Genomic DNA, 72,089 nt, shown 5'->3' on the forward strand with positions numbered 1-72,089 from the left:
CCGTAAGGCTGAACCACGTAACCCTTGTGTTCTCAGTGTTCCTCCTCTATGCTTCCTCTTCCGCATCCACTCTAGCATACACAACATGGTATAACACATCGCGTTGCTAATATTAATATTTAACAAGAAGTAAAAGCACGAAATGGAAGGCTTACTCTAATAATCAAACGATTGCAAAGAAGCAGAGAGGATGTTGATTTACCCATTTCACAATGACGACAGTCTCAGCTACCAGCTCGGGTCAGGTTCGGTTTCGGCTTAGCTTCGGAACTTCAAAAATCGAAAGGAGAAATCGTGGTGGTGGAGTGGCAGATAGGAGGGCGAAGCAGTGAGTAGGACTGGATGAGAATGATTTGTATTTCTGAGATAATTGGAAACTCGTTCAAACCCATTTTGACCTAAAAAAGACAATAAAAAATTGTAAGGTTAGACACATATATATATATATATATATATAGTATTTTTTTTATTAAATACTTTTCAAAAAACACACCCCTCAATTTTTTATTATAATCAAATTAAAAAGAAAAGTTTCTAAACACACCAATAGCATAGGTGGGAAGCTCGTTCAGACCCTTTTTGACCTAAAAATACAATAAAAAATTATAAGGTTAGACACATTTTGTTTTACTGCACGTGTCCTATCTAAATTTTATTGAAATTTTTGTTCATGTTGTGCAAAAAATAAAGAGTATAATATAAAATAAAAAGAACCGTCAAAAATGCAATAAAGAAAAAAAAAAGAGTAAAGCTATGTGTTTATTAGAAAAAAAACTAAAATTAAAAATTAGAAAAGAGAGAGTAAAACTCATCTATAACTTGAAAAATGTTTAACTCTTATACTAGGTATAATTTGAACTTATATAATCTAAATATATAACTAAAGTTAAAACTGAGAGCAAATGTAAAAGTAAATATTTTTTAATTATCAAATGAGGTAGGCTAGTCTTAGCAACTAGAAGTCTCATTTAGGCTCATGTAAGGTATATATATTGCCCTACTTTATTATTATAAAAAAGATGAATATTTTATAATTAATTTATTTGGTGTGTTTACTATCACGTTCACTGACCTCTTTATCCAGAACCTATAATAGTAAGATAAGTTGAAACTTGAAACTTGTGAATTGGTATATGCTTTAAGTACTAAGTTGTGAAAGATGTGGGGTTCAAGTGATAAGTTTAATTGTAATGATATCTTTTGTGATATTTTATGTTTGTGGCTTAAACCACATTTTCTCCTATCCACTATTTACCAATAAATTTTTTATCTCGAAAAGAGACTGCAAATAATTTGTACTTATGTAAAATTATAATTTTGTGCATCAGTTTATTCTTTTATGGCCAGTGTTTTTACCGACTTTAATTGAAACCTTTCACCTAGAATGGCTGCATACAGTTTGAGGAAAAATATGTGTTAGGTTCTAAAAGTTTAGAATAATTGGCAAACCGTGAACACAAACTTGTCTAGATATAAATCCTAGAGTCTATAGGTATTATTAGACAATGCTCAAGGTGATACAAGTTAAGATTCAAGATTATACAAGTTGTAAAAAGAAGAGTTCAGAAACTGTCTGGTTCAACCGATCGAAAGACAAGCTTGACCAATCGAAACATGTATCTACAGAATTTTAAGTTCGGTCCAACAACAATTCAAGTCTATTAAGGATTAGGGTTTCAGATCTACTTTTTCTAGTATATAAAAGAAACCTTAAGCACGTTTCAAGTTGGATGGATTCATACATGTCACCAATTTAAAGTGGTTTGAAGAATTTTATTCCAAATTAATTTGGAGATAATCTTTGTTTGGAGGGGAAGTGAAGTTTTAATTAAGGCAATAGCACATTCAATTATCAATCCCAACTTTTACAATGAAATTGCTTCAGGCTTTCAGATTCAATGCATGATAAATTGCAAGCATTGATGAGAGATTTTGGTGGGGCCAAAAGGATAACGAGCATAAGATTTGTGTCGGTTGGTTGGCTGGCTTGGGGAGAAAAACGTGTATATCAAAGGTATTTTTTCATGAAAAAGAGTTGGAAAAAACAATGAATGAAACTTGAAAATGAGCTCTCGCTCCAAGCCCTGTGGACTATCTAGGGAAGAGGAAGAAGAACTTGCCAAAAGCAAGAAAAAGGTTAAGGACGTTCATCATGCTAGTTTTAATGATGGATCCAATGAAAATGAGCTCTCTTAGAACCAACAGAACGCTTGGTTTTCACCCAAAGACTCCTTCAAAGACAATTTGGTAGGAGTTATTCCAGGTGCTTATGCCAAAGCTTTCGACTTCACAGACTATATGGAAGCAGAGGACGGAGCGAAATCAGATGAAGAGGTGGAGGACCTCCGTGAGGGACTTGCTGTCGTGGAGCTAACTAGGGACACCAAACTCTGTATTAGGAGTCCTTGGTTAAGAGCACTGATTATAAAGCTATATGGGAAAACCATGGGCCTTAACTTCCTTCAAACCAAGCTTAACTTTCTATGGAAGCCAGTTGGGAGATTAGACTGTGTGGATTTGGGGAACGAGTTCTACTTAGTCCATTTTTCATTGAAAGAAGACATGGATGCAATCCTGGAAAAAAGGGCCGTGGTTCATCGGTGGGCATTATCTGTCCATTCGGCCATGGGAGCCTTTCTTCAAACCGTCCACAGCGAGCGTTTCATTGATAGCGGTATGGGTTAAGCTCCATGAGTTACCTATGGAGCTGTATGAAGTTGAGGTCTTGAAGTAGATTGGTGCATCCATAGGCAAGGTTCTCCGGATAGACACTTACACTACCATGGAAGCCAGAGGGAGATATGCTAGGTTGTGCATTCAAGTGGATACTAATAAGCCATTTATCAACACCGTTCTCATCGGAAAATTCGAGTAGTCCGTTAGCTATGAAGGAATACACGAGCTGTGTTTTTCCTGTGGTAGGGTAGGCCACAAAGGGGACTCATGCTCGTACACTATCAAAAACCCAAAACCGCCGGTGGCAGAAATTCCGTCAAAAGGAGGAGGAGGTCGGACTTAAAGCCCACACAGGTTGCATGATGCATACAGTACCATGCCAGGTAGTGGCACGACAAAGGAGCAGATACGGAGGAGGACAAGTATGGGCCTTGGTTGCTTGTGACACGTAGAAGGATAGGACAAAGAAGGAGCAGAAATTCCATTAGACCAGAGGTCCCCACAAGACCCGTGTCGAGCTTAGAGACTAAAGAAAGCCAACACGAAATTACCAATAATTCTACTAAAATGGGCCGGCATGTGGAGTTGGGCGTTGAAACAAAAGATAAATTCTTATATAGTGGGCTAGCGAAGTTGGGCCTCGTGCTCAAGGAGTTCAATATTGAAGGGAAAGCCCAAGTGGAGCCCCACATTCGGTCCAGCCCATCAGTCAAGGGTAAAAATGAATTAGCTAGAAGCAGGGTAGCCAAGAGCTCCATTAGGTCAGCCGAAGGAAAAAGTGAAAAGCAAAATCTAAGTTCATCATCTTCCTGGTCCTTACTCAACAACAAAGGCACCAAAGGCTTTAATGGCCCTTTCCAATTCACTGCTTCATCCAGCATTGGTTTGGGTCATCAAGTCCAAGATTCTCCTCCTTGTACCCCAAAAGGAGATGAAGAGCAGGAGGGGTTACTTCGTCAAGGCACGAATGGGTTTGTTGCTAAACGAGAAATGGGTCCCTCAAAGAACTCTCCCTCATTCCTTAATGATTATGAAGAGGTGCGAGATCAGCCCCATGAGGAGGGAACCAAACTTGTTAGGAATGGAGCATCTTCTAACCTTGTGCTTAGAGAAAGGGTAGATAAAGGAGAGACTTGTGATGAACAGATGGAAGTGGAGGAAGGAGGCGGACTTGCAAATTCCACATTATGAGTTTTCTATGGATTTTTGTTTTTCATGAATATTATAGTTTGGAATAGTAGGGGTGTTCTAAAGCCCAAATTTCAGTCTCATGTCAAGGAGCTAACCTAAAACCACAATCCTGCTATTTTGGTGGTTACAGAAACTCGGCTAAGGGGTGATAGAGCTATGGAGATAATAGACCGTCTTCCTTTTGAGGGTGCCATTTATACCGAGAAGATTGGTTTGGTTGGAGGAATCTAGTTGCTTTGGAATTCAAATATGGTAGAGGTGGTGCAACTTGCTAACACAAAGCAAGAGATTCATGTGGAAGTGAAGGTACACTCCTCTAACCAATCTTGGATATTCTCTGCTATATATGCTAGTCCTAAGAGTGCAGAAAGATGTATTCTCTGGGAAAATCTAGCTAAGGTTTTTGAGTTACATAATAAGCCTTGGGTGATAGCTGGAGATTTCAATGAATCGCTTGCAGAAGAGGATAAATTTGGGGGTAGGCCAGTGAGCATATCTAGATCTCTCCTCTTTAAAGAATGCATGGATAAGTGAAATATGGTGGACATGAGATTTACCTGGTCTAACAAAAGGGATGTTAATAACCTGATTCAGGAAAGAATTGATAGGTTCTTTATGAACTCTAGCTGGTGTTTGCTCTACCCAGATGCCATAGCAACTCATCTAACAAGATGTCATTCACCCTATACTTATGGAAACCAATCCTAGAAGACCCACTCAACTGAGTAGACCCTTCAGATTTCAGAGTTTTTGGCTCTTTGACCCCTCCTTTCCAAACGTGGTTAACTAGGCTTGGAGACAGCCAAGGAAGCTTTCAGAAGCTATGGAAGCTTTCTCCAAAGAAGCTACAGTATGGAACAAAAACCACTTCAGAAATATCTTTGGCAAAAAGAGAAGAATTATGGCTCGGTTAAGGGGTATTCAAATGGCTATGGCCTCCAATCCCTCCTCCTCCCTAATCATTCTTGAGAATTAACTTTTGAGAGAGTTGGATGTTGTTCTTGATCAGGAAGCGGAATTATGGGCTCTCAAATCTAGAATTAACTGGATGGTGCTGGGTGATAGAAACACTTCCTTTTATCATGTGTCTGCGCTTGCCAGAAGAAAGAGAAACCTCATTACATCAGTCAAGAATGAGGTTGGAGAGTGGCTGTTTGAGGAAAGAGAGGTCATGAATCATTTCAGGGAAGGGTTCATTAGTCTTTACTCCACATCTCAAGAGTCAGCTACCTGGGGACTTGATTATCATTCTAAGTGGCAATCCAAGCTGTCAGATGAAGAGAAGAACAATATTAGCCTTATGGTGACAGATGAAGAAATCTCTACAGCCCTCTGGTCCATGAAGGCTTTCAAGGCCCTAGGACCAAACGGGTTCCATGCAAGCTTTTTTCAAAGGTTTTGGCTCATCATGGGCAACTCGGTTAAAGAAGAGATAAAGCAAATCTTTGGGACCAAGAAAATTCCAGACTACCTAAACAGAACTAGCATCGTTCTTATCCCGAAAGTGCAAGGGCCAGAGTCTATCAATAACTATCACCCCATAAGCCTTTGCAACACAGTTTATAAGATTATAACTAAAGTCATAGTTAATAGGCTTAGGCCTTATCTGGATTAGCTTATCTCTCCCTGCCAAACTGCTTTCATCCCCGGTAGAAAAGGAGTGGATAATGCGATTATTGTTTAAGAGATCATTCACACAATGGGCAAAACGAAAGGGAGAGTGGGGTATATGGCCGTAAAGATTGACCTAGAGATGGCCTACGACAAACTTGAATGGAGCTTCATAAGGGAAATTTTGAGAAGATACAACCTGCCAGATAATCTTATTGAGCTTATTATGAGCTGTATTTCAACAATCTCGACATCTCTTCTTTTTAATGGGGGAAGCTTAGATTCATTTAAGGGTCATAAAATAGGCCACGACCCACAGCTCAACCCAGAAACCCGGCAGCCCACTGGGCTAATGGGCAGCCTGGCCCGTTGTTATTGAGACACATGGGTAGCCCACTAGCCCAGTGGGTCTGGCCGTGGTCTAGTTTTTATGCCCATGGGTACCCTGTGGGTTAGTCCAGTTGCCCAACCCGTTGCCCAGCCCGTTGGCCTAACCCAATAACTCATAATTCATAATAGAAATATATAGGAAGTGCATGAAGGATTGATCTTGAGATATTATAGAGAAATTTCTTAAGAGAACTCCCTCAACCACTAAGATACTCAAAGTAATTGTGCTAAACTTAGTTTACTAAATATATATTTTTCTAGTAGTCTAGCAAATTTGAATTAACCATTTGACATTTTTATTTTATTTTATTAAAGATAAAAATAAAAAACTATTTAAAACCTTAATAAAAAAAACTTAAATAGGTTTCCATCAACAAAACAAAAAATTAAATAGATTTGACTGTAAAAAAATTTGTAATTAAGTATTAAATTCTTTAATTCTTTCCTTTAAAAAAATAGATTGATTATTCCCTTATAAAAAATTGATTCTTTCCTTATAAAAATAATAAAATAACATGCTAACACAAGCCCATGAATAACCTATTAGGCCCAACCCAATAGCCCAGCTTGCTAGAGACAAACTAGGCATTGCCCATGGGCAGGGTCATGGGCTGAGGTTTTCTCTTTCGGCCCACTCTGACCCGGCTCGTTAACTAGTTAATAGCCCATTATGCCCAACGTATTGTGCCCATGGGCCAAGTAAAAATGGGTCAGACCGGCCCGACTCGGCCTATTAACAACCCTTAGATTCATTTCACTCTACTAGAGGGATAAGACAAGGTGATCCTATTTCCCCTTACATTTTTATCCTTTGCATGGATTTTCTAGGCCAATTGATCCAAGAGAAACGTGAGGTTAAAAAGTGGTGCCTAGTGAAAGCTTCAAGAAGTGGCATAAAAAGTTGAAGTATTTTCCAAATTCTTAGTTCATGTGAAACCAAACGCATCTTATGCTTGGAGAGTATATTAGGGGTTGTTTGGTAAGAGTATTTAAATATAATTTTTTGTTTTGCAATCTATAAAATGGTGGGTCTCACACTTGAATTTATTGTTTGTCTAATATTTTCTAAATACAGTTTTCAAAAAACTGTATCCTATTTTCCTTATTTAAAACATGATTTTAAAAACGGCTTAAAGGGTGTTTTCAGGATATAAAAAATATTTTTAATGACATAGTTGTATATCTATTGAAAACAATGAACCCCACATATTTGTCTAAACTCTTTTATCTCTTAAATTTAGGAGTTTATCTTTATCACAAAAAGAATTCTCACACTTCAAATTTGAAACTTATTATTAAAAATAAAATAAAAAAACATGATGAGCTATATTCCTTTATCATTATCCACAAAAAAAAGAGAGAGTAATATATAGATTCTACACGTTACTTTTTATAAATATATATTTTTTTTTTAAATTTCAAAAATATAAATGGTCTCCCAAACAATTATTTTTGTTTTTAGTATTTTGAAAATTGTTCTTAAAAGTGTGAACCAAACACGTAAAATATAAAAATTATTATTTGAAAACTAGTTTCAAGTTCAATTTTTTGAAACTTGTTTTTATATTGTTTTGAAAACAAAAACAAAAACAAAAATTCTCCTACCAATCAGGCCCTTACAATTCCAATATGTGACTTTTTAAATCATTTTGTAACTTGATTGCAACTTTTCAAGTTTTGAGAACTAGATTGAAACTTTTATATTTTCTAGATATCAAATAATTTTTTTTTTCCCCAGATTAGTCGTTTCATCATTACTAGTTGTTAAAAAAAAAAAAAAACATATTCCATACGTGAATAATGTCAATTTTACAAATACCAATGGATGAAATGACTAACTCGTCGGAAAAGTTAAAAGTTCAAGGATTAAAATGACAAAAATTAAAATTTTTAACGATGAAAATGACAATTCACACAAGTATGTGCATCTTCACTTTTTATTTATTTTTTATTTTTTATTTATTTAAGATTCACTAAATTCCCTTTGAGAATATCAATTCTACAATGAGCTATAAAAGATCATGGTCTACAGTAAATCTATCTTAGGAGCACCCCTAAAACTTGAGAAGAAAGATGTTAAAAACCCTGGGCTAAGAAGGCTATCTCTCAAAAGCCTAAACAAAAGAAGCAGCATCTCTGTCATCATTGTGGAGCTGCCAGTCATACTCAACCAAATTGCTACAAGTAGCTTGCCACTCAACGGAGCAATGACATGATAGCATCTGGGAACCAGAATCAGCTTCAATCCTCTCTTGCTCCCCTTGGTGATCTTTTCAAAACCCTCATGTTCTTTTCGAACTTGAACGGTTATAATTCTTCCCCTTCACTACCGGTTCAAGGGTTTGCTAGACGGAAAGGTTCTTCCAAGGTGTGGAAGGAAAAGGGCTCCAAGTGATTCTATCACTTTTCTCTCTCTCTTCTTGTTTTTATGTGTGCATTACTTATGTGTTTTGCTTTCATGTTTTGAGTCAGTCTAGTTTTTATACTTTGTTTGTTTAACATGTTTTTGTTTGGTTATTTTTCAGTTTTTGTTTGTTTTGTTTTTCTTTTTAAAAATAAAAAATAAAAAAAATTGAAAAATCAGAAAAATACAAAAACAGTGTGTGTTTTGTGTACTTTGGTACTTGTGTACCTTGGATGGCCATTAAAACAAAGTCTTCTAAACTTTGTATCATTTGTAGCTTAGATGAGCATCTCTATGCACAACTAAGCAAGTGAGTTTTGTGGCTCGTGTTTGTGATGAGTATGATTAAGTTGTCTCTTAAACTTAACACGCATATCACTCTTTTTGACTGGAAGGACTAAAAAATCTGAGAGAAAGGCATAAATAACCATCTCACCACTGTTGCCTGCCAATCATAATTTGACACCTGTATGCTTCGGCATAGCAAAAGTGCAGTGTCAATGACATTTGTGTGCTTAGGCATAGCAAAATTAAAATGTCAAATATCATTGGGTATTTCTTTTCTTTCTCTAATATGCCCATGCATGATATGCTTAAAAGAAAAAATATGCAAAGAATCAAAAGCAAAAAGATCAAAAATGCTTTAAACATGATTGCAAGCGTGTATTCTAGGAGATGTGGGAGTTATAGGATGTACTTCAAAGGTGATAGTCCCCATCAAGCAATCATGATTGTGTGTGAGTTAAAATGATTTTCTCATATCTCAAATTGTCATAACATGCATATATTTATGCAATCTTGCGATATTTTTCACACACAACACGCAATATTATTTGCTATTCTTGATACACGTGCAGGTACAATGTGATTTGGCCATCACTAGGTTTTACATGTGTTGATGTATGCTCACTAAACTGTCTGGACTTGTTTTTGATATAAAATTGGTTAGATGTGTTTAGTGCGTATGTGTGTTTTTGAAGATCCATGTGCTTAATTTTTCATTTAAGAGATGTTTTTAAGAGCTTAATATGTTGATTGGATCATTGGTTGAGTTGCATGTTAGATTGCATTCATGTCTGTGTTTTTCACATCTCAAAAAACTATTTTTAAAAGCTGGCTCAACACCTCCTCAATACCTTCTCAATAGTTGGCTATCTGTCGAGCTTCCTTAAGCTTTTTCTTATCGCAATCTCGCCTGCACCTCGATACCTGGTGGATCTATCGAGATTGGGTCTATATGCTCAATAGCTTCTCGATACCTGGTGGATCGATCAAGCTTCTGTTCTTAATTTTGGTGTGTTGATCCTCAATACCTCCTTGACACCTTAGCTGTCAACGAGTATTTCCTCGACACCTCCTCGATAGATCGCTCGATACTTGTCGATACCTGCATCTGTCGAGATTTACTGGCTTTCCTATATAAAGCCTCTACGCGATCCGGATCTCATTTCCATCGATCTTTCTCTCGATACTTCTCTGTTTCTCTCCCAAAAACACTCCAATCTCACTCCTATCTTGGTTCTCAAGGATTTTACAAGGTTTTTCAAGTTTTTTCTTCACTTGGTAAGCTTCTAATCCTTTCTCATTCATGCATTTCATGTTTTGAAACCTAGGATTTGGGGTTTTTGGAAATTTTTAGGGTTTTTCAAAATTGATGAGATTTCATTGAAATTTTGGGTTGGGTTTTCACTTAAATGTGTTTAAAACTTCATACATTGCATCACATTAGCATTATAATGGTATTGCCATGCATTTAGATGTGTGCTATATGTTTGTGTGTTGATAGGTTTGGATTGGGCTGAGCCCATGATGCAATTTCCTTTGCATGTCACATGTTCATGCATTTCTCATGCATACGTACTTTTTTTCAATATATTTGATATATTTGAAAATGTTTGGGACTTTTCTGATTGTCATTCTTTCTCTCCCCCTCTGTTAGTTTACGTTAGCCGTGTCTATGACACCTAAACATAAATCCACTTCAACCCGGAACCCTCTTCATTCCAGTGCTTCTTTTTCGTCTGATCCTACCCTATCTCATATCCGGTTCCGTGATGATGATGCCTTTAAGGCATTTTCGGAGAACTTTTCTAGACGAGGCATTCATTCGGAACGCCAAGTCATCTTGACGGATTTTGCAGACACCGACCTTCCCTCTGTCATTCACAGTAGGGGATGGGAGTTACTGTGTGACGTCCCAGTCACCTGTCTTCTCGTACTTATCCAGGAGTTGTACTCCAACATGCACAGGATTGATCGGTCTGTACCTCTTTTCTTCACACGCGTTTGGGGTACGTGCATTCCTATCACACCGTAGTTGGTTGCGGATGTGCTTCGGGTCCTTAGGATAGAGTTTCCTGACTATCTTGGTTGTGAGCGTCTGAGGACTGCGTCCAGGGATGAGCTCATGTTTGCTTTCTGTGAGCACCCTACTACTTGGGGTGAGCGTCTTTTTACACCATGTCGACCTTTTGCTAAAGGTCCTAGATTCATGAACATGGTGATGACTTTTGTTTTGCATCCCCTCTTTCACTATAACTCCATCAAAGAGCCTCGTGCTCGATTTTTGTTGTCTTTTCTTGAGCATCTTACCATAGACTTCCCTTCTCATTTCATTCTGTCTATTATAGATGTTCATCTAGATTCGACGTCCCATGATAAGCTCATCTTTCCTTCCGCTATCACGAGGATTTTACGCCATTTTTCCGTTCCATTTCCCTCTTTCGACCACTTTACCGTCATGTGTGCCATAGATTACGCTAACGTTAAACGTAGCGAGGCCCAGCTTTGGTCGCGATAGTCGGATTCAGCAGCTCCTTCCTCCCGTTTTGCTCCATCCCGTTCGGCTCCATCCACATCGGCTCCTCCTTCTTCTTCGGGCGATGTGTCTCTAGGAGATATCATGGTGCAGCTGCAGCGTATGGATGCTCGCCTCGATACACTCTCTACGGAGTTGTATTAGGTGAACGTTCGTGTCGGTTGCATTGCACGACGACAGACGTCTATGGGTGGCTCTGCTCCTGAGGCTACTCCTTCACCACCTTCTCCCGTGGCTTCTGCTTTTGAGGATGAGGATGATGATGATGGTGATGACGATGATGCTTCAAATGATGATGATGGAGATGCTAACTCTGCCGATGAGATGTCTACTTGACACTCTTACCCTTTGTCATTCGTGACAAAAAGGGGGAGTAGTTTTGGTATGAGAGTAGTCCATCTTAGGGGGAAAGTTAGTATAGGATCATTTTGTTAGGGGGAGTGTTGATACATTCTGAGGGATGTAGTGAGGATAGTATGTATCTTTTATTTTCTTTCTCTTTTGATACAATACTCTTGTACATGAGGTTTTGTGACCATTTATATACATTGTACTTATCTCTTTATTTGTATTGATATATGTTTTTCTTTCACCTACCCTTTCATGTGTTGTTTCTTTTCTCTCTTTATATACATGTTTCTTACTTGTATGCAATCTATTATTTTTGTTTCACACAAAGATGCCTTGATGAGTTTTGTTTAAAGTGTTTCAGAAATACAGGTTGTCAAAGTCTACTTGCCATAAACTCTCTTCTTGCAAAGTTTTTCAAGAGTTTGTGTTAGGATAGATTTTATTGTATTCAACAAGTGAATATGAGTTGAGTGATTTATGACTTCTCTCATATGTTCATTTGTTTGTTGTGATTTTGTCACGGATTGCCAAAGGGGGAGATTATTAGGACATATGTATTTCACTTGTTAAGAACATATGTCATGATTTTATGTAATTGGCTTATCCTTTGACAAAATGCACTTTATTTGTATTTGGGTAGATTTAGGATGTTTTAAATACTTCAAGAAACCTTGTTTCAAGATCAAGTATTGAAACTTTCAAGTCTGTTCAAGAAAACAAGTTCAGAGTGCAAAATCATTAAAGCTCGACAGCTGGCTCGACAGTTGCATGTATCGAGCTTAAGGAAGCTGTTCTACATTCGGTGTGCTCGACACCTTATCGACAACTGCTCGACACCTGCTATCTGTCGAGATTTAAGATTTTCAGAATTCCAATCTGATTTTCTTGGGATCCGTGAATGTGTCTTTGGGCTTTCTTTTCTCCTAAACCTAGACATATAAAAGGATCAGTTTAAAGGCCGTCATAGTGTTCACAAGTTGCACAAACTTTGAGCGAACTCTGTTCAAGCAAGTTGTGACCGGAGGCGAAGTTCTTGCCCTAGTTCATCTCTCTCTCTTGAAGAAGTTGTTGTGTATGTGCACCGTAGGGTTTTATGACCAAGCATCTTCTTGATCTTCATCGTTTGGATGAACTGAAGAACTTTGCAACCAACAACCTTCTTAGTTGGTGATTGAAGTCGCGTACTGGGATCCACGCAATTGGTTAGTCACGTACTGGGAGTTGTGCATCTGAAAGGGGAACTGTCACTACAGAACAAGTCTAATTGGGTATTGAGGTAAGGGTTCAACTGTAGGTTGGTAAGGTATTGGGATTCCTTTACTTGTAACCACTTGTTGTGATAATAGTGGAGTTTCGGGAGTGGTGGTGACCTGAAAATCACCCGGTGGGGTTTTTGCCGTTAGGTTTTCCCCATTCGTAAACAAATCACCGTGTTATTTATTTTCCACTGTGTATTTAGTTTATTGATGATTTGTTTGTGTTACCATGCGTTTGCATGATAAATTGATTAATTAATAACTTGGCTAATTAATTAATTAATTTCTATCACAAGGGATCATTCAGTTTGTGGCCTATCAGTATTAGGCATCCAACCTACCTAATAAAACCAGTCTTCTAGACTTTGGTGGCCAATGTTCACATCACATCATTCAAGTAGTTTATATCATCCAAAACATGTGATTGCACAATTAAAACATCCAAGAACATGATGAAACCTTATTCATAGGCACGCATATTGGACATTGAAAGAGATGATAAATATGTGTGCTATGTGTGACAAAACCTAATCTAAAAGCATGATTTAAATTGAAAACCCTAATCATGCAAACATGTGAATTGAATTGAAACCCTAATCATGTGAACATGTTAATTGAATTGAAAACCCTAATCATGAAAAGACTTAAGAACATCCTAGATTTAACATGCTAACAAACAAGAACATGTGAACAACCTAGAAACTAAACATGCTTTAATCTAAAAACTAAAAGAAAAGAAGGTTTAGAAACCTTACTTGTATGGACAACACTCTAAAGCCTCACAAACTAGGTAGCACATCAAGAAGGAGAGAATAATTTTGAACCTCCAAAGCTTTCAAATTGTTTTTTCCAATCTTTCTTAGTGTTTTGAATTGGAGGGAAAGAGAGGTATTTATATTAGGAGTAAGGGAGCTAGGGTTAGGTCTCTAGGCAATGTGGGATTTTAGAAATTTAGATTTTTTGAAAGGAAAACGTTGGTTGCAATGTCAAATTAAGTGGGGAGCAAGCTGAAGCAGAAAAAGGAAGAAAGTTTGGAGAGTGTTGATCGGCACTTGGTTCCTGATCTCCATGATCTTTTTTCTTTTTTCTTTTTTTTTGTTTCGTTTGTTTCCATTTTCAATTTAAATCTGATTTCCTTCGAATTTTGACTTCCTTTTACGATTTTCTTGGTTTTCAAGTCTAGAAAATTAATTCAAAATATAATTAATTAATTAATTATGTAATTAATCAATATTTACTTATTTTGTAAGTAATGATGGAATGCTTTGACCTAGATTAAATCAGGTGTATGCAATCTTACCATAAACCTTACTTCTAGCCAGTAGGATCACAACACATCACCTAATTTAAATTGGTCTAAAAACAAGCTAATCAAAATTAAGAAATAATACTCATCTATGTTCAAAGTTTGATTTATGTAAGTGCACATTACCGCTAAAACTTGTTTCTCGAATATCTTTTAATTCGGTGGTCTGATTGATGCTCATGAACTATTGTTTTGATTGTTATGATCTCAAAATTTGTTATATGAAGATTATACATAGATCACATGGCCAAGACCACAGTCTTGCCTTGGAGACATGATATGATGATGTTATGCAATACAATATGAGTTAGGTCAAATGGGAGGCACAAAATAGGATGCCTACAATTTTATGAACTTAGAACTAAATATAATATTACATCATTTAAAATTAATTATCATTTTTCATTAAGTGGAGTGAGATTTTAAATGACACTTTAAAATAGTATTTAATTGAATATAATATTACATCATTTAAAATAGGATTTAAAATCAATTATAATTCTTTATTTAACGAAATAAAATTTTAAATAACATAATATCACTAGTTCGGTTTTAAATTATATAAAAAATATATAATAAAGTATACTATTAGCCCTTAAAGTTTTAGGCTGTTTTCATTTTCATATTAGTCTTGGCTTCTATTTCCGTTAGTAAGAGCTGAATTATGTGTAATTGCAAGACAAAAAAATTTCTATTTGAAATGTACTTTCTGTAACGAAATTGCAATATATTTTGGTAATTCTAGCAAAGAATGGTCATAAAACACTTTGAATGTGGAGATTGCATCAAGAGTAGGTTAATTTAAGTTGAAGATATGACCAAAAGAATCCATTAATGAAATGATAGAATAATGGAAAATGTTGAATATTAGCTCTATACCATGTTAAGTATACTAAAATAGTTGGGAAAGAGGAAGCATAAAATATTGTAACACAAAAATGCAAGAGAAATACAAGGTTTAGCTTGACAGCCTACGTCTAAGGAGAAAACTCTTAAGAGTTACATGTTTAATGTAAGAGAGTGTAGTATAAATTTTGTGTTGCAACAACATGGGTATATATGGTAAGTTACACCATAAACTAACTATTTATTAACTATATATAGTTAATAAACTTCTAGTACAAGTAGGAAACTTAACTTACATACAAAGTAATTAAGATTAGATTTGGGCCTATACTATGGGGCTAACATATCTCTAACAGAAAATAATATATGTGATCAAGCATGATTAACCTATAATCAATCTCAAAATTTTGAGATTAAAATCTTGGTCATGGCTGATGCTATTGTTGTTAATGTCGATACAGTATAAACGCGATTGTAGGAGCTAGGAGGCATTACAACATGTATTTAGCAGTCCATTGTAAAGACAAAGTACAATTTTAAAAAGTCTAAATAGTAATTTCATAACCACATTAGAGAGTTACTTCTCTTTACAGGCTCCTTAACATAATTTTGTGAAGAACAAAACAAACCAACAGAATCAAAACAATAATAATTTTTGAAAAAAAATAAAAAACATTATGCCAAAACAGACATTCACTTCAGTATCTGTAAAAATAGTCAATGGTTAACACTTGGGAAAATCTGATGGTGGAGGGGGTAGCTTCTGATTGGGCAGCTTCCCATCAAGGACAATCCATGCCATCTTCAACCCCCAGCTCAAATGGACCTCAAAGTGACAGTGCATAAACCAAACACCTATTTCACACACCCTCATCATCATATGCTCAATATATGGTTTACAGAATATGTATGATAAGAAAATGAAACAGAATTGCATGGAGGTGAATATCATACGTGTGTAATACAATATAATAAAAGTTGGGTTTTACGTATCGTATTTGTTTCACGTCATTTATGGTAAGCATTAAATATCTTTTGCCATGTGGAGCATTCAATTTATAAGATAATTTGTTTAGGTTAAATGACTTTAGTCTAAGATCAATGTGGTACCTTAACTATTAATTGTGTCAATTTAAACCATTAATTTTTAAAATCAAGTTAAAGTTATACTTGGTTTTAAATAAATTTGATTTTGAAATTTTTACACTTTCTATAATAACCTTTTAATGTGTGTTCCATTTGCCACATAAATTAATTTCATTAAAATTTTAACAAAGAGCCACATAAAAGAATTTCATTAAAATTTTAACAAAGAGAAGATTTAATGATTAAATTGACAAAATTTTGAAAAGTAAGACTAAATTGATACAATTAATAGTCAAATGATCAAATTAAACTTTTACTCAACAGTTTGAGGACCAAATTAATAATTTAACATTTTTTCTAAAAACTATATTACCAATGTTGTAAGAAGTTTGAAATATTCTTTTGATTAAAACTCTAATATTAAGAGTTTCATGAAAATAAAATAAATTTCATTATTTGTAGTGTAATTTTGATAAAAACTTGACCTTACACGGATGAGTTTCTACCACATGACTTTAGGTAATATTTTTGGATTTATTTTTACTATTTATTTTATTGCTTAATTTTGATTATGTTAATGAGAGATTTTCTTTAATTGACATATAAGTTTTAATTAAAATTCATTCATCGCATGGACATAATGAAAGTTATTTATATAGGGTGAATCTCCGATCTAGAGCTCCAATGCATTCAACAGACATAGACACAGAATCAACACACAACCATTTTTGGACATGTGTCATGTCTGTTTTGTGTCCTTTACACTGGAACACTAGATGCCAGCCAGATCCATATATGTATTTACTGTCCTTACCAGGGTTATCTGCATGGAAACGAATTGCCACCCAACCGCCTGATGGCACACCAATAGTGTTCCTTTCAACTGGATCAACAAGATTAAAGTTGGCAGGGTCCTTGTTAGGATCAAAGTTACCAAAACCTTGTCCTACAACAAAGAAGTTATATCCATGAAGATGGAGAGGGTGACTCTCAGCACCAAGAATGCTGGTGTCTTGCAACACTACTTCCACACTTGTGTTGAATGGTAGGACTATTAGTTTAGTACCATTGCTGACCATGGTGTTGTTTAGTGGATTATTGCTTGTGTAATTGAATGGGAACAAAGGTGAGCTTGGAAAATCAGTGGTGTAAACCCCATTTGATTTCCCAAAGAAATAGGCTTGGAGGAGTGCAGTTGTAGGGAGTGTAAAGGAGATATTGTTTATGGTAGCTGCAAATTTTGTGCCATTAGGCCCTTGGCAGGTGTGGTTCTTGGGGCATGGGCTGCTTCCAAGGCCTACTGTAAAGAAGAAGTGCTTTTGGACAGTTTGAGGGACTCTAGCAGGGAATTCAGCATTGGCCAAACTGTGGAATTTGTTACTAAAATTTGCGGCAAATGTAGTGTCATTAATGGCAGGCAAGGTTGGTTTTGATAGTGGGAGGCTTTTTGATTTTGTAGAAGAAGAATTTGATGGCCGTTCATACTCCAGAATACCAGCAGTTGTGGAATTATCAAAAGCGCCGCGGCCAGTGAAATAAGGCCTGGCTGCCATTAAAAAAGTCACATTAGGGCGGTGGTGTTTGGTTTTCAGGAGAACATTGGTAGTTTGTCCTGGTGCAATTAGAAGTATATTGGTTTTGAAAGGCTTAACATAAACTGCATCAGCTTCAACAATGGTGAGAGTGTGATTTGCTATACTGAAAAAGAGATCATCATTCATGTCAGCGTTGATCAATCGGAGGAGATATGTTTTCCCTGGCTTCACCTTCAGCTTGAATGTATCTGTAGAGCATTAGAAAAAGAGCAAGTTTTTTAGTGACTATGCTAGTATTTGTAGAGAATTGTGATCATTTTGATTAATACCTTTAGCAGAACAATTGTACAATGGCCCTGGAAGTCCATTAATGGTGAATGCATCAGAGACATTTGGGCCAGCTCCAGTCTGTAGAGCCTGGGTAATAACTGCCTCTGTATCAGTATTCCACCACTCACCTGTAGTTGGCCATATTTGTTATGTTTTAATAAATTCAATTAGTGTATGTGACACAAAAATTTTCACAGACTATTGACGTGGCCTGTTGTGATTGGTTTATAATAAAAGTGGTATTAGTAGTAAGCCTAATTGAAAATGATGTTGCTCCAATCTCAACTAGCCACATTAACAAGTTGTGAATTTAGGTAGAATTTAGCATGGATGTAAAAATTCTAGATTTAGTTGGTACCAAACAACATGGGGATTTCCCTAAAAGGTTTGGGAAATGGGTAGGACACATTGTGCTTGGGGAGGATGATAATGGGTCCATAGAGAGTAGCTCTTAGCCAAGAGATGTGAGCATGCCAGAAGAGAGTCCCTCTTTGGCCAACTATAGTGAAGTTGTAAACATAAGTCTGGCCAGTTTGAATGGGACATTGTGTTATATATGCTGGTCCATCTGCCCATCCACTCTGAATTTGTCGGACTCCATGCCTGTGATCATCATCCAAAATTCACCAAATTTTTCATTAGTAAAATGTCACAATTAATCTAGTTTCTAGGCATTAAATGTATAAAAAAGTTAGTAACTTCATGTTGCTATCCCTATCAGCCAGTAAAACTAATTTTTAACACTAGTAGGTATTTTCTTTTAAGTGTGACAGAAAATGATATTATGGAAACTGATTTTCACATACCAATGGATGCTGACATTGTTCTTAACATGATTGACCACTTCAACCACAACTCTGTCACCCTCTCTAGCAATGATAGCAGGCCCTGGAAACTTCCCATTAACTGTCACTATGCTCTTTGTGTGGCACAATCGCGTGACATTTTGCAACCTTATCTGCAACGAAAAAATGGAAGTAGAAAATAAAATTTGTTAGAATAAGTGTAATTTTAAGTATGTTACTATATCAGCTTAGTAATTGAGGGCACAACACATACATCGAACTTGTAGTGCCTTGTAATGGGCTCTTGCTTGGCAATGGCAAGCTCAGGAATGATGCAAAGGAAGTTTATAGCAAAAAGAAAAACTCCTACAATTGCTGCTGATGGAAAAAGAGAAGCACCCATGTTTTTGTGTTTACTTTTACAATACTTGTTGAGAGATGGGAAGAGGAAATGCGAGCATAAACTTTATGCTTCTAGTGAAGCTTGTTTCATAAAACAGTGAGCGTTGCTTTTATAGACATGACACACCGTTTGGTTGATTAGGTAGCTATATGTTTCAAATAAGCAGCTCTTGGGCCAGCTTAAGCTTTGGAGTGTTTTCAAAGTCAATTTAATTTGTTTTTCCTACTATTCTATTCTATTCTTGTTGAACATTGTTCAAGGCCGGCTCAATCTTTTGTCAGCATAGTCAATGGACTAAAGGCTCCAAATGGAAGAAGACCCTTTATTACCAATAGTATATCATATATGCTTGTTTTATAGTGTAACAAAAACAATAAATCAAGCCGCCCCGAAGTTAGGGACATAATTTTTCACAACTAGTGAAGTAGCAAGTTATGATTGGAGCAAAATCACTTTTGCAAGGGCCTACCACTTACGCCACTTTTATTAAAACCGATCACACTATGCCACCCCAAAATTTGTTCAAAAATTATGACTCGACTTATTAGTTTGGAAACCAATCGTGTTTAGTTATGGTCAACCAACATGATGTAACCATTAAGGGGGATATCTGATTGTTATCACCTTCCCATAACTAAGAGCCAATTGATCTTTAGTTGATGTTAATCACTATGATGGACAGACAAAGATTTGTATGTTGGTTGGTGATACTGTGTATGAGAGTTTCACCTTTCAAGACCACACAGAAGAGGACATTTGAGCAACCTTTCCTTCAAGCAAGAAAAAGAATGACAGTGACTAGTTTGATTCGTTATTTCTTATCTTTAATGAACTAAACTACTCCTTAAGCTTTACCATAAAGCTGAAGTAACATACTGGAAGTTGTAAAACTCCCTCAATGGAAGAGTATAAGATAAAAATGGGTGTTTATTATAATATTTAAAGCATATGCATCATGTGGTGAGACAGATGACACATATGCTGGATTTATAAGATCATTATTGCATTATCAAACACAACAATTATTTCTTCATGGGCACAGCTTTGATTGTTAAAATGTTTCTCTTATTGCTATTGTTTGCCATTATTTTTTGATCATCTTGGTGTAGCTTAATATCTATCAAGAAAGTTTGGACAGCCCAGTTGGTACAGTATATAAAAATTGAATGGATTTCACCAAATTGGAGTATTGGACACCATTCATATCCAAAACCTAATGCCATATTGGGCTTTATTTGAAGTCCATGAATCATCATCTTTGACTGAGGATAGTGTGAGAGAAAAGCCCATTTAGGCCTGTTACTTGAGCTTAATGACAAAATTTACTCCAAGATCAACTGCTTCAAGTACAGGCTCAGAAAGTGGACCTTAAATTTATGACCACAAAAAAGAGTAATACAAAAGAAAAAAAGGGTATATTTTGAGTTAATAGTGTGTACAAGGCAACCAATGAAAACAAAGAACACCGACGCCGACATTAAAAAGCAACTTATTTATTAATCCAAAATTGGCTTTTGTCTTTTTTTAATCATTCACTTGAATCACCAATTAAGCCAAAGATCTTTCTCAAAAAATAAAAATAAAGCCAAAGTGTGAGGACAATTTTTGCTTCAAAGACCTAGGACTAGACCATGTGGGAACCTTAGGGAATTTTTGTTAGAGTATCACTAGTTTGGTTCTACATTGGAAAGAAAGCCTCCCTCTTAGCCTTTGAACCAAACTAGTGGTACTCTATCACCATTGGTTCATGCCTTTTAAGGTGCAAAGAGGGAGACTTTCTTTCCAATGTGGGACAACAAAAATTGCCCAAGGTTCCAATGAAAGTGTTATAATGATTATCATCATGAAAGTGTTATAATATAAAATTCAACATAATTTGTTAAAATGAGAAGTTATAATTAAAATAATACTACTTTTACGTGAATATACAATTTACCACACATAAAGAAAAAAGAATCACGATTTTATCATGATTGTAGCTAGCAAAAATTATTCTTATTAAATTCTTTTTCACATGTGAAAAGTAAAATCTAATATGCCCAACCTGCATCAAATCCCAACTAGATAGAATAGTAAAAAGGGAACCCAAATCGTGCAAAATGTGAATCCCATGAAAAGAAAAAGGATTAATAAAGAGTGACAATTTGACAAGATCAAATATATTATCACCAACAAAATAAAAAAGTTCCAAAAGAAAAGTAAACCACTTTAGTAAAAGACTAATCTGACACGTGGACATGTGTCACACGTTTATTTCATAGGACCCACAATTAAGGATGAAAAAAATAATAAAAAAAATGAAGAAAAAATAGAAAGGGAAATGCTAAGGTCATACACTTTTGTGACAATTTAGGGTTTGTTTGGTATGAATGTGGATTATAATATGAATAGTAATCTTTATTACCAGGAATAAAATATGTTGTAATGGAATAACTAAACCTATTCATTAGTTTGGTTGTAAGTTGTAACATTAGAATAAAACTTATGATCTATTTTAGGAAATATCTCATTCATACAATTATATTTCCTAGAAAATAATATATTTTAAATTTTAGAGAGATGAGTTATTTTTTAATGATTTTTTATTTCCATAATTGTTAGGTGGATATGGAAAGTATATTTATTTGGAAATATATTAGTGTTGGAAATTATTATATCTATTAAGAAATAGCTATTACAACATTTTTAGAGAGGAATAGTTATTCTTCAAAACGAAGAATAATTATTCATAAGGAATAACTATTCCTTGTAATAAAAACATAACCAAACTATTGAATAGCTAAATCATAGAAATAACTATTACATTACAATCTACCAAACGTACGTGATAAGTTATGAATGGCAAGGTAAAATTAGTGAGTTCATATGGATCTATAACTTCATCACCCACAACTCTGCCGCGTGAACAAATTGTAATAAAATTGTAAAAAAAAAAATGTGGTCTTCGCATTACTGTAGAAAATAGTTTAGAAGTGAAGATAGAATACAGGGAATCTAGTGAGAAAGTGGGGGGGGGGGGGGGGGGGTGGTGGTTGAGAGACAGGTCAGAGAGCGCGATACGTGGATGACGCAATCAACGTCAGGAGAGGGGTCTTGTCAATTTGTCACCTATTGATAGTGTGACAAGACTCGTGACGTTAGAAAGACCCTTCTGAGTTAACAATCAATCCTCCCTTCTCTTTCGCATTACTTTTTTTTTTTAATTTAAAATTTTATAATAAATTAGGATATTTAATTTTTTTTTTAAATACTGAAATATATATATATATATATATATGAATGCAAAAAAAAAAAAAATATATATATATATATATTTAATAAGTGTTACACCCTACTCACATGTGATGATGAACCTTACAAATGTGGGAAGTATACATGATTGAAATATTACATATTACTATTACAACTAATACTTGATCAAAGTATAGGTTTTTAAAAGTGATTTTTTTTTTTCCTTTTTCAATTTCAATAATCTAAAAACATAAGTCAAATACTTCTTCTCTTTGGGTCTATTTATTTTAACTAAAAATTTCTAATTATTTTCATTTGGCTCATTTTTCTTAATAAATACTACTATATTTTTGCATAGTTTAGTTTATAACAAAAAATCAAAAATAAATAAATAAAGAACTCGTCCACATGGAGCAATATATTTAAAATAAAATAAAAATGATTTTTTTTTTTTAATAATTTATGTGAATACTGAACTTATATTAAACTTCAAACCAAAAGAGATACATCATGGATTAAAGTTTGCTCAAGAAAGCAAGAACTATCTTCCATCCAAATTTCAAAATCAACAATGGCTAAAGCATGTTTGGTTAATAAATGGGCTGGTCTATTACCTTGTCTCTTAATTTACACATGTATTGCTATCCATAGTTTGAAAGAGGAAAAAAAAAAAAAAAACTGATTATAACTCCAATCAAATTTAATATACTTAATAAAAAAATTTATAATACAATGCATAAACATTTTTTTACTTGAATAATAAGTTCACTAACACATACAAATAAAGCAACATTGTAAGTTCCAATTAATTCAACTAATAAAGTATCTTGCGTTTGAATAAAAGATTTGAACTTCAAACCTTGCTTATTCCATAAAAGTTAAAACCAATTAATATCTTAACTTTTTTTAAAAAGAAGATCAACATATATTTATTCAATCGGCTATATTAATATCTTAACTTAGAAATAAAGATTAATATATATTTAGATATGAGCAAAAATTAGACATTTAATTTAGAATATATATATAGATTCTAAATTAAATGTCTAATTTTTTTTCTATATGTCCTATCTAAATATATATTAATTTTTGTGCTAAGTGAGTTATTTAGAGTAAGATGAGAGGTTGACTTTTTTTGAAATTTCACTAAAGGAATTTACTTCACGTTGAAAACTAAGGGGTCCAATATAATTGCCATTATCATGCTGCCCAAAAGCCGAGGATGAATTAGAAGAAAAAAATGCATCATTTTTATGGACCGAATCCTTTACTTTTGTTTGGTGAGTCTAAGACTCTTAGTAACATATTAGAATTCAAATTTAATCAAAATTAGTTTCTAATTGAATTATAATTTTTTGTCATGTGTTTAAATAATTAAAAAACTAAAAAAAACAATTTTGGTGCCAAATGACCCCATTTGTAATGCTCAGAGTAAAAACTGAGAGGCCACCTTATTACCACCACTAATAAATATTTTCATATTGTGCAAAAACACAAACATGAATTACAAACTAATTATCTTTATATATTAAGAAGATTCAAAAAGTTAGTTATTCTTTAATAAAATGTCAAAAATACCCCTAAGTTAATTAGATAATCCCTTATTCTTAAAAAAATTAAAAAAATAGGGCTAAAATTGTAATTAAAAAAAATTAAAAAAAAAAACTACCAGATAAATTTTTTTCCTAAAAATTAATACACTCTCTATTTAAATAGATTTCACATTAAATTTTAATTTCTTAAAAATCTCTTCCTATATAACCTTACTAATATAGTAGTAGATAAATTTAAATTGAAAAATTATATTAAACTCAAAAAAAAAAAAAAAACCTCATCGTACGTGTGTGTGTGTGTGAGAGACGAGACTAGTTATAATGTAAAACATTTGGGGATATTGGGCTTTTGCCCGTATTTTACAAAAATAACAGCAATATGTCTATGTTTTGAAACTATTTATGTCTGTGTCTCTGTTTTGAAACTCGATTTTAACAAAATTGAGTTACAAGTAGAACTCAACATTAGCAATGTCGAATTTTATGCATATTTTGCCACTTAATTTTTTTTTTTTTTTAAATTAGGTGAGACTTGATTTTAGCAAAATTGAGTTTCAATTAAAAATTTACATATAACTTGATTTTGAAAATATCGAGTTTTATACCAAACTCGATTTTGTTAAAATCGAGTTTCATAAATAAGAACACGAATTTAAATAGTTTCAAAATAGAAATATATTACTATTATTTACTTATTTTTGCAAAATAAAGACAAAAGTCCAATGTCCCCTAAAACAATCTACATAAGTTAAAAATATATTTTATCTATAAATAAAGGCAACACCCGAATTAAAATATATTTTATATTTGTTAATTTGATGGGTTGGAGCCGACGTGAGTGGGGGGATGATGACGTAGGGGACAGATCAGACGGGGGGTGAAAGGGACTTGTTTGGCTTTACTTGGGTCCTGTGGGCTGAGCTGGGCCTTTTTAGACACATCGACAGCATCGCGCGCGATGCGCGGGAGCTTATTTCTGTAATATAAAAAGCCCCCACTCGACTCGAACTCAACTCCCACATATGACATTGATGATGATGTTCATGATGATGATGCATTGATGATAAAATTGAATTCATGAAAATGATACATATGTCCCCCAAAATCTTCGTACTTTTATGGGCCCCACTTTTGCTGCAGGGAATCAAACTCCTTCCTACGCATGTTTTTGATTGATTTCCTTATACCTACACTATAGTGACTTTGATATTATGCCCCTTTTCACTTTTTTTTTTTTTTGGGTATATTTATTTCATTCTTTAAAGTAATTTTGAGTGAATATTTTACTATTTACATAATAATTAAATCACTTGAACTTCATAAAAGGGAAATATTTACATTCAATTTGGAGGAAAATTCATCCAACTCATTAGGGGTGTGTGTCGGTATGTACAATTGGTTTCGAGAAGAGTTTTAAGGCTATGTTACAAGGGTCAATTTATATAAGGTCGAATCATCGTCGTACTGCTTATCATTAATATGGTGATTGTGATTTGCGATTTGGTAGTCAGTTTTTGATACGAAATATCCCAAGCATCAAGATCTTATCCAAGATAGATGTACCACATGCAGTGGCCCATGACAATCAAAGAGAGATGGTACAAATTCCTCAACAAAAAAAAAAGAAAAAAGAAAAAAGAAAAAAGAAGGAGATGGTACAAGCATGTTTTTTTGTGTGGATTAATTCTACACCTCCAAATTCAAACATATATGTTTCAATATAAAATGTGAGGAGTGGGTAAGTTTTCAATATTAGAAAAATAAGTAAAGTCTAGATTAATTCTAGAACCTCCAGAGAACTTGATATTACATAAAAATATTAATAGTATATAAGTATTAAAATAAATATTAAAATTTTATGTAATTGTATGATACCTTACTTGTATCGGTCTAATAAAATTACATATGGTGGTAATTTTGTTACATTCAGGGGTAACAAATGTCATAAATAACCTTCTCCCCTCTCCTCGTGTTTGTGTGTGTTAAAAATACTTAGTATTTAAAAAAAATGTCATAAATAAGATAATGTCTACATGAAAGCTAATGGTAAGTTTCATTATGTGACAATTCATATGAGCATCCACATATATTTAATTGTATGATTCATCAAATAGGTTATTTGATTATAATAATTGTGCATGATCCTTTAATTGTCTCATATTGGGATGAAGGAAAGCACTATTTATAATGCATGAATAACTCCTTTTAATGCATTAATTTTAATTCATGATGATCAAGGTTCATTTTTTCTCTTTTAAATTATTCTTTTCAAGTTTCTATCATCTAATTCATGGAATTAATTAAAATACAATTTAATTATTTGAGTTTTATTTATGAAACTTGGCTAATTTTTGAAAGAGTGTGAATTGATTGAGTTCAAATTAGGTTTTTATATATTACATGAAAAATTATCTTTATATCTTAAAGGGCAACATTTAATCCAAATATGTTATAATACAATCATAATAACTAGTGTGTAATCTCGTGCATATGCACGGCTACAATTAAAATCATCACAATTACATGATTCAAATTATACTTTGTATTAACTTACACATTTTTTAAAACATACATTTTTAAAATACGTTATGGTTTCTTACATATATATATATATATATATATAATTTAGAATTTAATTGGATTTAGTCTCTTCGGTTTTTGTACCCAATAATTTACCTATCACAAAAATTAAAAAAATTAGATAGACATGTGGCACGAAATTGAACTTCAATTGAAATTCAATTTAGAATTTAATTGGATTTGGACTCTTCGATTTTTACATTCAATAATTCACTTTGTACCAAAAAAAAAAAATTAGATGGGACTTGTGGTGCAAAATTGAGAATCCAATTAAAATCTAACTTGATTTTCTTTGAGTTTTGGCTATATATATAGAGAGAGAGAGAGAGAGAGAGAGAGAGAGAGAAAGGTAAACCCTTATTTCTTTTTTTAAAAATGTCTTAAAACCCTTGTTAAGAGGGTGAAATTTTGAGAAGTCTTCCAATTTCCTGCTTTAGAAAAACTTCTTTATGCAAAGTATCACTAAACGAAATTCAGCTGTTGAAATTTCTTGGCATTTTGAGTAAAGATAAAGTGGTAGAATTGATTCTTATCCACTTAAATAGAGTTCACCTACAATGGAAAATACATACATCATTGCAAGTAATTGCCAAATTGATTTTGTATGTAGATCAATGGAGGCACTTTCCTCAAAAGATACAATCAGTAAGACATTGACATGATGTGTCTGTTTGAAAATTTAAGGTAATAAGTTATACCAACCAGAGACTTGAGACTAAAGCCAACTTAATTGAAAAGGTACACTAGCCGTCCAGATGCTAGCTAGTAATTGCGAAATTGTTATGAATGAAAGTCTAAGAAAAATTGTTGTTTTTTCCACTCTTAAACGTAGAAGTGGAGCCTACAATTTATTTTCCATTTCTCACGTGGATTCCAAAGAAACATATGCACATGGGTAACAAACATGATGAAACGTCTAAACCTAAGCTATGAACAACCTTCATATGCTATATATAGATTACTGCAGAGTGTAGTAGGACCAAAATTATGGGAAAATAACAAATCCCATATTTTCCTATGCCACACAAATCTTTGTTGGAAAATCCCTGTCTGAAAATGATAAAACTTTAGTACAATTTCTTGAGTGCATTGACTAATGAATTACAGAGTTAAATTTAGTTTTTCTTGCGGGAATATAACCATCTTTAGTATTTAAATTGATCAATACAAACACACGGTTTAATATAATTAAGAAACCTAATATACAACATCTAAAGAATTGTAGCTAAATTTTACTTGTTTGGAAAAATCAGTGTCAAAACCTAAATGTGAAGTTCAACTTTAAGGATAATCTTTAGATTTCATTAATTGAAAAAGAAGGTAATAAAATTAGATTAAACTTACCTCGAGAAAGGAAGTCTTTAACTGTTAATATTACATTTATCAACCAAACATCTAGGCTGATGGTTGACATAAGGCACCAACTAACTTACCTAACTATGAAAGCTTGAAACTGAAACCATTAATAGATTTAGAAAAGAACAATTCTATATAGAATTTACAAAATTTTATTATAATATAAGGACCAAGTGGTCCATCCTGCTATGGAATTCTGTTGTGTTTATGATCTGCCATGACCACTTCCAGGTCCACCAAGTGTTAGAACTACACCTTGGAGATCACTTCTGAGCTTTGGCTCTTTGGCTGAAGATGGGGCAGTTCTAATGACTGGAAATGGTCGAGTCACTTGAGCTTGCCGGAAGCTCTGACTGGACTCTGGCATGGTATTGTACTTGATTGGCTGTGGGGAAGGCCTGAAGGTTTCCACATGAGTTGAGTTTGGGAATGGTTGGCCAACTGCTATCTGGCTAGCCAGAGGTGAAGTATTTTGTGCAAGAATTGGCCCTCTTGAAACAACTCCTGGCGCCTGGTTAATTAGTCAAGTTGCATAAAGAATTTTGGTAAATTGCACAAATGAAAGTTTGGTACTTTAATAAGTTAAGCTGCATAAAGAACTCGGGTACTTGGCACAAATTAAAGTTTGGTACAAAGAATCGAAGTTTTTGACACTTACCGGGGCAAACAAGACCCCTCTAAAAACTTTTCCATTAACAGTAGCAGTCATCAGCAGTCCTGAATCAAAGGCTCCATCAACTTTACCTCGGACCTCAGCACCAATCTAAGGAGTGAAAAGAAAGAGTCAATGGCATGAACTAATGGGAATGGTTTACATAAACCAAGGCAGTGCATATTCAGAATGTGCAAGTTTATACACTTACAAGGTTTTGAATAGGTCCTCCCTCCAATGATTTCTGTTCCACTGCTGAGTATTGAGCTCCTTGTCTACCTGTATGAACGACATGAAGAAACTGCTCCGATTTTGGCTGGTTTTGATGTTCTCTTAGAAATTGAATATCCAATGGAGATCTTTGGGCAATGTTTCTGAGCTCTTTCTGCTTACTTGCAAGGCTGTTGTTAGATTGGCAATTGCTTGGAATTTTCTTAAACAAATGAAATCCTTGAGAGCCTGAGATGGAATCAGCAGATTTCTTAAGTGGGGTCTGTTCTTGATCAGATTGTGAGGGAGATGAATGCTGGGAAAGTGAAAGAGAATGTTCTTCTTGTTCTGATTCAACCTCCCACGCCTTTGAACTCGCAGTTCTTCTTCTCTTTGGATGCAATGTATCTACAAGATAATTAACAAAATTTGTCATTTTAAAAATCTCCATGCCTAGTCAAGGCAGACACATTGTTTTTCAAAACCAACCTGAACTGAACCGCAAAGATTGCTTTGTTTCTGATTCTGGTTCATAAGTGCCCTTTCTTACTACTTCAACATTATTCCCCATGAGCACAGTTTTCTGCTCCAAAGCATATTGATAAGCTTCTCTGTTTTTATTAAAAGTATAATGAGCAAGAGAGTAAATTTATTCAAATCCATAATAAATTTTGTACCAAGTTATTTTCGTCTTCTCTTGGGAACCGTCTCTTTTCTTGATTCCAATGGTTTCCAAACATTTTGCACATGGAAATATTGTATCGGCCATTGGGGTGTTCTGCACCAAGCTGCAAGACCAACAATTCATTGAGAGGACGCTCATCCTCCCCACACCTGCAAATTGAATACTGAGTTTTCAGGACATTATGCATAAACATTAAGCTAAAACACTGATGTGGGAACTTACCCTCCATAAATGGCAACGTCCGAGTCTGTGACAACAGCTGTATGAGAAAAGCGCCCTTGTGGTTGATGGCCACATATATCAAGCTGAGTCCATGAACATGTGCTCACATCTAGGATCCAAACATCATTGTAATAATGTTTGTCACCAACCCCTCCAATGACATAGATCTGCAAGTCATTAAGAACTCAGTGACTTGATATTTTTTTCAGAAACTATGTGGAAAGTGAGATTTTGAATAATGTTAATGAAGTCACTCTATGTAATACTATTCTTACCATTCCACAACACGAGGTGGAGTGGTCACCAAAAATGAATGAAAATTTTGGACTAAAATTAACTAGAGAAGAGTTGAGTCTCATTTCCTTAACTATGTAAAACTAAATGGAATGAATTCAATTCTATGCAGTGTCTGCATGCTCCATATTAGTAATATAACTTGCCTTTGTCCCAATATTTACAGCAGCATGCCCTGCTCTAACGCCTGGCGAAGATCCTTGAACAGCCAACTGATGAGAAAAATGAATCAATTGTGAGATTAATTCCATTTTTCACAACCTATATATTCAAAACTTACAGGAATTTAAAGCATTTTCTCAATCAGATTAATACTGAAAATATGTAATAAGGATAAGGGGAAGCTCATACCTTTGACCAAGTCAGTGTGTCCATATCAAGCATATCAACATCGCCATGATATCGATCACCACGGTCCCCACCATAAACGAAAAGCTTGTTACCAATTGCAAGAGCACTGTGACTGTCTCTAGGGACGGGTACATCACCCTTCACCTCAGGAGAAGTCCATCTCATATTCTTAAGGTCCAGAACATGTAAATCATTCAAGTAATTTGCTTCACCTTCACCACTACCTCCAAAGATAACCATCTTATCATCCCCGACAAGTGTGGCTGTGTGACTTTCACGCGGGGATGGTGGCGTCCCTTTACATTCAGGCCGTATCCACTCTTTTGTCCCAAGATCCAATACATGAAGATCATTTACCTTCTTAGAACCATTTGTACCACCAAACACTATCATCCTGTGCCCCACAAGAACAGCACTGTGGCTATCTCTTGGGCCAGGCCCTTGACTAGTGGTTACAAAAGTGTTCCAAACCATTGTATCCAGATTTAACACAAGAACATCACTAAAATGCAAACCCCCACAACATCCCTGAAATGGTTAAGTCAGAGTACATCAAAATCTTGATAAGAGGATCCAACTCTAGAAGGTGTCAACTTGACCAGATAACATCAATTTTGGTAAAATAAATCTTGCAGACAGAGATGTGTGTTCAGTAAAAGCCAAGCTAGGCATAGTTTTCATACTTTGCAAATGATCCCAAAGAGAATAGCTAAATGTTGAGGGCATCTACAACAACAACAGCTATCAAGCCTTAGTCCCAAAATTTTGGGGGTTGGCTCTGGATCCTCAATAGACTAATCAAGGTTGGCTACATGTATTCTTAAAGGATTAAAAAAAAAAATCAGAAAAAAAAAAAAAAACTAACACAGTAGTATCCTTCAAACAAAGATCTGAAGGAAGAAAGCTGAAGTGCTTTGCCCAGGTTTTTTTTTTCTTTGAATAAGACAAATTATTGTAACCTTTAAGTTATTGTGGTCATTGTTGGCTAGTACTAACACAAACCACCAGAGGAAATATTTATCATTTCCGAAAAGAAATTGTAGTAGTGTATGAAGGAAATAATTTAATCAAACTAGTAAAACCTCTCTTGTCACCTTATTATCTTCTTAAAATCTGTCCCTCTCGAGTAAATTTGAAAGGGGAAATCAAAAGAGTATTAGCAGGAAAAGTTTAATATAGGTACTCTCCCTTGAACAAATTGTTCAGAATGAGATATCAAACTTTTAATATGCACTAATTATGATCTCAAAAATCAGGAAAATTGTTAAAATACATAATTAATCTCATGTGCAAATATTACAAGATTTGCAGGAAAATATGCAGAAGGAAAAATGAAAAAGAAAAAGTAAAAAGATAGAGAAAAATTAAAAAATAAATAGAAAATGAAATGCATATCTATATCAAGAAAGCAGGAAGATAATTGTCATCCTACAACATAACTATCCTACTAATTAGAGAAACTAAAAACCACTTCAGAAAACATTCTCCAACAAGAAACAAAAGAAGATAAATTTAGGAATGAAAAGAATCCGGGATAGAAAGTGTATGTCTAATTAGCCCAAGTTAGCTATGTTGCCAAATACAAGATAAAAGAGAGTAGAAGTATTAAACCAAAAATATAATTAAATAACCGCAAAACATGGAAAAAGAAAAGAAAAGAAAAAAATTACTACTACTGCTGATAGCAGAACAACTATTCAAAGAAAACCATTTCTGCATTTTCCATAGAAGTAAAATTAGTAGAGGCAACCCAAAAACCATAATTAAAGAATACAAATTCACAAACTACTTCATGGAACACACAGATATTAGGTTAAATTGAAGGAAGAGTTTTTAGTTTTCACTTGTACAAGAAAAGTATACAACTATACATACCCCAAAAACATAAACAACTCCATGAGAACAGCAAGCTGAGTGCCCCCATCTCTCAGAAGGATTGAATCCCAAGACCTTTGGATAGAGCCACATTGCCTTCTTCTTTGCAACTTCACCTCCAAGAGACCCCATTATCATACACACAGTCAGTCAGACACACACTTTCTCTCTCTCTTTCTCTCTTTCTTTCTGAGCTCAACTTTAAAGTATTACTTCAAAACAGTGCTTGACAAAGATGAAGAAACAGGTGAGAGGAGCAATAAAGGGTCAAAAGAGGACATGAACAAGCCAAGTGATATATCAACTATCAGTGTCAATGGACATGAAAAGATGGGCGCTTTCAAGTCCAAATCACTGTGGCAACCAACAACAACAGAAGGTTGTGGTGAAAAGAACATTTCTCTCCATATTTAATTCTTCTTATAATACTCATTAAAGGAAAATAAATAAATAAATAAAAAGTACTTCTTGGATATTAAAGCTTAAACATAGTACTTAGAAAGTAGAAACACGGACACTTCATGGCTGGATAAGTTTGAACAATGGCTTCGAAGAATGGACAAAATTGAAAGTGATCTGTTTTGTTTTTTATTTAATTTTTTACCACAAGTGGGGAGGAGGCTTAAAGTTTAAACCCAAATAAGTCTAGCATAATTTTTTTTTTTTTCACTATTTATTAAAGTAATATATATTTTGATAAGTATTAAAGTAATATATTGTGAGTAATAAAAAAAAAAAGTAATGTCAATGATAAATATGTGTAAAAGTATATGTTTAACTTATTATATCAACAATTTGTGAATAAAGTTGTGTGCAAAGTAAAGTTCAAGCTCTAAGAGAGGCCATATGATGCTAATGAGTTATAAAGCTCTTTTACCATTAGGTACAACAATTAGTTTTTTAATTAAATTCAAATATATAATTTTTTATTAAAAAAATAAACATGGTTAATATTTTCAAAGAAAAGTTTCTTGGGTTTGTTTCTGACAAGTAAAATTTATAAATAATCGATTCTAACCATCAGAATCAATAATTGTGAAATTTAAGGGTATTCACTCTTAATAGGGTAAAAAATTTAAACGCATGACTACATTGATCAATACAATATAAAATAATACTTTTTTTTTTTCAAAAACAAATAGACTAGAAAACCTAACACATACTTAAGTTTTGTACCTATAAAAATATTTATTATTGATGTTAAAATAAGGGCATGTAGTGGTGTGTATATGAGAGAGAGGGAGAGAGTTTTTTAAGGTTTATTGTTTATTAATAGTTTCTTTACTTTTCACATTTGTCTAACTGAAAATGATGGAGTGTGGGGGCATTGGGTTGTGGGAAATGATGAAGAAGGTGTTTTGGGGTTATGATAAGAGATTTTTTGACAGCATAGTTTAGAGGGTGAGGGGTGCTATCCTTTCTCGTTTTTAAAACTCACACATGGTTTTCCTTTCTTTGTTAATATGATATTGGGATTGATGGAAGGGTAGAGAGAGAGAGTTTCTCTCTTCCTCTCTCTCTCTCTCTCTCTCTCTTCTTTCTTTTTCTCACCCAATTTTCAAGGTAGGTTATTGATGTGGATCTAGAAATGTCTCTTCTCAAGGGTCCTTAGGGAAGTGTGGGGCTTTGTGTTGTGGAAATTCTTTTTAGTTTTGGGAAATGGGATGGTGTTGTTTACCTCAAAAGGTTGGGTGTTTTCTTGAAAGGTAATCTCACTCACAGCTTCTCTCCTCATGAGAAATTGATAATCTGAGATTATAGAATGAGATTTGCTCTAAACTTTTCCAATGTTATCTGTGGGACTGTAGACTCTGCACTAGGCTTGAATTAGATATAAATAAAGGTAAGAACACGAGCCAAGTCTAGAATTGGTACGTATATGTGAGATTTCATTTTAAGAACATTATTTACAAGTACAACCATGACATTGAAGAGCTTTAATAATAGCTAGCTTGAGTATCCATTTCATTTCTTCGATCAAAAGGCTGCATTATTAAACACCAATCCATTTCAATTGAGTAAAATAAAGCTTTATTTAGCCAAATATGTAGCATCCTTCTGCCAACAATATGATATATGGGTACCCTCCAAATTCTAGCTACAAGTCTTGGTACTTGGTTCATGTCCAATGTGGTTCACTACAACCTCAAAATATCAGTTAAAAAAAAAGACTATAGTCTCAAATCTTTTTGGATTGATTTTTTAAAATGAATTTATTCAGACGTATCTATTTTTCCATTTTATTTTCACTTACTTATTTCAATATTTTTATTTAAACTATAACTATTTTCATATTATTATTAATTATAGAAAAAATTGAATGAATAATATTTGATAGTTTTGGATTCCAAACCTATCGTAAAAGAAGTATTAATTCTAACACTAGGAATTATATGATCACTTTTTTCCCCCCCAAAAAAAAGGATCATTTGATACTACCCTACTTGAGGGTAACCATTATAGTTATCTATTTGAAATTCTTATACCTAATGAGTAATGAGTCTGTAAGAAAATAAAATATCATAGACATTTCCTCATATGGGTTGAATCATAACCTAAATTTAACCCAAACAGACAAACCACCAATATCCTATAAACACAAGAGTAATGTTAAAGCACAATTTTTTTTTTTTTTTTCATAATGATATATTGTGTTTTAAATAGCATCACTTCATATATATAGAGCCATACGATTTTATTAGTATCATTCTATTCCACTTAATAATTATAAAAAAATGATCATTTTTATTTCTAAATCTTGTTATTAACTTATTGGAAGAAGATAGCTAAAAATAACATTAATAGAATTAACAAAAAATGACATGTCAAATAAGAAATTGAAAATAAATATAACTTCGAGATAGAATATAATTAGAAAAATAAAAACCTAGCTACCTTAATTGCTCTATTGAGTATTTATAATTAACTTCAAAACCACTTGCAAAGGGGCTCTAATAGTTCGAAGCCCTCCAACTTTTCACCTTGGGAGTTCAAGCTTTAGCGTTTTCCATTAATTACACAAATTTTAATAGGATTCAAATGGGTAGGAACCATGAGTCCAAATTTGTGAGATTGATACTTAGTATTGTTGTGTATTTCTTTTTTTTTTTTTTTTTTTTGAAATAAATAGCAAATCTTTGGTGTGAATTTATCGAGCACACGCCATGAGAGGGTTATGATAAAATTATCGTTATAGATACAAGTATTACTACTCGATCCGCTCAATTACATGGCTTGGCGTATGAAAACAAAGAAAACTTGAACACTTGTATCTGCAAAGCTGAGTCCATCATTATGGTACCTAGTACCTAGTAACGTATGTGGTTAATATAAATATCACGAGAAATTGAATGTATGGGAATATACACATGCAGAAAGGCAAAGGCAAAGGAATTGGAAGTGAACACTACACTACTGTGTTGGGGGCGCAGTAAAAGAGAAAGACGTAGAATACACGCGACAAACACGGGAGAGTTTTTTAGGTATTATTGTATATGGCGGTAGTGCCTGCATTGATTCACGTGATTGTCTTTGTAACTTGAAATTCTCTCTCTCTCTCTCTCGCTCTCTTTATTTAATTAGTTTTTACTTTTTCATATAAAAAATTGAATTAAACACCAAATAAATAATGAAATGAAATTTGAAAAGAAAGACATCTATCTAATCGAGAATAATGCATTGATGCAAATATATATGCTTTACTTTTTTTTTTTTCTTTTTTTTGTTTGGTAAAGATGCAATTTAGATCTAAACACAAAGCATTTATTTATTTATTTCAAATATAATAAAACAAAATTTTGGGTGGCACAGAACATAAAATTTGACGTGAAAATTATTATTATACTATAAAGTATATTATAATTATATATAAAAGGTTTTTTTTTTTTTTTAAAATGGTATATATAATTATAAAAATACCCTTCTCAAAAAAAAATTATAAAAATATTATTTATGTGTGTCTATTAAGTGTCTTGGAATATGGGGCCCAGCGTGACGGGTAGGGTACGTGCACGTTGACTGATCCGAAACCCGATACCCGATTCGCAACGGCATGCACAGGACCCCATGACCGATATGCAAGGGGAGCAAGCATCACGTAAGTACCATGTAAGCCAAAAAAACATAACATATATGTAGCTAGTATATGTATGGTATGACTTTTCTTAAGTGGTCCTTTCTTTGGTCACACATTCATTGGTCAACATGTTTACATGTGTATTTTAGGAGGAATGTTACTTTTATCGTATTTTCACGACAAATTTTAATTAACAAATTGTTATTAGTTTTAATTTAAATTTGTTATTGACATTACTTTCGTATTTACTATACTTGTCTGTCATTTACGATTTGTTGTTAAAATGTTATAGATGTAATATTATTCATAGTTTACTTAGATATATTATTATACCTCTTAAATCATGAGTGTCCATCGTATTTTTACAACCAAACCGTTATTGGTTCTAATTTAGATTCACTATTGACATTACTTTTGTACTCACTAATACCAATCTATCATTTATAATTTATTGTCAAAATGTTATAAATATAGCATTACTCATAGTTTACTCAATATGTTACTATACTTCTTAAACCATGATTTCCTTTTTGAGTATGGTTCCTTTGTATAATTAGAATAGTTAATTTCAAGTATTGTTAAACCATGAATTCCTTTTAAGTAATCTTAAATCATGAGTTCCTTTTTTAGTATGGTTCCTTGTATAATAAGAATTGTTAATTTCAAGTAATTATAAACCATGGGTTCATTTTGAGTATGATTCCTTGTATAGTGAGGACTATCTTTTCGCCTTTTTGGGATACTTAAATTATGAGTTTTATGGACTTGAAAGGATGTGCTGTATATCTTGAAAGGATGTGTTGTATATCTTGAAGGTTTCAAATTTCATTCATCACTATCAATACAAGAGAGTTCCAAAGTGTCACATGAACATGTGGTGAAATAGTTTAGCCAAAATGACTTACAGAACAGTACTATACCCCCTAAAAACATGAAGGACATATAGAACTTTCTTTCGCTCATTCTCTTTATATAAACCAAGAATTATTCTAGTAACAAAATCACAGTTATTATGTTTCTTTTCTTATGGATATAATTATTTTGTATGAGCCCCATTTGTGATGTATAAACATTCATCTCATTTATCTATTATTAACCCCATTTACATTGCACGTATATGAATCATTCATCTCATCTACCATAGATGGGCCATGTTTGTCATGTGTGGACCATTCATGATGCGTATTACGTGTAAAAATCCCGTTTGTGTGTGAAACTCCCTATATCTATTTTTTTTTTGATAAGTAAAACTCCCTATATCTATGCATCCCGAAGATTACACTAGTGGTGTTTAAAAAGAAAGGGGCAAAAATGAGTAAGCTTCAAATTGTGCTTGTTGAAGTATCAGAAAATGGCAGCCATTTAAATCAAGTATTAACACAAGGCAGCAAACGCTAAGGAAAATGAATAGTTGAATTTAAAATCTACCCCTAACCTTTCTGTTTCATTTATGCCACACAAGGTTAATAACAAGTCAATGAAGAGAACACAGAATTTATGAGTTCTTTGAATCGGGACCTAAGTAGGACCTAGGTTACTTCAAAAGTATTCTCTGAACTCTGTGAAGTATTTTTATTTGAATACACGTATATCATCATGGTCTTTTACGAGGGGTTTTTTATTTTATTTATTTATTTTGTTGTACTACAACATGGATATTCTGTTTAGATTCTTGACTTAATACAATTATCACCATGAAAATGTTAGATCAAATTTTGCTTATTTGCCTATTTTTATTGGTAAGTATATACACATCCAGTGAGTCTTGAATTCAAGCCCCCACCCTCCATCCTAGTATTACAGAACAAGTGCACTTTGAGCTAGACCTCATTGGCAATGCTAGGACCAATTATCTCTGCCTAGTTTGACAACTCTTAGATTTCTCATAGAAGTTTGAAATAACAGCTCCCTCCAGCCAGATTTATTACAGATATCCAGCACCCTTACTTTTCCCAGGTAGATAATTCACCTTATTAAATTCAAGAGGAATTGTGATGTTTTGAAGGAGGTGACAACAATATATATATATATATATATATATATATGTTAGGTCTATATTTGTTGAGTTTTGAAAAACCATGAACAAATTGTAAGTCTTGTGCTTTTTAGAGTTGTAATTCAAGTCCAAAACGAAGACCCAAGATCAGCTCAACAAAAAGGAAGTTTACACCAGCTCTACATATCTTTAGATTGATCAAGCTATGCCTTGACAAACTCTCAATCAATCAAATTTTGAGAATTCTAAATCTCAATCAGGTCCATTAAGTCGGCTCATGACTTAATTTTGAGCCTTGCTAAAGTATTTAAGAGATCATAAGAGCCAACTAAATACAAGTACAGAGAAATTTTTACATGTATCTAAGGTTTCTAGAACCTAATTCTCTCCATCCACCATCTAACCAGAGACATCAAAGTGAATCCGAAGAACAATTTTAGAAGAAGTTGGTGATCAAGCTAAAGTCACAACTCACAAAGCCTACACAAACAAATTGCTGTGAGAATCTTTGAGGTGGTCCTTGGAGTCGCAGACTGGAAGTTCATGTTTGATGGAATCCAGATTAGAAGAGTCAAACTGGGTTAAAATAGCACATAGTCATTGTTGTAAGTTACTATGAAAGGAAGCAACTAAAAGTAAGGCTTTATTTCAGTTGTAAAAACTTCAATTCCAATAGTGGATTTTGTTTAGGGTTGGTGGTAAACTCTGTGTGTTTTTTCCTTTGGTTTTGACCATAGGTTTTTCACATCGTCAACAGATCACCTGTTTTATTTACTTTTCTACGCTTCATATTATTGTGATTTGTTGTTGTGGCTGATTAATCTTAATTTCATTGAACACCATAATCGGCTAATTAAAGAAATTAGCATAATTTCACATAGTTTAATCAACAGGGTCTAAACCATAACTTTTCAATATATATATATATTGACTTAATCAATGCTTTCATGTGTTCAGATGTTTGTATTGCTGCAATCCTACATCAATGAAAATTTAATTTTTCAAAATTGGCCATCCATTTCATATATACAAAGGCATGTAGCAATTATACAGCTAAGTGATTTCACCACAATAATGGTGAACCAATCGAGTTAAGAATATATACCTCATGTCTATATATAGATAATTGTGGATATTGTGGTATATTTATAGATCTTGTCTCCAACTTGTGTCAAAAACACAGCCTTCACACTAACGAAAGTGAAAGATCAACTGCTGAAAAACAATATGAATTGAAGTCAGATAACATGATAATCCAGAAAAACTGAAAGACTATACAGCAGAGTTGTTTCAAAATATAAAATTAATGACGGCCACAATTATTCTAATAGAATACCATGCTATTCTCAACTTTTAGGCTATACTTGGCATTCCTCGTAATTTGTTGTGGCAGTTTCAATGAGCATGCTTACAAGATAATGTATAATCTTAAGCATGTAATAGTAATAGAAAATGCAGGTTGAATTGAAACTCTAGTCTTGACATGAATATATGGTGGGCTTTGTAAACAATGTCTCATGGGTTCAAACAGAATTTCTAGTCCACCTCTTCTAGGGCACGAACTTATATACTCTTGCTGGGCAAACATAGGGAAACTTCTCATTTTCCAAAAAGAGGAAGAATCGGTTTCTTTTCCATCTAATGCACTAAACGTGATGCCTACAAAGGATTTCCATAGATTCTAGAGTTTCCAAAAAAGAACATAGCATTAAGGAATATGTATTTTAATTTTTAAAACTTGAAAACCATCAGTCTTAAGTAGAGCATGGAAACCTCTGCAGTGATAGTTCAATGGCAGCCTTGACACACAGACATAGGCGCTCTGTCTTTCTATGGTCTTGACAGTCAACATATCTCCTGAACCTTGCCTTTCTAAAAGATATTTCATCCCAAAGTAATGGCTTGGCCTGAATATTTCTTGACCAGGACAAAAAGTCAAAAAGAATGAGCACATCTTTTTTCTTTTTTTGGTAAAGGAATCGGCACCTGTTTTGTGTATTTGATGGGATTCCAGATTCTATCACCTTAATCTAAAACCAAACTACAAATTTCTAGTGCAAGAATGAAGAGAGTTTAAATTCATGTGTTTCATCTAATTTCGAAAGGTATCTGAAGTATTGGACCATTTAGACAATATTCTAGTCAATCAGTCAGCACTTGACCCTTAATCTTTCTCAGTTAACTAAATCATCACACCTTCACCCAAACCAACTTCCAATATCCAGGATGAGGGGCCATAAACTAAAGGAAGTGAGTAAATAATTGGTCAGCAGTTTGTCCAATTAGAGAGGGTTCATATATACTTTAGTAGCATGAATGCACTCATAAATGTGAGGTGAAAAACTATGCTTAGCTAATAATCTGAAATAAATAAAACCAAACACTTACAATGAGAACTAAAAATGAGGATCAAAAGAGAAAAGACTTATTTGTTCGTCTGTTGGATTCAACAACCATCGGCAGTACATCCACGCTGCCCCAACCACTGATAAAAGTGACAGCATTGCAAGAAAACCAAACTGTGAAGCATCGTTTCCAACAATTGCAACTCCCAACATTACAGACTCTGCCAAACTAGCAACTGCAACCTCTGTTGTCCCAATAATATTTGCTTTCGATGATGGGATTGCAGTTTGTAGAATCTGTGCCCCCACAACATCATATGACATGTGTCCTAATCTCGATAATACCTGCATATGGAAGTAGATTAACATTTTCTTTCGATTTTCAGAAAAATACTTAAAACTTTTCCTAGGTAAGCATGATTCAAATCTAACACTTCCAATCACCCCCCTCCTCTCTATTAGTTGAAATGAAGCCCAGCGACTATTGATTAAACTGGATCATGCAAAAGCACCCAAAAGATTGAAATTTGATTCTAATAGTTATGCTACATTTTTTATAATTCAATATATACCTTTCTTAATTCAGTCTGGTCATTTTAAAATATTATAGGAATTTTGCTAAATTTAGAATCACACCTGGACCTATCAATTCCTATGCTATTCCAGTAAAGTCTTTTGTTTTGTGCATGAAATTCTCTTAGCACCATATTGTTGAGTTAGCGGAAGCTCTGACACTATATTGTTGAACAAAAGACTAAACAAGAGAACTGTTATTTAAAACTTGACTTTTTAAATTACAACACTTTACAAGCACTGATGCTTGACTCCCATACATTGACACTAGTGCACTGCAAACACGGCACTTACTCACCAACTGCAATTGCACACACCTCACTTCTAGATACCTACACACACTAGCTCTTGACTCTATTTCACTCTACACACTTGCTACCTATGGCACACACTTCACCACGTCATACAACTTCACACATCTCTCACTTGGTGCTTTATGACACACTTCACTTCACCTCTCACTAGTCTCACACACTTCACCTCTTCACATACCACCACATCTATTTATACTAGGTGTATGTTAGTTAGGAAACCAACTTGAAGCTTCTAGCATCTTCCTTTTTATTGGCATTAAATGAATGCCATTCTCCAACCTTCTAGACTATTCTATAAACACATGGTTGAGTTTTACTTGAAGTCTCTAGAGAACTAAAGAGAGACATCTCATAGAGAAACCCGGAATGCAAGAGAATGTTCTAGAGAATGTGTGAGATGTTCTAGGAGTTTCTAGAAGTTTCTAGAAATTTCTAGAGACAAGAGAGTTAGTGTTGATTTCTAACGCATATATTGTAAGAGATTCCAAGTATGTTTAGCAGCTTAAATGATTTCATTGAATCGTTGTTCTAATTCAAACCTGCTTAGGATCTGATAAGCATTTCTACAGCTAAAATTTACTAATTCTTTTAATTTTTCAGCACTTACTTCAGAATCTGATGATTCTGATCCACTTCATTTTATCCAATCATCTAAATTTTTACTCTTTTGTATTTACTGCTTCCGACTTTAAATATTAATCAGAGTTACACCTGCACCAAGGATAACCCCTTACCTTGTGCTGCGTTAACAAGTCAACTTTACTTAATAAGCTTTTACTAGTATTATCTTTACTACTCAATTATTTAATCTAAGTGGATAACAAGAAAGTTAACAGTGATTCTTACAATCAAAGATAAGAAGAAAAGAAGGGGGCTCTGCTGAGTAAGACATCCACTCCAATATACTCCAACAGCTAAGGTAAGAAGTGAAGCCTGAAATATCAATCCAACTGCTCCAGCCTGGTGAAGGAAATTCTCAAGAGTTAGGCCTCAAATAGGAAACTTGTAGAATACTAGAAACAGGAAGATCAAGCAGAAGACGAAACCTTTAAAATTCCAAATCGCCTGACTAAATCTGAAGATATAAATGTTGCTGCAACTCCCATAAAAGCACATACTCCACTAAATGCTCCAATGATTGATGGATTTAGACCTGTTAAAAAGTCCCACATTGTAGTTAGAATGGAATTTCTGAGAAAAACAAGAGAAATATATATATATATATATATTTATATTTCAAAAGAGAAATGTAGAAAAGCATTTTGATAAACAGATTTTGAAAGAAAAAAGGTACTGTAGTGCAAGCTAAGAATCCCTACTTCTCAGCATCAGACTACAAATAGCATATTTTCAAGCAATGAAGACCCAGCAATCTATCAAATAAAGTAACAAAGGGAGCAAACAACAAGACAAAACAAAATTTGAGAAAGTAAATTCCAGTTTATGAAAAATCAGGGCAAACAACAATATAAAATAAAAATTTTATTACTTATCAAAAAAAAAAAAAAAATTCTAGTTTATGAAATTCTGTAATAATTACTTGAAGGGATACTCCTTGAAGTTTATGTAATTTATAATTTATAATACTAACTTAACCCCAGGAGTAGCACAATCAGCTAGAGATCATGCATTATAAAATGGAGGTCACCAGTTTGAAAATCCCCTTCCTCCTCTTGGGGCCAAAACTTACTAATAAAAAAAAAAAAAACTGATCATTCTAAGCTTCATTTACAAGAGCGCGCACACACACAAAGCTCCTTAGAGTTCAAATAGAGGCACTTCAACCCCCCCACTCTAGGCTACTATACATAATCTAAATCTTAATTTATCATATAAGTCACATGACTGTTTTACATGCCACTGATAGAAACAGTTCTACTCTTTCCCTGTTTTTGTACAAGCCTAAAACTCTTACACACTTTGTGCAGAATCAAATTAAATGTAACAATAAAAGGACGAGAGCTTCTACATAACATATAGGAGCTAAATTTCCACAAAATCCATTCAAACAATAGTGCACACATAATATTTTCTGAAAAGCTTCCCAAAGCAGACCAGCAAAGGGACACAAAATGCCACCATTTCAAACCATGGGTTATTCTTAAATTCTAACAGGTAACAAAATTGATGGATCCATGTACAGTTGATAGTTATAGTTCCTAGTTCCGTGAATATACACTGCATCATACTGCTATATGTGGGTTGATATTCAACTCAGATGTGAACATTCCCTCATAAACTGACTGATACTGAAATTTTGACAATCAAAAGCCTCCTTGAGATATTGCATATTGTCAAAAGACAAAAATGTTTGGGAAGTACCACGCTGTGTTAAAAATGCTGTCATCAAACTGCCCGGAGTGAGAACCACATTGAAGTAGAGTAGCACACAGGCTAGGCTTGCAGGAAGAACTGGCTGCTGTATGTATTCCTTCCACCCATGTTTAATAGCTTCCAGACCTATATCCACTGGTTTTCCAGATGATTGAATGAGTATAGCATGAGAAAACACCCTTCTATACAATAATCAAATAGACATATTTTACCTATATTGTCATCCTCAGGCAAGGATTCCCCAGTGGATGTTCTGCAATAGGTTTGTGAAATTTTAGTTCGATCAAGAACACCAGTAGAGAGCTTGTTGGTTAACCATGTGAGGACAACCTGAGGAATGAAGTACAAAAATGAAGATGACTTCCAATCAAGAACCATAAAAGGAGCAAGCTGAAAAAAAAACTTACCACAACGGGCAATGAGCATAACATCAAACCAGCAGCAAACTTCAAGCAAGTCACTGGGTCAAACATAGAGAGAAGAACGCCAAATAGGGATGCTCCAGCTATCTGAAATTGTAGATAACAATAAGTCCCATGAATTCAAGTTATACAAACAATATCTAGAAGTTCACTGTTTGCACTCTATAATGCTGGCACTCCACAAAAAAGGTCAACTACCATACCATAAACATGCATATATAACCCAACTGATTAATCACTACAAATCATAAATGATCATAAAATGAGCAAGCACCTCACAGAGAAGATCAATTCGGCTTAGAAAAGCATTTGCTTTTGCAAGTGCAATTGGCCTATTTATTCCTGCTAACTGTGCAAACAAGAAATATAATTAGGACATACTCAAACTCCCAGTAGAAGAAAAGGATAACCATCAATACAGATTAAGGGAACAAGAATGTAAAGGAAAGCACAACCAGCACAACCCAATCACGCTCCATAGCAACCCCTGTTGCCACTCCAAATAGCCTTTCAACAGCCCCAGCTAATACTAGCACAATGAACCAAGGACGTAGAAGCATAGATGAAGTGGAGCTATGAGGAACAGAGTGGGCATAAATAATCATTGATGCAGATAACAACTGTGCAGCTGCCTGAGAAAACCAGTCCAGGAGATAGGGGAACAAATTAAACAGAGAGAGAGGTAGTCCCATGTCCAGCTTGGATACATGATAATTAGATAACATACCTGGACAATATTCAAACAAATATATGAAGGTACTCTGGGGAAATGGTCCATAAGTTTTCCAATCAAAGGTCCTCCACCAATTATTACAAGCTGTTCCACATGAAGCTTGTCAGAAAGTATATTCTTCCAAATCTATCATATATCAGAAATTTATCATTCTGGAATTATAGCAACCTTAGTGAAGAATCCTATGACAGCCACCGGTAGAAGACTTGGATGGAGCAATGCAATAGCAGAAGGCCAAGCAAAATTCCAAAGCTGCTCCACTAAATTCCCAGCAACACAACTGGCATAAAGAGCTGAAATTTACAGGCCTTCAGGTTAGGAATTGCTACAACAATCCAACACATTCTACAATTTAAATGATACGTCATGAAACCAATAAGCAAGAAAAATCTTGGCTGATCTATTGCATCTTTATTTGAACTGAATGGAACCCACATATCCATATGATGAGACTTCATTTTGGTGCAGCATTAACTATAAATACAGTAATTATCTTTCTTTCTTTTTAAAATTTAAATTTTTTTTCTTTCACAAGAGAACAATTGACCCATATATGGTTAGATAAATAAACTGGCTTTCTACACAGATGTTAATATGTACAAAGGCCATTGTGGGAATCGGAAAAGCTGAATGTCTTCTGAGACCAGAGAAGAGTCTTCCCACTCATTTAGACACATCTGATTCTCCAAAGCACTCATACTTCATGACGAACATAAACTGATCAAACCCCAAAATTTCATAAGAAGGACCCAATAATTTGTATGAATCCTTACATCAAAATTAGTTTCTAGCTTAGAAATTCATAATGTTGGAATGTAAATACTTATTGCATATGGAGAGCCCCTACATTAGACAGTTATAAAGCATATGTTCCACCTTACAGAATACCTACCATATTAAACATTCAATTACATAAATAAAATGATTAAATATATATTGATTTAATAGGAATGTTACAGTTTTTCAAGCTATTTCCATGCTGCAAGGTGGAGGCTCTTACCATATAATCCAGCTGGATGGGCTGGAGTTGCTGCAAGGGCATTTTGCTCCTCCTCTGATAAAACCTACAAATTTTGTAATAGATTAATGAGAGAAACAAATTGAGACTCAAGAATAATATAAACTTGAAAAATATTAAAAGATGGCATGACAAATATGTTAAAAGAGCACAATGGAACGTACAGGCAAATTTGTGAAATGACCATCTACATAAGTCTCTTCTGTCAGTAAATTCAATGATTCAGTCTCAAGAATTTCAGATTTGAGATGAACAATTGGGACTGAACAGTTAGGTTCAAGTTCTGAAAAATCTTGTGGGAGCTCATCCTCAGCGGCAACCTGGTTGAACTGTACATCGGCATTTGTTATTGAACAGCTTGAAATTAAACTATCAAACCTGCGAGCCAATGAAAAAGAAAAATGAGTTTTGTTTTCACAATTAGTTCTTTCATGAGTCGTGCTCTAAGCTCTATTATTCAAGTTCTCCACTTTTCACTTAAGTTTTCACCATTTCAAGATGCTTCAAATTCCTATGAATAAGATGGCGCAACTAAGCTGAATATCTGTATTAGACCCACTTACTCACATGACTGGAACTCATCAAATGTAATAGCATTGGCAATTTCTTCTTGTTTACCACATTTTCTCAGCAACCAAACTGAGGAGAAAGCAAACATGTGATGTTTTCAATTTCCCTAAACAATAACTCAGCTTCACTAAGTTAACTAGTTTTATCACAAACAAAGTACAAGTCCCAAAAATCTTAAAACAGTTCAAAATTCAAATTTTTTTCCTGTTTCCCAAGTTTTCTCAGCAACCAAGCCGAGAAGAAAGCTAAATCTGTAATGTTCTTGTTTACAGTTTACCATGTACAATAACCCCAACTATATTAGTTCTGTTAGACCCATTTAAGCACAAGTCCCAACTCCCAAAATTTATCCAATAAAAAATAATCTTCCTATCCCAGATTCTCTCAGTAACCAGAGCAAAAAACTCATAATTTAGGCTCACCTGCAAGAACCATCCTGGATCCATTTAACAACAAGTTGCAAATTTTACAATATATATATTCAAAATTCAGTATTTCCTATCTCAACAACAAACAGTTGCATTACCTATGCCATACATTCTCAACAAACAAACAGTGCAGAAACCAAATTTATGAAACAGTTGAATTACATTAAATCAATTTAAGCACACCTCCCATAAGCCATAAATAAACAAAACCTTATCTATTCCCCACACTATCTCAGCAACCAGATGGAGCAAAAGTCCCCAAATTCACAAAAACAATTCAAAACTCAATGTTTCCATTACATTTCATGGTTCAGCCTAAGCAATCCAAATACTTGTATATATACCCAGTAGAGTAAAACCAACCAAAAATCATAAAATAACACAAAAATCGCATCTCTTATTTTTTTTTTTCCCACACTTTCTCAGCAACCAAACCCAAAAAAAAAAAAAAAAAAAAAAAACCAAAAGACCAAAAATTTAGTCTCACCTGCAAGAACTGTAAGGTTGGAAACTCAACAATCTGCGAGAAGAGAATCGATTATGAACTCGAGAAGAAGGTGGTGGCAGCCGTATAGAAACTTGGGGGATCGAGAATTTGTTGAATGAAGTGAAAGGAAGTGAGGAATGGTTGATTGTTGCTGTGACCAGTGTAGCCATGGTTGCTTCTTCTTCTTCTTCTTCTTCAAGTGATGTGGCTTGAAGGAGGAGAACCAAATGGGTTCCTTCCTACTCATGCAGCAGAACTCAAAAACAGAAACAAAAAAGATTGAATTTTGAGAAGTGGGTTTGGTCACTCAGGCTCTCATAGTCTAATCCCTAATGGGTTCTCGGAATTCACATTACAAAAAAATGTATAAAAAATAAATAAATCTGGGTTTGTTTTATTTTCAAAGAATATAACTGGTTTTTTGGTTTGGCTACGTAGGCTTATCTGAAGACTGTAGTGTTACTGTGTTAGTCTTGGGGTCTGAAGTGAAGACTCTGAATTGTGAGAATTCTGTGTTTGAGAGGACAGGCAGTTAGGCGGACAGTTCAACTTCAAAGTGTTTGTTCTGTGTGTGTGGCTCTCAGTTTTAGATAACTGGTGAGTTTTGTATATTCAATGTTTTTTCTTTTTTGGGGGGGGGGGGGGGGGGGGGGGGGTGGTGGGGTAATTTTAATCTCTGTGCGTGTCACTGTGTCAGTGTGTGTGCCTCAGTTTTACATTATTGTCTATTAAAAAAAAAATAAAAAAAGGAGGTTTCCGATCAGTGACTTTCTTTTAAGTGGGAAAAGTTTCTTTTTCTTATTTATTTATTTTTATATATATATATATATATATATATATACATATAAGATTGAAATTCTCCTCAACCGGTCTAGTGTAATTTAAGGGTATGCAGTAGTTTTAAGTGAAAAACTTAACTATGCTTTAAGAGTTAAATATTTTAATAAATTTTTATAGAAAATGATTGATTAATTAATTTTTTAATCATATTTTATATTTCTCGTAAAAATATTGTCAAAATTTTCCTAAAAGAATTTACTAATAATTACTATCTTCGTCCTAATTTGTTTATCCTGTTTAAAAAGTTAAACTTTTTAAGGAAACATTATTTATTGTCTTATTTGTCTTATAAAAATGTATAAGTTTACAAAACTACCATTAAATAAATTTATTAACTTTTTTTAAAAAGAGTTATTTTTAATGAAGCAACTAAAAAAATGCCTCAATTAGATTGATTTTTTTAAAATATTAATTAGTTTTCTTTTCAAATAGTAGGTTCATGTGAGAACACTTATTTATCAACCATAACTTGCCACATAAGCAAGTTGTGGCATTAGAATTACTCTTTTTTTTAATTTAGAAAAAGGTGAAAGCACTTTTGGGTTGTGGGCCATATGAGTAGTTTGGGTAGTTCATTTGTCATCAACTAGATATTGCCAAGTTGCATTAGAGTTCCAACAGAAACGCTATGAACTATTTTGATTAGAAAATTTGAAGGAAGTCAAGAACTAGGAAGGGAGGTCTTACAAGCAATTTAATTAGTAACGATTGTTGAGGTTGACATTTGTAAATTGTTCCCAAAAATATAAAGATAGCAATTTAATTACCAATGATCATCAAAGTTAAGTAAGCACAATAATAATCATCATCTATACTATAGTTTAAAGGGTTTTTTTTTTTTAATGTGCTTGGCTTACCTCTAGTATTTTTTTTTAATTGAACATAGCCTTTTGTTTTAAATATACAATGACAAGTTGTTGTGAATTTTAATCTCTACCTTTTATTTAGTTAGCAGGTGATGTGACAGCTTCTCATCTATATATCTATATATATAATAAATGAACCTGAGAGAAATTTAAATTAAAATTCCAAATTAGAGTTCCCAATTTTGTGCCATGTGTCTAGACTTATGTGGGGACCACACTATAATTAATTTTCCACTCAAGTTTGTGTCATATGTCCACTTAAGTTTTTTAATTTTTGTGCCAAGTGAGTTAATGAGTGTAAAATACTAAGAATCTAATATTAATGAACTATAAATTAAAAAAAAAAAAAAACTAATCACATATACTCAATAAAAATCATTACACATTCTATCTTATTAAAAATTAAAAAAACAAATTATCATGAGTAGTATCAAATTTGGGTAAGAATTATAATATGCGATTAATTACGTTTACTTTAATATATATATATATATATATATATAATAGTTGACTAATTATTAATATTTTTTATGATAAATATTGTGTTTAATTTAAATGTATCCATACTTATGCATGTTACATGCTATTTTTAAAAAATAATTTGACTAACTATTTATATTTTTATAATAAAAATTGTGTCTAAATTTATGTGGGAATCACATTATAATTATCCACTTAAGTTTGTGTTATTTTTCCACCTAAGTTTTTTAATTTTTGTGCCAAGTGAGTTAATAAGTACAAAATATTAAGAATTTAATATTAATGAGCTATGAAATAAAATAAAATATATAAAAAAAATCACATATACTCAATAAAAATCACCACACAACAAAAATTACCACATGTTCTATCTTATTAAAAATCTAAAAAAAATTATCATAAGTATTATTAAATTTAGGTAAGAATTTTAATATGTGACTAACTATGTTTACTTAATTTTTAAAAAAATAATTTGACTAATCTATATATATATATATATATAAAACCGAAGCCTCTGCTGGCACCACAATTTTCCACGTCAGCACAATATTTAAAAAATAAAAAATAACCACAATTTTCCACGTCAGCACAATATTTAAAAAATAAAAAATAAAAATAAAAACATTATAACACCTCAAAACCCTAGCAACCTTACCCCTCTCTCAAGTTATTCTATATAAGTAGGTGACCGAAAGCAAGAACCCTAACAGAAACCAAATTCTCAAAGACAAGCTAGCTATAGCCACCAGATCATCACTCTAAGACGTTAAGGTGATTTTCTTTGCACTTATATTTTCTATATTCTCTATATAAACGACGGATAATCTTCAGGAATGAAAAAGCACATGAAGCTCAATAATCAATTTTAACATGGCTTTTACATCGTATTAAGCGTGTTCTAGGAATCAATATATGTTTCATTTTGCATTCCTATATTTTTCAACGATAGGTAATGGACCAACTATACATATGGCATATGTGCAGTTATTTTCATTGTATAATGTATTGCACGTACTCAATTCAAAAAAAAATTTTGCAAACTCTCTCTCTCCAAACGTAAATATCAAATTCAACCCCTTTAATTTCTCTTTATATTTTTGAGGCTTCTATAGAGTTATAGTGAGTTATGCTGATTTTGTTTTTTTTTTTTTTTTTTTGTGTGTATAGATGGTCATAATACTCCGGTATTCCAAGAAAAGTTTGTGTTTTCGTTAATTGAAGGCTTTAGAGAGATAAGTGTTGCAGTTTGGAACAACAATACAAAAGACGATTTCATTGGCAGCGGAAAGTAATTACTTTGTCTCATATTTTTGTTTTTTGAATTGATTTTGTGTGCTTTTTAGACCCTTTTGGATCAATTTTGTTAATTGGGTGTTTTTTTTTTTATTTTTTTTTTTTATAGGGTCCAATTGGGGAAGGTTCTTTCAAAGGGTTACGACGATCGCACTTGGTATCTGTATACTAATAGTGGGGGGTAAGTGCTATAAATTACTAACCCTTTTAAGTGTATAATCTGTTTCTAAAATTATCTATAATATTTTGTCCTCCGAAAATTTTATCTCTTTAATTTTATTATATTGTGTTTCTTAAGTTATAGACAGATTTTCTTTGTTTCTTATTTTCAATAATAAATCATTTTATTGCAATACCGGTAATTGTTTGAGAAATCCAATATGTTCATATCTCTATAGAATAGAGAATAGTAGAAGCCAATTTTATTACAACTACTTAAATTGAGTTGACTTAATTCCGTACAATTACAAAGTATAGCATGAAAGATAATGAAATTAATTGTTGTAATTTTTATTTTCTTTCCATGTTTTGAATTTCCATGTTTTTATTGTTGATGAGAAATTAAGGCTCAGTTGCACAATATGTGTAAATTCTTCAGAAGGCTACTTTAAATAGTAAGTCAATGTGTCTCGTACATTTGGGTATTAGTTAGAATTATTTTCAAATGATTGTACCAATAAAAGTAAATGTGTATAAATTTTGTTTAACTATCCCGTGCATCGCACGGGTTAGCGACTAGTTATCTATATTTTTATGATAAAAATTAGTTTAATTTTAAATTTAACTACATATATATATATATATATATATGCATTAATGCATGTGTTACATGCTATTTTTTAAAATAATAATTTGACTAATTATTTATATTTTTATGATAAAAATTGTGTTTAATTTTAAATGCATCCATGTGTTTGCATGGGTTACATGCTAGTTAAAATAAAAGGAGATCCCTTTTAAAAAAGTACTAGAGGTAAGCCAAACCCTTTTTTATTATAATAAAAATTATGTTTAATTTTAAATTTAACTATATATATATATATATATATATGCATTAATGCATGTGTTACATGCTATTTTTTAAAATAATAATTTGACTAATTATTTGTATTTTTATAATAAAAATTGTGTTTAATTTTAAATGTATCCATGTGTTTGCATGTGTTACATGCTAGTTAAAATAAAAGGAGATCCCTTTTAAAAAAGTACTGGAGGTAAGCCAAATCTTTTTTTATTTGGGTTCCAACTTTTAGATTCCCAAAATATCCAAACCTCTCTCTCTCTCTCTCTCTCTCTCTCTCTCTATATATATATATATATATATATAGCCAAAGCTCATAGAAAAATCCAATTAGATTTTAATTGGATTCTTAATTTTGTGCCATGTGTTCCATTTAATTTTTAATTTTGTGCAAAGTGAAGTATTTGGTGTAAAAATCGAAAAGTCTAAATCTAATTAGATTCCAAATTGGATTTCAATTAGATTTCAATTTTCTACCGAGTGTCCATTTAAGTTTTTAATTTTTGTGACAAGTGAATAATTTGGTGCAAAAAATAAATAGTCTAAAATCATTTAAATTATAAATTATATATATATATATATATATATATAAAATGAGAAGCCATTACATATATTAGAAATGTATGGTTTAAAAAAGTGTAAGTTAATATCATGTATAATTTGATCATCTTCTAAAAAAATGTATAATTTAAACTATATTATTGTGATTATTTTTAATTGTACCCATACATATGCACGAAACTACACACTAATTTATAATAATAGTGGTCGTTTGTAAATTGTTCCTAAAAACAAAATGATGGTGATTTACCAATCATTGTTGGAGTTAAGCAATAAGCACAATAATAGTGGCCATATAATTAAAATGGGTCTATGTTTATTTATTCTGTCATTTAATTCATAAGATTTGAATCTAAAAGAGTCACCAAAATTTTATTTGCCTCTTGTATGTATGTGGTCAACACTTTACTTTTAAAAAAAAAAAATTTGTTTTATAGATATGATAGAATTTCAACTTATGGTGTCCACTTTAGAATGATTATTTTTTATCATTGAAAGCTCAAAAATGTGTTAAAAACACAAGAGCTTGTTTAGACCCCCCAATTCAAATTACAGCTTGATTGATTTTACACTAACTTAATACTAAGTGCAGAATAGTGTAAACGCAAGCAAACAAGCAATAGAGCTACTCTAATTCATATTTAAAGCAACACAGCAGTAAAATGAAATGAACAAGAGTAGGGAAGAGAGATGCAAACACAGATAACACCGAGACGTGTTATCGAAGAAGAAATCGAAAAACTCGATGAAAAACCTTTCTGCCGCCCTCCAAGTGGTAATCGATCCACTAGAGAATAAGTTAGAGTACACGAATAACAAAAAGCCCTCCAAGCCTAGTCTACCCCATGTACTTGAGCCCTCCAAGCTCCTGCTACCAACTGACTTCACCGAGCCTTGTCTTCTTTAGCTCTCCGGATCTCGCAATCAACCCGATTGCATCCGCCAAGCCTCACCGGCTTCTTTTGGCAATTCCCCAAAACTTCCCAAACTCCAAAATACTCTCTACACTCTAAATAGGTGTGGGTTGTGATTGGGTATAAATCTCCTCTCAAGGTATGACAATGGGAGAGTGATGGAGAAGAGGCTGTTAGGGACCCAATTGTATGTGTGTGCATATGGGACTGATGGCCAGTGCGTATGGTGCTGATGACCAATGCGTGTGGTGCTGCATGAAGGGGTGCTACAAAGTGTGCCTAGGTTGATGATGTTGGGGGGGGGGGGGGGGCGTGAGTTGCTGATGCAGCATGCGTGCTTAGCTGATAAGAGGTGGGCTTCCAGTGCAGCCTCTATGTGTGTAGGATTAGGTTCCATATAAGAAGTGTATTGATTAGTGGCATTGTGTATCTGTATTGTAGGGTGGTGACACATGCAAAGGTAATGTGGCAGATATATGTGTGTTAGCTGATGTGGGAGTTAATTAGATTGTTGAGCTGTCAAGGTAGTTACAAGGCAGTTACACAGCTAAGCTTTGGAGTGAGGGCTATGGGTATTATAACGGGGAAAACAGGTTGTAAAGATTCATGGAACCATTTTGTTAATTGAATATTCTCTTTTTTCTCTCTGTTACCTTTCTCTATCTTTGTTTCTGTTTCCTCTATCCCTGTTCTTGGAGGTTAGTTGTCCTCGAATTCAACTATCAATTCCCAAATTCCTTGCATTTGGTATCAGAGCTTGGATTTCCTCGGCCATGGTAGAAACACGACCAAGCACTACTGCTACTCAAGAAGCCATTGCAGTGCTTAGGACTGCGTCTAATCATCATGGTAAAGAAATGCAAGAAATGCGTACCATCCAGGAAATACACACACGTACTATGAACGAAATGAGTCAACAACTAGCAATTCTGGTGCAGAGACATAATGTTTCTGACCAAGATGGATTGCCTCAATCTCCAACAAATGTGGAATCCATGAATGCTAATTCATCAATAATGGCTCTGTCTCGTCCTGTGAGGTTGGAATTTCCAAGGTTCTCTGGAGAAGATCCTGCGAGTTGGGTTTACAAAGCCAACCAATACTTCAAGTATTATAATACACCAGTTGCAGAGAAGTTAATGTTAGCTTCATTCCATATGGAGGGTGAGGCCTTAATCTGGTTTCAAGATAGTGAAGATGTAGGTCTTTTTGTGGATTGGGAATCATTGATTTAGGCATTGCACATCAGATTTGGTGCGATGGCTTATGATGATCCCATGGAAACACTTACTAGGCTGAGACAGACTGCTTTAGTGTCCTTGTATAAAGCCCAATTCGAGGTGTTGTCTAATAGGATTAAGGGTTTATCTGCTACTCACAAGTTAAGCTGCTTCTTAAGTGGTTTAAGAGATGAAATAAGGTTGCTAGTGAGAATGTTGAGTCCTAAATCATTGAATGAGGCTTTTGGTTTGGCAAAGATTCAAGAAGAGTACAATTGGAGTTGCAAGAATTTTGCCAAAGTTCAATGGGATCAGAACAAGCCTTCCATTTTGGGAGTTCCTCCAAAAACTCCTTCTCTATTGGAGTCTAAACCAAGGCTGCCCATCAAGAGGATTTCTCCTGCTCAAATGGAAGAGAGGAAGAAGAAAGGGTTGTGTTACAATTGTGATGAGAAGTGGGCTCCTGGCCACAAGTGCAAGAATGCTATGCTATTTTTGTTGGATTATGTAGAGATAGCTCAGGAAAACACCAACTCTGGGGTTCACATCACTGATTTGGAAGAGAAGGGCTATGCAGATCAGGTTGGATAGGATCAAGAAGATGCTGAGATTACTCTCTATGCATTGAGTGGCACCCCTACTTCAAGCACTATGAGAGTCATGGGAAGGATTAAGCATAAGTCCTTTGTCATTCTTATTGATTCAGGGAGTACTCACAACTTCATTGATGCTGCTTTGGTGTCACATCTGCACATGAATGTTGATGCTTCTCAAGTCTTGGAGGTCAAAGTTGCCAATGGTGATTTGATTAAAACTCAAGGTGTTTGTGAGGAGGTTCCAATCTAGGTACAAGGGAATGAGTTTATGGTGCATTTGCATGTGTTACCAATTGGGGGGGAGGGGTGTGATTTGGTTCTAGGGACTCAGTGGTTGGGTACTTTAGGAGTAATTCAATGGGATTTCAAGATGCTTACAATGAGCTTTGGTTATAACCATAGACAAGTGCTGCTACAAGGGTTGAGGAGTACAAGGTCTCAATTGCAAGATGGGGATACTTTTTTGAAGCAATCTGTTAAGAAAGGGTTGGTTCTTCATATTACATTCCAGCCTCAGTTGTTATCTACAAATGGCATAGATTAGCTACCTGAAGGAGTGGCTGCCTTGTTAGATGAGTTCAAGTCAATTTTTGCTACACCAGAGGGGCTGCCACCCTTAAGGGATCATGAACACCAAATCAACTTAAAGGAAGGAGCTCAAGCCATATGTCAGAGGCCTTCCAGGTACCCTTACTACCAAAAAAATGAAATTGAGAGGATTGTTAGGGAATTACTATCTACTGGTTTAATTAGAAACAGTAGCAACCCTTTTGCTTTACCAGTCCTTTTAGTTAGGAAAGCTGATGGTTCATGGAGAATGTGCATTGATTATAGGGCCTTAAATCAAGAAACTATTAAAGATAAATACCTTATACCTGTCATAGATGAGCTATTGGATGAGCTATTTGGTGCAGCTGCCTTTTCTAAATTGGATTTAAGGTCCGGGTACCATCAAATTAGAATGAGAGAGAAAGATATTCCTAAAACTGCCTTTAGGACTCATGAAGGGCACTATGAGTTTTTGGTAATGCCATTTGGCTTAACCAATGCACCTTCTACCTTCCAATCCTTCATGAATTCCATTTTTAAGCCTTACTTAAGGAGATTTGTGTTGGTTTTTTTTTATGACATCCTTGTATATAGTAAGAATGTGAGTGATCATGTGCATCATCTTCATGTAGTCTTGGAAGTTTTGGTAAAACACCAATTGTATGCCAAACAATCAAAGTGTGTGTTTGCTTGTAAGGAAGTGGAGTATCTAGGACATCTTATTTCTGGTGATGGGGTTAGAACAGACCCAAGAAAAACTGCTGCTATGTAGCAATGGCCAATTCCTAAAGATGTGAAGGCTATAAGGGGATTCTTGGGGTTGACTGGTTATTACAGGAAGTTTGTCAAAGGGTATGGACAAATTGCTGCTCCTCTAACAGCTTTGTTGAGGAAGGATTCATTTACTTGGAACCCTGAGGCTTCTCAAGCTTTCCAACTTCTTAAGGATGCAATGTCAAAACCTCCTGTTTTGGCTCTACCTGATTTCACTAAGTCATTTGTGGTGGAGTGTGATGCATCTGGTGTAGGTGTTGGAGCTGTCCTCATGCAAAACCAGAGACCAATTGCTTACCACAGCCAAGCCTTGAAGGGTAAAAGCCTTGCCCTTTCAACCTATGAGAAGGAGTTGCTGGCTCTGGTAGTTGTAGTAAAGAAATGGAGAACCTATCTACTTGGCAGACCCTTTGTGATTAAAACTGACCATCAAAGCCTTAAATACTTGCTAGAACAGAAGATTGGAACCCCTGCTCAACAAAAATGGATAACTAAGCTCCTTGGCTATGCATTTTTGGTAGAATATAAGCATGGAAAAGATAATTTGGTAGCTGATGCACTTTCAAGAAAAGAAGCTGTTTGGGTTGGGAAGGTTGAGGATGTTAAGGTAGGAACCCTTTGTATTATTTCTTTTCCCACTCCCACATGGTTGGATGAACTCAAGCTGGCTTACACCTTTGATGCTACAATCTAGAAAATTATCCTTGCTGTTTAGTCAGGTAGTGATAGTCCAGCTGGGTTTACTGTTTGTAATGACTTGTTGTTTTACAAAGGAAGACTGTTTTTGGGTAGTTCAGCTCAGGAATTGAAGGCTCAAGTGTTGCAACAGGTTCATGCTAGTCCTCTAGGGGGTCATTCTGGCTATTTAAAGTCTTTTCAGAGGCTTAAGAAAGATTTTTATTGGACTGGTATGGTGAGGGACTTGAAACAGTTTGTGAGGGAATGTGATACCTACCAAAGGTTGAAGAGTGAGACTTGCTTACTTGCTGGTTTGTTGCAGCCATTGGCTATACCTAATAGGCCTTGGTTAGACATTAGCATGGATTTTGTGGAGGGGTTGCCTAAGTCTCAACAGAAGTCAATGGTTTTTGTAGTGGTGGACAGGTTCACCAAGTATGTGCATTTCATTCCTTTGGCTCATCCTTACACTGCTGCTAAGGTTGCCCAAGTGATTCCTAAACTTGCTTTACCAGCTGTGTTTGCAGAACATATCCTTGCCCTTGAGCCAATGGCTGTGTTGGATACCAGAACTCATCAGTTAAGGAGCAGACTCATCACTCAGGTCCTTGTGCAGTGGCAAGATGAAAGCAAGGATGATGCTACCTAAGAAATTTTGTTTGACTTACAACAGAAGTTTCCACACCTTGTGGGCAAGGTGTTTTAAAAGAGGGGGCATTGTTAAGGACCTAATTGTATGTGTGTGCATATGGGACTGATGGCCAGTGCGTATGGTGCTGATGACCAATGCGTGTGGTGTTGCATGAAGGGGTGCTATAGAGTGTGCCTAGGTTGATGATGTGGGGGGGGGGGGGCATGAGTTGCTGATGCAGGGTGCGTGCTTAGCTGATAAGAGGTGGGCTTCCAGTGCAGCCTCTGTGTGTGTAGGATTAGGTTCCATATAAGAAGTGTATTGATTAGTGGCATTGTGTATCTGTATTGTAGGGTGGTGACACATGCAAAGGTAATGTGGCAGATATATGTGTGTTAGCAGATGTGGGAGTTAGTTAGATTGTTGAGCTGTCAAGGTAGTTACAAGGCAGTTACACAGCTAAGCTTTAGAGTGAGGGCTATGGGTATTATAACGGGGAAAACAGGTTGTAAAGATTCATGGAACCATTTTGTTAATTGAATATTCTCTTTTTTTCTCTCTTTACCTTTCTCTATCTCTGTTTCTGTTTCCTCTATCCCTGTTCTTGGAGGTTAGTTGTCCTCGAATTCAACTATCAATTCCTAAATTCCTTATAGAGGCTACAATGATTTCTCACTAAGGATGAGTAGCCATCTCTCAAAAAGATGGGTGTGTGTGTTGTACAAAACCTATCTAGGGTTTTTCTCTCTGAATAGCCTCTCTTACATTTGTGGGCTATGAGAGTATATATAGTATAGGTAAGGGTAAGGAATTCACATATAAAAATCCTCCAGGTAGAATGTTTCGCGACTGTCTCGCGGGAAGGCCTTACTTGCGAGACACTCGCGAAAACGACAACCTGGCACGACTCTTCAGCTTCCAGTCATGTGCTCTTCACATGCTCTTTCGCGGCTTAGCTTCTCGCGAAATCTACTGATTCTTCATTTAAGCTTGAGTCTTCACCAACTTAGTACTAAATCCAATACAATAAAATCCCACAAAATACAAGGAACAAAATTAGAGTAATTACAACACTTTTTGTCATGGAATAAAGCCAACATAAAACATAGTTGTAAATCACAACTTTACAATCTTTCCCTTTGGCTATTCTGTGACAAAACACCCTATAACAGACTCCAGACTTAAACATGAGTTTGGGAACAATGACAAAACTCACCCACACCTAAATCTAGAAGCTGTGTAGCACTTGGAACATATATACCTGTAACCTGAAACATTTGCACAAAACACATTAAACCCTCAAGGTAAATCAAGTGATAAAAGGACAAGTATAATGTAACAAGTAAAATGCGATTAAGTAAACATGTTGTGAAACATATGAACAACTTGATCAAACACATGACAGTCATATGGAAATGACCACAATGATCACATAACAAAGCAAATGATCATTCGAACATGCAATCAATAAAGCACAATAGCATAAGGATAAATGCATGTCCAACACTCGACCAATGCAAAATACATGAAGTATATGCATCTAGGAACAAGATCCTACTAGGGCACAAGAGCATGATGCGATGAGAGCAGCAAAGCATAGATGATTCTAAACAAAACTCAAAGCACCATAAAGCAACGAGAAAATAAGCATAAAGTAAAACAAGGTTTTCTCATAAAAGAATGTCTTCTCCCCCTTGGTATATACATCTCCCCTATGATTTTCTCCCCCTACAAATGTGCACGAGGTAGAATTACTCCCCCTAAGAGTGTGTACATGAGTCATATAGAAATGACAACACAAACCTGTGTACTCTCCGGTATACTCTCCCCCTTTTTGTCACGAATAGACAAAACAATCAAGAGGAAAGAGGGAAAGAAAAAAAGATATGACAAGGATAAAAAAAGATGTATGAGGGGTGCAAGATGAATGAGAAAATTAAACTCAAACATAAGGCAAAAACATCAAAAAAATGCTATAAAGCATAAAGAACATGACATGCTAAGGATGATGGAACATGATATAAACTTAGGCATGACATAGGCACAAGAACATGTTAAGTGCTAAAAGGTCTAAAAAGTCTTAACTAGCATGAGAGAAGTGCAAAACATGTCAAGTGTTAGAGTGTGTGCAAGCAAAGGTGCATCTAGTGTGCATGTGAGATGCATGACCAGCATGAATAAGCACTCACGGGGCAAAGTGTATAGAGCACACTACCAATGATCAAAACATAATAAACATGAATAATTATGGTGATCCCCAAAATTTGATACTCATCGGAGTCCAAAGCAGCGAGAAAATGTCATTTGGGCATTTTATCAAACACTTAGAGTGCACATACTACACATGTATGATAAACAATGCAAGAACATATGAAAATCTTGCCTTAATACATGTTATTTTTGCCACAAGGGGCCAACATCCAAAGCAAATTATCATTTAAAACAAAGCCCAATTAAAAATATTGACAAAAAAAAAAGTTTTCCAACTCCCATTTGAGAAAATCCCAACTATGAACATAAAACCCACCAAAACATAATCTAAGGATCAAAATCAATGAAAAGTTTTAAAGATTACCTTGGAGATGTTAATGGAATGAAAAACACTTGAATTTAGTTGGGTTTTGATGTAGAAACATTAAAACAGAGGTATGGGAGAAGATGGGAGACGTTTAAAACAAATGACCCATGAAATGCCCTTTAAAAAGCTGATATGGAAATTTTCGCTGGCATCTCGCTAGTTAGTTTCCCTCTAAAATTTCGCTGGTAAGCCTTACTCGCGAAACAGTCGCAAAACAGTTGCGAAACTCTCTGTGTAAAGCTGAAAAACTTGAGAATTGGACCATTTAATTCCCAGCTGAGCTTACACATGAAATGGGTCACGAAAACACCCAGAAAGCATGTTTTTCACACAAAAACAATTTGAAAAATTTTGAAAAATATGGGTGATACAAATCACTTCCAAAAACAAACAAAAAGAACAAAAATCTTTTTGGTTTGATCCATATATGGTTAAGCACACACACATTACATTTGAACATGTACAATCACACAAATGAAATAGATATTCATTGAATATTAACCTTGTGTGTTGTGTGTGTGAATCAAGTGTGGAATAGTCTTTAGACTAGAGTGAAGTTTCAATGATCAATTCAATCAAGTCATACACAACTGATACGAAATCAAGTAGTCTATCTCAATTATAGAAATGAGCATATATGACCTCCCACAAGAGAATGATTACAAAATTTAGAAGCTTTTCATTTGGCTTCTGCATAATTCATGACATTTGATCATTTTTGGATAATACATCTTTTTTTGAGATCGGTGTTTGAAAATTTTGATATTTCAATATTGTGATTTAGCCTTTGGCTTTTTGAGCACCATATATTTCAATTTAAAAGGTCGCTTTCCTTTTTTCCTAGTCAAATACTAGTATGTGCGATAGACTTTTGTAGCTCATAATCTCTTTTTCATTTTGAGATTTATATTTGGTGAGCTCTATTTGCAAAAACATAAAAATAAAAGTGGGAAGATATATAGGCACAAGTCTATGTGTAAGTATTTAGATAAACAAGACTATTGACCAATCATTCATGACAAGTGTAAGGTTAAATTTAATCAACCATCTTGTTGGCTTTATTCTGTGCCAAATTTGCTTATATTTCAGCATTTAGTAACCTTGTATTTAGGTGGGTTTGCTGTAAGGGTAGTGAGTGAGATAGAGTGTTGAATGCTCAAGAGTGTGCAAGAAAACAGAGTCTCGCGGCTGGATCTCGTGGGTGACTCGCGGCTGCAAGCCCCCAGATGCAGCACACGTGCTAAGCATGCTAGAAGTTGAATTGTCATGCTAGCTGGAGCACTACAGGACAAAATAGGACAACTGGCCATTCGGTTATCTCGCGATTGGATCTCGCGACTCAGTCAAGTCGCGAGGCCAAGCCGCGAGCCAGCCCTGTTTTGAAAAAATCTGACGTTTCACATTCCTCTCTCACCCTAGTATATATATACCCCTTATACCCACAAATGAAAGAGAGTTTCTAGAGAGAATTTTGAGAGAGAAACTCTAGAGTAAAACAAGATTGATTCATCTACAATCTTTACATAAGAGTCTCTTCAAATTTCTCAATTCTCTTCCACTCCATTGTCAAATCCTTGAGAGGCATTTTACCAAAACCTTGTTCTCACCATATTCATTATTGTGAGAGGGCTGTTTGGTGTTCTGAGAAGCAGTTAGGAAGGAATCAATCTACATTGGTTGATGCTATGGTCAAGTAGCGGAATTCGGGAAGCTAGAAAAGAAAAAGGTTCAGCGCAACCTCGTTGGAGTAAGAAGCTTGGAGGGCTTAGGTGCACTGGGTAGATTAGGCTTGGAGGGTTTATTGCTGTCCATGTATCCCAACTATATTTGCTAGTGGATTGTTTACCGCTTGGAGGGCGGCGGAGAGGTTTTACGTTGAGGGCTTCGGTTTCCTCTTCGATAACACATCGCGTGTTGTCCTTGTGTTTGCATCTTCCTTCCCTTTTATCTTTGCCTTTTATTATCTGCTGTGGGTTGTGATTTTAATTTGACTTAGATAGTTTTCCAATTCTGTTTTATAGCTTTTGTTCATTTTCCACACACTTGTTGTTTGACATAAAGCTTGAATTGGTTAATTTGTAAATTGTGGGTCTAAACGTTCAAGGGTGTTTTTACACTATTTGAACTTTCAACAAATTTGCAAATCTATTTACAACAATCACACAGAGATTTCAAGATTTCTCCCACAAAGATATATGTGCATACATAACAAGCTAAGCTCGTAAATGCACTACGCCATTCATATGAAGGTACTAGGCCAAACTCACATGTGAAAAGTGCTCAAACATATACGATCAAACATTTTGAATTTTTCACTTTTTATGTGGTTTTAGATTTTTACACACACAAAACAAAGACATAAAAGTAAGATCAAAACAAAAACAATACAATGCATATAAAGAGATGCATGATGCACAAATGCATGACAATGAAGCATCAAATGCATGAAGGGTCCTACAAAGATCGAAAGAATTAGATCAAGGACCAAAAGAGCAAAAGTTCAACTATAGAAACCTTTCCTCATCCAAATGGAACTATTGTTTGGAATAAGTGTCTCATGAGAAGCGAGACGAGGGTTGGAAGAATGAGAGCCGGAGATGCACATAGACAAGGAGTTAAGAGCATTAAACACTTTCTTTAACAACATGCTATTTTCACTCAAATCTGGTTTACTTTTTTTAGTACAACTTCCAAGAAGCTCAAGTTTCTCTTTTCTTTTAATTCTTTTAAGAGCATGAAACTTAGAGTAATGAGGTTTTAGATGACCAAAGGCACCATAATGGTGACAAACAATGTGTTTAGGTCCACTAGGCTTTTTAGGGAGGGATTTAGCACCATGGTTTTGTTCTTTCTTCAACATGGAGCATTGAGGTCTTATGTGACCAATCACACTACAATGGTGGCAAGTAGGAACAAACTTAATCCACTCAATTCTTTAGGATGGGACCTAAACAGAGGCTTAGGCTTAAGAGCCTTTCTCTCCACCTTTTGGTTTCTTTTGTGTGGAGGAATGTACAACGATTTGTCCTTTGAGGTAGAACACACAATAGGCACAAAATCGGATACCATAACATGATTGCAACAGATATTATCATCATTTTTATCAACAGGTTCAGCAATCAAACACTTGGCATGCATCTCAAGAGATTCATTTTCACATTTAAGATCATCAACTAGTTTGTTAGACAAAACAAGTTTAGCATCCAAGTCCATATTCAGACATTCAAACTCTTTCAGCTTTTCAAGAGAATTTTCAGCAAGCTTCTTATATTTTTCAACCAATTTATTGGATTCATTGAGCTTAGCAATCAAATCATCATTTTCACAACAAAACTTTCTCAAATTCTTATGAAACTTCTTAGCTCCTTTCTTCAAGAGTTTGTCAACAACATCCATAGATTCAAGTAACATGTCATCACAATTATGAGGATTAACACTCATAGACGCATTTTCACAAACACATGGCATGTTACAATCAACAATATCCATAGAAGCATACAAAGCATTATTCATGGCAAAACACAAAAGGGGTCAAGGATCACACTTAGGTAATGAAACCAAAACATTTTCACAACAAAACTTTCTCAAATTCTTATGAAACTTCTTAGCTCCTTTCTTCAAGAGTTTGTCAACAACATCCATAGATTCAAGTAACATGTCATCACAATTATGAGGATTAACACTCATAGACGCATTTTCACAAACACATGGCATGTTACAATCAACAATATCCATAGAAGCATACAAAGCATTATTCATGGCAAAACAAAAAAGGGGTCAAGGATCACACTTAGGTAATGAAACCAAAACAAGTGTATCCGCTATGATACCAATTGAAAGTTCAAAAATTTGTTAAAAACACAAGAGCTTGTTTAGACCCCCCAATTCAAATTATGGCTTAATTGATTTTACACTAACTTAATACTAAGTGCGGAATAGTGTAAACGCAAGCAAACAACAAGCAACAGAGCTACTCTAATCCATATTTAAAACAACACAGCAGTAAAATGAAATGAGCAAGAGTAGGGAAGAGAGATGCAAATACAGATAACACTGAGACGTGTTATCGAAGAGGAAACCGAAGAACACGGCGAAAAACCTTTCCGCAACCCTCCAAGCGGTAATCGATTCACTAGAGAATAAGTTGTAGTATGCGAATAAATAAAAAACCTTCCAAGCCTAGTCTACCCAATGTACTTGACCCCTCCAAGCTCCTGCTACAAATTGACTTCGCCGAGCCTTGTCTTCTTTAGCTCTTCGGATCTCACAATAAACCCGATTGTATTTGCCAAGCCTCACCGGCTTCTTTTGGCAATTTTTTAAAGCTTCTCAAGCTCCAAAACACTCACTACACTCTGAATAGGTGTGGGTTGTGTTTGAGTACAAATCTTCTCTCAAGGTATGATAATGGGAGAGGGATGGAGAAGAGGCTACAATGATTTCTCACTAAGGATGAATAGCCCTCTCTCAAAAAGATGAGTGTGTGTGTTGTAGAAAACCTATCTAGGGTTTTTCTCTCTGAATAGCCTCTCTTACATTTGTGGGTTATGAGAGTATATATAGTATGGCAGAATGTTTCGTGACTGTCTTGCGAGAAGGCCTTACCCGCGAGACACTTGCGAAAATGACAGCCTGGCACGACTCTTTAGCTTCCAGTCATGTGCTCCTCACATGCTCTTTTGCGGCTTAGCTTCTCGCGAGCTTCTCGCAAAATCTACTAATTCTTCATTTAAGGTTGAGTCTTCACCAATTTCGTACTAAACCCAATACAATAAAATCCCACAAAATATAAGGAACAAAATTAGAGCAATTACAATACTTTTTGTCATGGAATAAAGCCAACATAAAACATAGTTGTAAATTACAACTTTACAATCATCATGCCAAGATACCAATCAATTTTGATGTATGGTGTCAACACTTGGTTCACATCATATTCACTCAACTTGATCACTAGTCTACTCGAAACTACATATAGTGGAAACAAAGATGATCTCAACTCAATTTACCTAAAGATTAATTAACCCAAGAATTAACCACAATGCACGACAACAAGGATTAAGGAAACGGTCCTATATACCGGGCCATGAAGATTCTTTATATAGAGGAAAAAGAAGGGAACATTTAGGAAGATTTGGAAAACACAAACATATATAATCCTTTTTTTTATTATATAGAATTCTGTTTACAAATGTCGTAAACTATAAAAAGAAAAAGAAAAAGAAAAAAGCATTACAACTGATAATTGAGCATTTATTACATGAATTACAGCTAATATGCATACTTGCTCATGATTCCAGCACTACAAAATACCACAAATATGTGATAGTAGAAGGGAATGACAACAAATTAACACATGATTAACACATGTTGATCAAAACGGTGCGACTAAAGATGCAGGCGTTGTTCTTCTATCCAACCATCGTGGTTTAGGAACAATTTTTGATCGACAAACTTTTTCTGTTGTTCGGCCGTTAATGTTTTCTCCCATTTCACACGTTTCGACATGTTTGCCCCTGGTCCCTTGCATTCCACCTCTGCATATGTGATATTTTTCCTATACAACAAGAACACATAAGAAAGAAAATTCTTACGTGCTCGATATTCAATCGAAAAATGGCTCAACGATTTTGAACACATTGGTAATATGTGAAAACACAATTTTCTAGTGATTCTAAAAAAATACTCTTTAAGCTGTGATTTGAAAATGCACTTTCTTGGTTTTTCCTCAATTAAAAAAAAAAATGCAATTTTCTTAAAAATACAAAGCCAAATGGCTCTTTTTTGTGTTTGTTTTCATTTAAAAATCACCCATTTTCTCCATGAAATCGTCATGCCAAACGAGCTCTAAATCAACTATTTCCTATAAACTTAAGCTTTTAAAACAAATACTAGCTTATCAAGATCAGTCAAACAATCTATAAGATGAATGTAAAATGAAGAAAAGAAGAAGAAGAACATACTCTTTTCCAGCTTGTTTCCATATATCCCAACCTGCTGGGGCAATAATATTGTCGAAAGTTGACCTGAAATACACTACTGCCGAATGGTTTCTATATGCCCTCCCTAAATATGCAGTATCAGTTCCTGTTACTTTACAATACTTAAACACAAAACCATTGGTTTGTGTATCACTTTCTCGACCTTGGGCTGTAATATAAGCGTTCCAATTGCCTATACTTTTTCCATTTACATGTATTTCAGAATTCTACACAAAATATATGAAGTAATGTCAAGGGGAGTATGTGATAAAAGATTAATATATATATATATATATATATATATATTGCTGAATAATGTTCCCATTAGTATTGGTAAAAAGAAATATGATTTAACGATGTTGATTCTAACCTGATAAAGTGATTGACCATAACCCCAGATGAAGTCTATTGCACCTGTTAAGAATATAAAGCGTGAGAAAGACTGAATAGTCTGTATATTAATATGTGTGAAATAATATACAATAGAGAGCCTTATATAGGCTAGGTATGTGTGCAGTACAAGTAAAAGGAGTAAACTACAAGTACAGTATACTGGGCTAAGCCCAATGGGCTAAACTAGTCTAAGCTATACACTAACATCCCCCCTCAAACTCGAGGTGGCAAGGAGGAAGCCAACTGGAGTTTGGATATAAGATCTCGAAGACGACCAGGCGGGTGAGTCTTGGTAAAGATATCAGCAGGCTGGTCAGCAGAGGAGATGGAGAATAACTGGAGATTTCCTTTCTTAAGATGCTGGCGAGTGATGTGGCAGTCGATCTCAATATGCTTAGTGCGTTCATGGAAGACATCATTATGAGCAATGTAGATAGCACTACGATTGTCACAATAAAGAGGAGTGGCAGTGGGCTGTGGAGCATCCATGTCAGCCAAGAGCCAGCGAAGCCAAACAAGCTCACAAGTGGTGTCGGCAAGGGCACGATACTCAGCCTCAGTACTAGAACGGGAAACCACATCCTGCTTCTTGCTGCGCCACGAGACCAGAGAAGTACCTAACAGGAAACAGAAACCTGTGATAGAGCATCGATCAGTCGGATCACCTGCCCAGTCAGCATCTGAATAAGCATGAAGCTCGAGAGAAGATCGAGAGGAGTAATGCAGACCATGATAAAGTGTGCCTTTGACATATCGGAGAATCCGAAGAACAGCAGCATAGTGGACAGAACGAGGTGCATCCATGAACTTACTAACCATACCCACGGCATGTGAAATATCCGGACGAGTAACAGTGAGATAGATCAAACTGCCAACCAACTGACGATAGCGAGTAGCATCGGATATAGGTTCACCGTCCAAGGGTGTGAGCTTTGCATTGTATTCCAAAGGAGTGGAAACAGTCTTGTTATCAGTGACACCGGCTTTGGAGAGAAGATCAGAAGCATATTTAGCCTGGGAAAGATAGTATCCATCAGAGGATGAGGTAACCTCAAGCCCAAGAAAATAGCTGAGAGTGCCCAAATCTTTCATCTCAAAATGCTGACTAAGGAAGCTCTGAAGAGAGCGGATACCTGCAGAATCATCTCCAGTAATAATCATATCATCAACATAAAGAAGAATAAGAGTGATACCAGCAGAGGATCTCCGAACAAAGAGAGCAGTGTCATGAGGACTCGAAGTGAAACCCTGCTGAGCAACAACTGAGCTAAACTTTTCAAACCAAGCTCGAGGAGCCTGCTTGAGGCCATAAAGAGCACGGCGAAGGCGGCAAACTTGATTGCCTGAGTGTGGATAGCCAGGGGGTGGTTGCATGTACACTTCTTCATGGAGGTCGCCATTGAGGAAAGCATTCTTCACATCCATTTGATAAAGAGGCCAATGGCGAACAGCAGCCACAGCAATGAGACATCTAACAGATGTAAGACGAGCAACAGGAGCAAATGTTTCCTCATAATCAATACCATACTCTTGAGTAAAGCCCTTGGCAACTAGGCGAGCCTTGTATCGTTCAACAGATCCATCAGCCTTGGTCTTGATCTTGTAAACCCACCTACAACCTACTACAGACTGACCAGGAGGCAAATCAACCATATCCCACGTGTGATTCTTATGAAGGGCATCTAGTTCTTCATTCATAGCTTGCTGCCAAAGAGGGTCAGTATGAGCCTCACGATAGGTGTGAGGTTCATAGAGAGTGGCAAGAGCAAAAGAACAATGATAATCAGTGAGATAAGGGGGAGGAATGCTTACCCGAGTGGAACGACGAAGTTCAGGACCAATAGGAGACTCAGGAGAGGGTGGTGCCACAAGATCCAAGACAGGCGGGTCATATGCCGGAGACAGAACCGGAGATGAGTCGTCTGGAGAGGCAGTCGATGCTGAAGAATCCTCCACAAGTTCAGGATAGAGAGGGAGAAAAAGATCAGTAAAAATGGGAGACTCTGAGGAAGAAGATGTAGGAAACTGCTGAAGACTCGTGAAAGGACGATGTTCCCAAAACTCAACATGACGGGAGACACGAAGGCGATGAGAAATGGGATCATAGCAGCGAAACCCTTTTTGAGACACACCATAACCAAGGAAACAACAGAGACGAGTACGAGGTTGGAGCTTTGTTCGTTCATGAGGAGGAAGAGAGACAAAGCAAGCACAACCAAAAACCCGAAGAGAGGAGTAGTCAGGAGTTTGACCATAGAGAAGCTCAAATGGTGATTTGTTGTGTGTAGTTGGTGAAGGAATACGATTAATAGTGTGCACAGCAGTGAGTGCGGCCTCACCCCAAAATCGCTCAGGAAGAGAGGCAGAAATGAGAAGGGTGCGGACAACATCAAGAATGTGACGATGTTTTCGTTCTGCACGACCATTTTGTTGAGAGGTGTAAGGACAAGACCGCTGAGGAAGAGTACCATGTCTGTCTAAAAAGGATAGGAAAGATTTATCATTATATTCTTGAGCATTATCTGATCGAAAGACTTTAACGGTGCAATTGAACTGTGTTTCAATCATTTTATGAAATGTTTGGTAAATAGACACAAGTTCAGACCTATGGTGAAGCAGATAAATCCAAGTATACCGAGAAAAATCATCCACAAATATGACAAAATATTTAGATCCCCCCTCAGTGGGAACAGGTGCAGGACCCCAAATATCAGAATGTATAAGATCAAAAGGAGCAGAAGAAAATGAGTCACTTTTATTAAATGGCAATTTTGTTTGTTTTCCAAAATGACAGGAAGTACAATCAAATTTTGAAAATTGAACTGAACCTAAATGACCTTGAGAAGCTAACAATTGAAGACGAGATAAGGATGGATGACCAAGACGAGCATGCCATAGATCAGGTGAGGAGGTGGCAGTTGTAGCAGCTGCAGAAACAACTTGTGAAGGAATCTTCAAGTCATGAACCTCAAACATGCGACCAACCTTACGGCCTGTCCCAAGCACTTGACCCGTCCGGGGATCCTGCACATCCACACCATGATTAGTAAATAGAAGATCTACGCCTAATTCGCAAAGTTGACCAACAGAAAGCAAATTGAGGGATAACTTTGGAATATGAAAAGTGTCACTAAGGGATAAACAAGAAGAAGAGATTGTTCCTTTATGACTAACAGGCATAGGAGTTCCATCAGCAGTGTAAATGGTGATTGGATGTTCTAAGGGTGCCTTATCAGAAAATTGGGATTCATCAGGAGTCATATGGTTACAACATGCAGTATCAAAAAACCAAGGTTGTTTACCTGAGGTGACAGAAAGGGCAGTGGAAGTGCGGGATAAAACCTGTTGAACAACTGCCTCAATATCAGCCGTAGTAAGTGAGGAAGCCAAAGATGGACCTGTAGGAACCGATGGATCTGAAGGACATACAGCAGCTGCCTGAGGAAGAGAAGTTTTATTCTGCTCTTGCACAAATTTCTGTAGCTTACGACAAACAGAGATGTCATGGCCTTTGGCACGGCAAAACTTGCAGTGAGCACCTTTGGAAGACTGAGAGGTGGGACGTCCGGAGTTTATTCGCGGAGGAGCAGTGAATGCAACAATGGGAGGCTGTGGTGAGGGTGTAGCCAAGACATGATCAGATGATGTCATGTGATAAGTGGGCCGATGATTCTCCTCAGAAATGAGCTCCTTTACTGCAGCATCAAGAGAAGGAGTAGGAGATCGGCTAAGTAGAGAAGCCCTAGTAGGCTCAAAATCCTCACGTAAACCCATCATGAAGTGCATAAATCTACGGCGATCCCAATATTTGACAAAGAGCTCAATGTCCTTAGAACACACCAGTGGAGGATCTGCAGCAGAGAGTTGTTCCCACATAGTAGAAGTCTGAGAATAAAAATCAGAAATAGACTGACCTGTCTCTTGGCGCATTTGATAAAGCTTGGATTCAATGTGAAACTCCAAGCTTGAATCATTAGTGCAGTTATAACGATCGGCCAAAAATTTCCAAGCAGCCTCAGCAGTTTCAAGACGAGGAAGAAGATTATGAATAGAGGGAATAGAGGTATTGATAAACCAAGATAAGATCTTACTCTGAATACTCTCCCATTCTTCTAGACGTTCTTCATAATCATCTGTTGTAACAGCAGTCTTGGAAGACTCTTCAGCAGTTGTGGCTTTGGACTTAGGGTTTGGTACTGGCTTAGGAATTGAACCAGTCACATATCTCCACAGTTTACGACCCTTGAGAAAGACGGTCATATTCTGAGACCATGCATGATAGCTAGTAGGACCATCCAACATGATGGTGATAGGACGTATGATATCTCGTTCACTTTGTTGAGCCATAATGAAGAAAATGACCAAAAAGTGATATTTAGATACCTCAAATGCAGAAAAGGAGCCCAAAATCAGAATCTACGCGAAAAACTGAGCAAGACAGGTCCTGTTGAAAAATTTTGACTTGGTCAACGGTCAAAGTCAACGGTCAACGGTCAAAGTCAACGGTCACGGTCAAAGTCAACGGTCAAGTCTGGTCCAGTCAACGGCTGACGTGTGCTGACGTGGCAGGGTGACGTCACACTAGGGCTGACGTGGCAGATCGCGAAACAGAGCTGGCGCGTGTGGCGCGTGTAAGAGCGTGAGGGCGCGTGGAAGAAGTCCGGTCTGGCGCGTGGGGCGCGTGAGTGATACTGACGGCGCGTGGCGGCGCGTGGAGGCGCGTGGAGCGCGTGCTCGAGAGGCAGAAACTTCAGGCGGCGCGTGGGGGCGCGTGTCAAGTGTTTTCAGGCCGTTCTTGGTTGGGTTTTTCTCGGGATTGTGTGTTCTGTCACTCAATGCCTTTGTTTTAGCAGTTGGATGAGCAGAACATTGAAATCCGAGATTTGCTGGGACTGTGGGCGTGACGGCGGTGACTCGCTTCTGACAGTGGCTACTGGATGAAGGCGAGGGCAGCGGAAGAACGCCGGAGATGTCCACAGGAACCAGAAAGTCAGAGAATTGGCTCTGATACCATGTTAAGAATATAAAGTGTGAGAAAGACTGAATAGTCTGTATATTAATATGTGTGAAATAATATACAATAGAGAGCCTTATATAGGCTAGGTATGTGTGCAGTACAAGTAAAAGGAGTAAACTACAAGTACAGTATACTGGGCTAAGCCCAATGGGCTAAACTAGTCTAAGCTATACACTAACAGCACCTTCAACATAGCAAACATAAAAAAAGTGACGATCAACTAAGTCAGTGAGTGTATCTTGTATGCCAACAAAACCACATTCATAAAATGATGCTTTGTCTGCATAAAGAAGAGCTGCTGGTGCCCATGTAATCTTTTTCACCACATCATTTACCAGCACGAGGTCATATGTATTCTAGCAGTAGCAGGAATATAAGGAAAGTCAATTAATAATTAAAATAAGT

At 35.2% G+C, this 72,089-nt stretch overlaps 4 protein-coding genes across 15 annotated transcripts; all 4 read right to left on the reverse strand.

The window, feature by feature from the left end:
* Positions 1–15,397: 15,397 nt before the first annotated feature.
* Positions 15,398–19,050, reverse strand: LOC126716756 (laccase-17-like). The gene is made up of 6 exons (XM_050417733.1): positions 18,860–19,050; positions 18,607–18,758; positions 18,159–18,403; positions 17,800–17,928; positions 16,750–17,718; positions 15,398–15,704 (listed from the first exon to the last, which is right to left on the reverse strand). The coding sequence occupies exons 1-6, from the start codon at positions 18,986–18,988 to the stop codon at positions 15,574–15,576; spliced, it is 1,755 nt and encodes a 584-aa protein (XP_050273690.1). The 5' UTR covers positions 18,989–19,050; the 3' UTR covers positions 15,398–15,573.
* An 8,582-nt stretch (positions 19,051–27,632) lies between these two features.
* LOC126716757 (acyl-CoA-binding domain-containing protein 5-like) lies at positions 27,633–32,393 on the reverse strand. The gene is made up of 9 exons (XM_050417734.1): positions 31,998–32,393; positions 30,123–30,650; positions 29,918–29,983; positions 29,478–29,644; positions 29,248–29,404; positions 29,060–29,153; positions 28,572–28,978; positions 28,367–28,471; positions 27,633–28,219 (listed from the first exon to the last, which is right to left on the reverse strand). The coding sequence occupies exons 1-9, from the start codon at positions 32,133–32,135 to the stop codon at positions 27,914–27,916; spliced, it is 1,968 nt and encodes a 655-aa protein (XP_050273691.1). The 5' UTR covers positions 32,136–32,393; the 3' UTR covers positions 27,633–27,913.
* Positions 32,394–35,120: 2,727 nt separating this feature from the next.
* On the reverse strand, positions 35,121–47,883 carry LOC126716758 (solute carrier family 40 member 3, chloroplastic). Of its 12 annotated transcripts, none has more exons than XR_007652268.1 (15): positions 47,293–47,883; positions 45,972–46,185; positions 45,790–45,853; positions 44,958–45,082; positions 44,784–44,873; positions 44,512–44,688; positions 44,331–44,405; positions 44,042–44,143; positions 43,847–43,964; positions 43,623–43,769; positions 42,347–42,453; positions 42,147–42,260; positions 40,457–40,758; positions 39,174–39,280; positions 35,121–35,305 (listed from the first exon to the last, which is right to left on the reverse strand). XR_007652268.1 is itself a non-coding variant. In XM_050417736.1 (14 exons), the coding sequence occupies exons 1-13, from the start codon at positions 47,460–47,462 to the stop codon at positions 40,465–40,467; spliced, it is 1,797 nt and encodes a 598-aa protein (XP_050273693.1). In that variant the 5' UTR covers positions 47,463–47,883; the 3' UTR covers positions 39,051–39,280; positions 40,457–40,464. The 12 variants fall into 12 exon arrangements, 2 of the variants coding, with proteins under 2 accessions (XP_050273693.1, XP_050273692.1); XR_007652263.1 differs by having other exon boundaries at positions 39,174–39,283; XR_007652267.1 differs by lacking the exon at positions 35,121–35,305 and adding an exon at positions 38,158–38,548.
* A 21,608-nt stretch (positions 47,884–69,491) lies between these two features.
* LOC126716760 (uncharacterized) lies at positions 69,492–70,458 on the reverse strand. The gene is made up of 2 exons (XM_050417737.1): positions 69,970–70,458; positions 69,492–69,691 (listed from the first exon to the last, which is right to left on the reverse strand). The coding sequence occupies exons 1-2, from the start codon at positions 70,451–70,453 to the stop codon at positions 69,654–69,656; spliced, it is 522 nt and encodes a 173-aa protein (XP_050273694.1). The 5' UTR covers positions 70,454–70,458; the 3' UTR covers positions 69,492–69,653.
* Between the last annotated feature and the right edge of the window lie 1,631 nt (positions 70,459–72,089).

Source organism: Quercus robur, chromosome 3 (genome assembly GCF_932294415.1).
Source record: "Quercus robur chromosome 3, dhQueRobu3.1, whole genome shotgun sequence".
Classification (NCBI taxonomy): Eukaryota; Viridiplantae; Streptophyta; class Magnoliopsida; order Fagales; family Fagaceae; genus Quercus; species Quercus robur.

Excerpts from the sequence above, each read along its gene's own strand:
- LOC126716757 (XM_050417734.1), bottom strand. The coding sequence starts at position 32,135 with ATGATAATGGGGTCTCTTGGAGGTGAAGTTGCAAAGAAGAAGGCAATG. Across the intron at positions 30,651-31,997 it reads GAGTTGTTTATGTTTTTGGG|GGATGTTGTGGGGGTTTGCA; the intron begins GTATGTATAGTT and ends TAACCATTTCAG. Across the intron at positions 28,220-28,366 it reads GAGGGGTCTTGTTTGCCCCG|GCGCCAGGAGTTGTTTCAAG; the intron begins GTAAGTGTCAAA and ends CTAATTAACCAG.
- LOC126716760 (XM_050417737.1), bottom strand. The coding sequence starts at position 70,453 with ATGCACTTCATGATGGGTTTACGTGAGGATTTTGAGCCTACTAGGGCT. Across the intron at positions 69,692-69,969 it reads TGCCCTTTCTGTCACCTCAG|GATCCCCGGACGGGTCAAGT; the intron begins GTAAACAACCTT and ends GTGGATGTGCAG.
- LOC126716758 (XM_050417736.1), bottom strand. The coding sequence starts at position 47,462 with ATGGCTACACTGGTCACAGCAACAATCAACCATTCCTCACTTCCTTTC. Across the intron at positions 45,854-45,971 it reads GTCATTTCACAAATTTGCCT|GTTTTATCAGAGGAGGAGCA; the intron begins GTACGTTCCATT and ends CAAAATTTGTAG. Across the intron at positions 43,965-44,041 it reads TATGCTCATTGCCCGTTGTG|GTTGTCCTCACATGGTTAAC; the intron begins GTAAGTTTTTTT and ends TTCATTCCTCAG.
- LOC126716756 (XM_050417733.1), bottom strand. The coding sequence starts at position 18,988 with ATGGGTGCTTCTCTTTTTCCATCAGCAGCAATTGTAGGAGTTTTTCTT. Across the intron at positions 18,404-18,606 it reads AACAATGTCAGCATCCATTG|GCATGGAGTCCGACAAATTC; the intron begins GTATGTGAAAAT and ends TGATGATCACAG. Across the intron at positions 17,719-17,799 it reads GTACAATTGTTCTGCTAAAG|ATACATTCAAGCTGAAGGTG; the intron begins GTATTAATCAAA and ends AATGCTCTACAG.